The 72,089-nt window shown below is 39.3% G+C and overlaps 1 protein-coding gene across 1 annotated transcript; it reads right to left on the bottom strand.

Moving 5' to 3' along the window:
- Nucleotides 1-26,650: 26,650 nt before the first annotated feature.
- Nucleotides 26,651-69,084, bottom strand: GRXCR1 (glutaredoxin and cysteine rich domain containing 1). The gene is made up of 5 exons (XM_059818131.1): nucleotides 68,689-69,084; nucleotides 66,804-66,806; nucleotides 37,761-38,000; nucleotides 30,060-30,125; nucleotides 26,651-26,830 (listed from the first exon to the last, which is right to left on the bottom strand). Exons 1-5 carry the CDS (start codon nucleotides 69,082-69,084, stop codon nucleotides 26,651-26,653), a joined length of 885 nt encoding a protein of 294 aa, XP_059674114.1.
- Between the last annotated feature and the right edge of the window lie 3,005 nt (nucleotides 69,085-72,089).

Below are 72,089 nucleotides of genomic sequence, written 5' to 3'. Positions count from 1 at the left end.
AGCTTAGAGGTAAAAAGGAGAAAACCTTGGTATGAATGTGAACTGTCCATGAGCTCTCACTGCAGTCTGTACCCTGACTCTTGGGGAGGTTGAAGGTACTTCTGGAGCTGGGGAACTTGGACTTCAGTGTGGAAATTCATGCTTTAAAAAGTGGAGAACAACAGGCTTAATTTTTACTAAGTGGCAGGCATCTTATGACTACTCTGCCATGAAGAGGGGTGCTTCTAGCATCTCCCTACTTAAAGAATCTCAGTAAATGTCAATGGCTGTACAAGGCCCTTGTCACAGAACACAGTGGAAGTATATTCTTCAGGTAAGTGCAGGCTTGAATTAAGTGGCTGCAGCTCCACAGAGGCATCTCCTTGCTTACTGTAGTCCAATATGACCAACATGTCCCATAAGACCTAAACAATTGGCCGCATGTTTTCTGAATAATATTTAATGGCACTTTATGTACACAATGTATTACTGTGTGACAGTAACAGTGCAAATTAGCAAGGTATCATAAAAACTTTGGAGACAACTGCAATATTTAATACTCTTCTCAGGTTTTTTTTCATGTTATGGTACATCACCAGTATCTGAATCACACAGCTGCACTCCTCTTATCCACCAGTGCTTGATAAAGGATAGTTAATTCCCACTTATGTTTGCTACTTTTACACTAAGCCAAAAGAAAATCTTCACTGCTGACCCTGACATATCCCTAACCACAGTGCTGTATACTTTTGGGCTCATCTTTTTCCACAGTAGGCACAGCTGTCAGAGATTAGAAGCACACTAGCTCCATCTGCTGAAACTGCTTCTACAGAGCTTTACCCAAATACCAGTGTTAGATAAGAGATTTATTTGCATCAGCCAGTTGGTATCTAGAGATGAGTATTGAAAGCAGATAAGATTGCAATGAAAGTCCATTTGTCAAAGCTGACTCAATAAAAACATACATACTAACCATGTTGTCTCAAAATCTACTTTGTAAAAATGTATTGTCCTTCCTAGTAAGAATAAACAGCTTCATTACAAAAAAATGAATCACCAATCTCTAACTATTTCCTGGTTTTGCTGACCTCTATTTATTTCGACAGCCATATCATTAGTGTGCATTTTTAAATGAGATTTAGAAGATTTTCATCACAAAAATAATCTTTATGTTCTGATAGCTCTAAAGGTAAGAAGATCATGTAGGGGTAATCAAGAAATGCTGAATTAAACTTTTAATTCAAAAAATTATGTCTTTTTTATGTAAAATAGGTTTTATGTCAAAATGTATATTTTCTTGCTACTCATGAAACATTTGTAAATTTTTTTTATCACTTACCCCCACCAAAGAAAATTACCTGAAGTTCCCATTAATATGGGAATTTTGCATAGAAATCACTGAAACCTGTTTGTTTTGGGTTTTTTGTTTTGGTTTTTTTTTTTTTAACAGCTTCTAGCAAGAAAATTTGAAAGAAAAATCAACAAGAAAATAAAGAAAAAAACAAAGTAATCACAAGAGACAAGGGAGAATTCCTTTTTAGGAGGCCTCAGGTTGGTACATAGACACTAACTCATCTGACACCAAAGCCTGTTCAAGAGCTAGAACACCGGAAACAGGGTAAGTATTTTTCTAACTGATAAGTCCTGACAGTTTGGAGATATGTTAAAGAATTATCTTCTCCACTATCAAACTTTAAGAGTCCAGACTGAAAATAAGAATACATTAAATCCTGAAATCCGGTTTCTAAGTGCCTCTAAATCATAGCATGAATCAGCTGGAAGATACCTTGGTCAGGTAAAATAAAACAACCCTGCCAACATTTTGTTTTTACATGCAATTGTTAATGAAACAAACTTTGTGCTAGTCTTTCTGTGGAGTTTAACAGGAGGCCCCAGGATCTATTTCAGGTGTGCGAGAGCAGGCAGTTGTCCTCTACCCAAGTCCTGGCTGGCTGTTGCCCCCAAGGACAGCAAGAAAGGTCAAAAGGGGTGTAGACCTACAGAAAAAAATAAATGTGACAACCACAAAGGCAAAGAAAACAGCATGTGCACAAAACCTGAATAACAATCTTCTGTACTACTTCTGAGCAATACACTCTTAACAACAGACTCTTTTGATGCAGGTTCCCAAAGCTTTACCCTTGCTAAGGGTACATGAAGTGCTTCGTTCCAGCATCATCCACTGGTACATCTGCAGACTCACAGAGGCTATTAATATTAAACACACCCCACATGTAGCCGGTTGGCTTATTAGCTCCTGCTGTACTTTCTCAGGCTTCTAATTACCAACAGCCCTGCTCAGTGTCTTTTCTGTTAGCTGTGAGGGTTTTGTCCCACAAGGGGTGATGACAAACTTTTTCCTGTGCTTGATCTTCGCAACCCAGTGTTAAGTATCAGTTTGTAAGACAAGAAAAAAAGGGTTTTTTTCTTCTTTTTTTGAAGTGTATTCTAGTGAAGTGTTTGCTATTCTGTGAAGACAAAGTCTAGAAGAAACTTTTTACAGATACTGACTTCACCATCTTTGGGAATACATGTGTACTTGTCACACCCCAGCTGTTAATCTAGTGGAAAATCTAGGGCATTCAATTACACAGTTACTTAGCATATTTTACTTAGGCATTGTGTTAATTCTAATACCAAGGAAGCTGCATCCGAGGTTGTGGTGAAGCTTCTCAGTAACCTCTGGGTGTTTCCTTTCATGAATATCTCCTATTTAAAATAGAACATGATTCCACACAGCAGGAGAGACAGCCTCTCCTGAAAACACGGTACAGGTCCCTCAGGCTGCAATGGAGGGAAGGTGACAGAAAGGAAAATGAAATGAAAAGGACCAAAAAAAAAGTATCAACCAGACAGAAAAATAACACAGTACAGTAAATACTTCAAATATTCCCTCTACAAATGGAGTTTTCTAAGGTTTGCATAGGAAGTCCAAAGTCTGTCCCATCTTCCATGACTGCAAAGGTGACAACAATCCCACATTACCAAAGGGACTGATTTCACACCAGAAATGGGTTCTGAGCTTTAAGGTGTTGCAAAAGCACAAAAAACTCACCCTGCCGTAATCCACAGACTGCAGAGACTGCATTCATCCCATAGCACCATAGACCAGCACAAAAGCAAGTTGAGGGGTGAGAAAGCAGTCTTACTCCTGTGCTACTTATAGGAAGATACATGTGGGTTTAGCAGCTCTCAGCAACACAGCCCTTCTCCTGGGGGAATGACCTTTCTTTGCCAGACTGTGAGTAGGTACCTAATGAGTTAAATCAGTATTTAGGCTTCGCAGTATCCCAGCTGGGAAGTAACTGGTTGCAGCTGAATCTATTTAAGCTCAAAACCTTTTTTAAATAAAAGCCTGGGATGCACCTTCAAAAGAGAAAAAAAAAGAAAAAGGAAAAAAAAAAGAGAGGGGAGGGACAGAGATTACGGCATTAGGTAAACTTAGGTTAAGGTAGAGGATTGATTTATTTTGCTTTTGCCTCTGCTTGTTTTCAGTAGTGTTCAAGCTATATGTAGGTTACCAATCTGTAGCTGGTTTGTTTTGTCTGCTTATTTAAGTAGAACAAGCTTTTAGTCAGGCAAATATAAACCTGCCAAGCAGTGTGGCCTAATTGTTCATTTTGTGTTTTACCTTGAGCTTTCTTTTATGTTTCTCTGTCATGCACATTTGTATCTTAGGCCTTGCCATGCATTTGTGTGGCCTTTATATTTGTGAAGATTTTTTGTACACTCAGTAGAACTTCTGCAGCAATAATATCTAAAGCTATAGCTTTTTAAGGAAGGACGGGCAAGTTCTAGTCAGTCTGTCTTCCAAGCCTAATGAAAATTATGACAGAGAGAAAAAAAGTAAAAATTCTGCAGGAAAAAAATTGAAGACCTTTTTCCTAGAATGGTGTTAAAAAGCCATAAAAAATGGGTCTGTTTTAAGAATTACATTTCTAAGGTAGAGGACAGTCTTATTTAAAAGACTACTTGGATCAACACTGAAGTCAAGGCAGCAGTTCAGATGGGGTGGGAAAGCACTATCTGGCAAATGCATGTGGAAGGGGGAAATAAACATGGAATCAATATAGCTTATGAGCAATCAATTTGCTCATATAAATAAACAAAGCTAAAGATCGTGATGAAAAAATCTATCTCTAGCCCAAAGAGAACTAAGGCTTATAAAAAGAACTTTAAAATTATGCTAAAAACAAACAAAAAAAAATGCTGGAAACATGAGAAAAAGACAGCACAGCCAGTCAGGACGTGGGAAGTGCAAACATGTTCACAAGTAATCTGGTTTTGTTTCTTTAATTTTTTTTTTCCCCTGTGATAGTATTTTATGCTTTTACTCCAAGCATCAGAGTGCTTTTGTCCATTAACAATCAGTGAAAGTGTTAAAATATTTATCCATAGTGAGTAGAATAGACAAGTAAAACTATGGAGAGCACAGGGACAATGGCAAAAGAGCTGAATAGATTAGCAGGATGAGTGAACTGCATCAGTATTTGAGTGACCATTCAAATAAAACATCTACGCGACGCTTTAATGCTAGAAACGAAGTGCAGGCTTCAAAGGAATAAGGGACGTGGTATCATATTCCTAATAAAAGAACAACTCCACATAAGCTCCCTATGATGCAGCAGTAAAAAGGGCTGGCAGTCACGTGATACTTAAATTAGTAATAGGTGTATGAGAAAAGAACTTAATTTCTTTTTAGCTATGCCAAGACTGACAGTAATATTATGAAACTGTGTACAGTTTAAGTATCTGCACAGTAAAAATGTAGCTAGGAAATCTCTACATGAAAGCCACATAAATGATATAAAGGCTGGAGAAATTGCCTTGCAGTGAGAGTTTGAGAGCCCAATCTGTTCAGCCCCAAAACAGGGGCTTGAGAGGTGACTTGATTACTGGTTGCAAATGCCTTCACAGCAATAAATTATGTATTAAGGAGATATTTAATATAGTAGAGTCATAATAAGAACATATGGACAGAAAGTAATGCCAGATATTTCTGGCATGACATTTTTCCAACAATGAAGATGATTAATCATTATAGGGATATCCTAAGGGAAATGGTGAATTTGTAATTGTTTCGTGTCTTTGTATCAAGATTAAATGTCTCCCCTGTAGTTATACATTCGTTAAATGCAACCTGTTTGGTGTTAACTAGATGAAAGAAAATTATTCAAGATCCCATAATGTCTATAAATCCTGCAGATCTATACACCAAGATCTGTGCAGTGTCTCTAAGGAACAAAGAAGAGTCCTTTATGCATTGCAAAAGTAATTGTTTTCTTCCCTGAACCTATAGACCTACATATAAGGACGTATATGGCTATACTCCTGCTTCTTTGGGGATGTCCAAGAACACCTGGCAATGCTAACAATTCACATATCTAGACAGATCTCATGTTAGAATTAAGTCCCCTTTCCCATTTGTAAGCCTCCAGCTCTCACTGCTTATCATAATAGACCACTTTTTGTAAGTTAATATGTAACAAACTTTCAGTTCGGAGTTTTAGTAAACCTTGAACCTTGACAGTAGATGTGGATCATCAAAAATAAAATGTCTTCTTTGCTAGTTATGTGGATTTTGTGGAGCGTTAGCAACTCTCCCTTATAATACTCGATTTTATGTGTATGCACTTTTTGTGTGTGCATTTCTTCTGTTTCACAACGGAACCTTGCTCTACTATTGCTGCAAAGACCAGGAACCATTCTGCTCTCTTGAGACCTCTGGATTCAGCAAATCAAGAAGTTGGTGCTATTCACATGGATTTTCAAGTCATCCAAAGCTCCACTGGAGACTCTTGATGTTGACAGTGTGTTGATAATCAGTCCTCAAATGCTGATCTTCACATCCTGTTACCAAAGAATAAGTATGGATCCTGTGTTAATGGACAGCATTCTCTAAACCACTCTAGTCACTCAGCCCATCTTCTCTACCATGGTTGAATGAAAAGTATTTTTGTGGTATTTTTGGCAATGCACAAGGCTTACACAGAAAAGAATCACAGAATCACAGAATCACTAAGGTTGGAAAAGACCTGTAAGACCATCAAGTCCAACCATCAACAACTCCACCATGCCCATTAAACCATGTCCCACAATGCCTCATCCATACGTTCCTTGAACACCTCCAGTGATGGTGACTCCACCACCTCCCTGGGCAGCCTGTTCCAGTGTCTCACCACTCTCTCAGGAAAGAAATTTTCCTAATATCCAGCCTAAACCTCCCCTGGTGCAACTTGAGGCCATTTCCTCTTGTCCTGTCACTTGTCACTTGGGAGAAGAGACCAACACCCACCTCTCTGCAACCACCTTCCAGGTAGTTGTAGAGAGCGATGAGGTCTCCCCTCAGCCTCCTCTTCTCCACACCAAACAACCCCAGTTCCCTCAGCCGCTCCTCATAAGACTTGTGTTCCAGACCCCTCACCAGCTTCGTTGCCCTTCTCTGGACACGCTCCAGCACCTCAATGTCCTTCTTGTAGTGAGGGGCCCAAAACTGAACACAGGATTCGAGGTGCAGCCTCAGAAATGCTGATGGCTGAACTAAATATGATGTAGCTGATACAAATGAGAACAATCACCTTCCTTCAGACCACTACTGCCAAGACATTCAACTGTACAGCTTGTCTTAGAGAAAGGCAGCAGAAAACTAGGAGACTTTCTCTGACAATAAGAAGAATCTAAATTTTCTGCTGTCAGACTTGTTTTTTAATAGATGCAGTGTTCAACACATTTCTATCTATGTGGAAGAGGTAGGGTACACAGATGGGCTTGCATAGGGCAGAGCATCTCTGAACCCTTTAAAGAATTGAAAGGACGCTGTGTATGTGGAGTTGGCTGTGGTACAGCTGGTTTTGGTAGATATAAGGGGAATTGGGGAATCCAGGGAAGAAAAGTAAGCAGAATTGCCTAGATAAGAGGTCTAGGGTCCTGAAAAGAGTGATCATAGAGCTGTACAGCTAAAGAAACAGTGTGTTTTGGAAATGGCTTGGAGGGCGGGGTTGAGTCACATATAAAACTATGTGCTCCTCAGCAAAAGGGATGTAAAAACCTGAGTGTGTCATTTTGAATGCTTTCCTGCATTAGAGTGCACTGGAGATATAAGAAATTGTGAATATACAGAATAACCTCTTTTTAAAGCCTTGCTAGTACAAAGCGATGGTGCTCTGGTTCAGTTGACTGAAACAGGCAACTTTATATTTTTCCTTGCATGCAGAAAACAAGCAAGTAGCTGCCCCAGAGAAAACCAGTGCATTCCTAGTTCTGCTTGCTGCAAGCAAAGCTTAGTTGGTTAATTGGGCTTCAGAGGATGCGAAACACAGCAGCGGGAAATTACACTATGACAATCACGTTGCAGGAACAAAGCCAGCCCTGCAACATCTGTCTTTTCCCAAATTTTGCCGTAGCCAATTAAATTCCCTCATAACCAGCTGGTCCCAATGTGACCACACACTGACTCAGTCAGTGCCAGCTGAGGTTTCTGTACTGAGGCGAGGCAGCTTTCACTTCCACCTCTCTTGCACAACTTGCACACGGCAGCCTCAGTCTTGCTGCCATGGGCTTCCTTCACCAAAATGCCATTGCTTTCAGGTTAAGGCCAAAGCCGTCCTCCAAATGTCTTCCATCTTCCTTTGCATTTTACTACGTGATACAGATAACCTAATGTACGCAGCCAAAAATACCTGGTTCTTCCTCTGTTGGAATTATGGTTGTCGTATCGATGTCAGCGTCCCCCAGTAAATGCTAGGCTTTAAGTGCCTTCTCAGTGCTCAGAGCCTGCAAAGCCTTATTTTTCAAAGCAGTCCCTGGTATATGAACTCTCACAAGAGCAAGCTCTGGACTGATGACTGACCAACCCCAACCCGAACAACACATTTCACTTCAGGTGGTTTTCTAAGATATCTTTGTAGATTTCTACTGGTTAAGGTCACTTGCCCTTTGGCTTACTGTCTTTTAAAAGGCATGTAAATATAATTTGCAGAGGTGCTGCCTGTCATTTTTTTTCCTAGCAGACAGAGTTATTGAGAGCAGAGGGCAAAATAATATGGTATCGTGGTTCTATTGTCTTTCTGCTCCTCTGTATCAATCAGTTTAGATCAGACAGTAAAGAAAGTTTTATAGTACAGTAATTTTCATGAAAGTCATAGTCATACATTGATGAGGCTGTTGACAGAAATGTAAGTGAATTATAGCCTGGCAAGGGATGAAGCTATTAAAGGCAAAATGTCCTCCAAGTCATCCCTAAGGATCAGCAGGTTTTATAACTGACAGCTTTTCTTTACTTAATGGTGTTTCAGTGGGAATTACAAGAGCCCAGTATGCCTTACAGTACTTTTTATCTCACATTTGAAGTGCTGTGCCTAGTCAGTGTGGGGTTTGGGAATGGAAGAAGGAAAGAAAAGGAACATGAGAAACAACGTTGTTATGAAATCAGGAACTGAAGCAGGTTTTTTCCTCCATATAATCCATCCTAAAATCTTTATATACCCCAAGCTGAGTAATTACTATTAAAACATTTTACTGATATGAAGGTATCACCACTGCCAAATGAAAACTGTAGTAGCAGGATTCGTTGTTACAGCGGAAAAATATAAATTACTGTAATTTTTTTTTTATTCCATACACGAACATTTTATTTTGCCTTTTCATCTGCAGTTCATAATACCATCAATGTTCAATATATTTTCATGCTTTCTCTGTATGACAAGAATTATTTTTTATATAGAGACAGCTCTACCTTGATAACTTCCTATATGAACTCATCAACGTCTTTATAGTCTGCCATCTCTTGCCAGAATGCAGAAATGCCCTGTAAAGATAATGTTTTAGTTTGGTTCTGTTTCAGAGCCAAGTGTGGAGGGAAAATAATATCTGTCTTACTAAATCATGATCAGCCTTGTTTATTGAACTCTGAGAGTTGCTGGAAGACCCCAGAAAAATTATAAGCTCATATAAAAATAATGTTATTTGTAAATATTCTTGTTATTTATTGCATTTTCCCAAATAAATATATTTCACAGAAAGCATAAGGGATGATTCAGTGTCCTAAAAAGCAGGCAGTCTAAACACAAGCATGATGAATAGTCAATGATGCATATCAAAGCTTGAAAGGGAAGCCTTAAACAGACCCATATGGTTGCTCATGGTTCAGACATTATTGTTTATATATGTGTGTATACATATAGATGCTATATCAATGGTATATTCATTATATATATACACATATGTGTGCATAATTAACACGCCCATGACCTACTTAAGCTATTCTGAGGCATGGTTTCATTTCAGAAGAAATTATCTGCGTATATTTACAGATTTCCAAACAGTACAGATCGACTCTTATGTTTTCAAATCTGTTTATATCAGCCAAATAATCACATTAAAAATGTATTTTAATGTATTTTTGCTAGCTTAAATGCAATAGTATTATTTGCATGAGTCAGAAGAGAAAACACGAGAGCAACGATCTTTTTTGGTTGTTCCCCTGGGCTGGAGAAGACTGACTTGCTGAAGACGACAGTGTCTTTGAAGAAGATTCTTTTAAGCCATGGTTTAGAGACATTAGAGCAAAATAAGTGGCTCCCTTTTGTGTTAGTTCGTTATTTGTCCCTTTAATCTTGGCCTGGGGTGCCTCTCGTTCTGCGATGTAACCGCTTGTGAATGAAGGTCCTCAGCTTCTGCTGATGCTCACCAGGCTCCTCCTTCTCCACCAGGAGAGTGGTTTAGATTTTCTCTGTGCAATGTATTTCCTATGAAAAAGAGCAGCCCTTTTCCACAGGCAACTAATTATTCTCGTGACAACAAAAACCCCCTGTTCCAGAGCGGGAGGCTTCATCCTCCACTTTTAACCTTATGCTGTCCTGAAGGTTTCGGGAGCTATAGTGATTCTGTTTCTTATTCAAACAGATATTGTTTCTCTCATATTACTGTGCCTTCTTCTTATGATTCATTTTTGATCAAAGCAACACAAGCTTTCTGAACAACAGAATCGGGAAACAGGGAATTGTGCTACCAATGGAGAAAGCAGCAGGCAAGTAAACAGATCTTTCCCTCTTACACCGCAGTACACAGCATCAGCTTTGAGCCCTTAAGGAGCAAAAGCAGCTCTGGAAAGACAGTGACACTTTTGCTATGGTGACAAAAGAGAGCTTCAGGCTAAGCTTGCAGAGCTGCATTGCCTGGGACAGAAACAACTGTGACTGCTGAAAACACTCCCCAACAGCCAGCAAGTTCAGCCATCTTCCTGGGGATTTTTCTGTTCTTGTGCATTTTTTTATCAGAAAAAGTGTACTGTAACACTGTGTAGTAACATGTCCACGGTATCACTCGTTGTCTCAGTGTGACTACAAATTTTGCCCAACATGTGAACAATATGGTCATTAAGGAGCTTTCTAACCATTTAGAATTACTCCTGGTACCTTGTAAAACTGCTGACAATAAAATGCTTTCAGGACAAAAGTTCAGGGATAATATACAGCATTTCCTACACAGACTTCTGCCTGCTCTGCCGTGTTCTCACTTAAATAATATTAGGAAGAACATTTTCCTCTGCTGCGCTCCAGATGCTGTTTCCATCGTTTTCACCAAAGTTGTGATATCACTGTTTTCTGGTATATTGTTGGTGATATTTCTTCTAATCCCTGCAGTTCATTGCTGATATTACCAACAGTGTATTTCATACTTCCAGAAATGGTTGTCATCGTGATGTGAAAGTTCAGAGCACAAACCACACACAGCAGGTTTTGGCTGTAATTCCACCTACACGTGTCTGCGTGCTTTCTCAGTGAGGAGCACCAAGCATGCAGCACTCATAAGGAACGGTAGAGACCTAAAGGAGGCATTAGGCTCCCTCCTGCCAAAGGCAGGTTCTTTCCTGTCTTTTGCTCACTTTCATCATGATTCAGTACAGCAGTAGGAAAGCAAAGGAAAGCACTTCAGCTCTCTTACACCCTCACTTTGGACCTCTTCTGGGGGGTGCTTCAAGAGGTCCTTCAAGAGGTGCTCAGGCTAAAGGCACTTGGCAGCTCTGACACTAGGCCCGGATTTGTCAAACGAGACTAAAGAAATGAGAAGGAAATCACAGTCCCAGCTTTGGGCATTTGGGGTTTCTTAGGTATTTTTTTTTATTTTTCACTTTCTTCAAGCCTGTTAACTTATGCAGTATAGTGCAAATGATCATTTTAATTTCAAAATGAAATCTGATCTTTTGGAATTAGTAGCAGAATATATATGCTCTCCTTTTCCCCGTGAGCAACCAATTTCTTGTATTGCTCTACTAATAAAACCCTATCTGTTTGTTTATTATTATTCCTCAGTTCAAGATGGGAAGCAGACTTTACTTTGAAAACCTTGTTCTTTCACAATTTTTCAAGGATTTAGCAATAGACAAATTATTTATCTTCATTCCCTGATTTGTATCATCTTATCTCTGAGGATGGAAAACTAGCCAAATCCCCAATATATTCTAAAATGTCCTTGTTGACTTCCAGGTCTATAAAAATGTGTGACAAAGTTGCAGAGGTACCTTCCAAACTGAGACCAGCATCAGCATTTTTTTTTTTTTTTGACAGTCAATATTTTATTCCCCTTCCACAAAGATCATGAGTTGCTGAGATAATGGTTCCAATGTGTGTCATATTGCAGAGGTTACATAGTTCCCTTGTGTCAAATTTCAGATTGATATACTGGGTAACATAATAGGCCAGGGCATGTTGTCAGTGCAGATACTATGGCCACGTGTGACCTTAGGTGTGCGAGATCTAAGCAGAAAGTATTTTCTGCCAAGAAAAATATATGGATTTAGGGCCAAAAGATGTTAAGAAATATTTGCGCAGCTTTGGCATCTGAGCTATTGCACTGGGTCACCAGGAACCCTCACAAAGGGGACTTCTTCCACCATGTCATTAAAATTCAGGCAACTCATCTAACTGATCTCTTGTGATATATGATATGCACTTAAGTCATGAGCTCAGAGCAGCTTAAATTAGAGTGAGTAAACCCCTGGCATAAGAGACGTACATTAACAACCAGCATCTACTTTTCATCAGGAACTTAAAATCCGAAGGAAATCAACAGTTCATTCAAAACAAGAGTGGTTTCGCTGCCTGTTTGGTCCTGCTCACCATACTTCTCATTTACAACAATATCACTCTTATTTACATCATTTATATAGATATATCATTAAGTGAGGTTAGAGAGAAGCAATGACATCTCTTGGCTGCTCTCTGTTTGTCAAAGGTATCTCTACTTTCCCTAGAATTAAATAACACTTCTGCCCCTCTGTTTCTAATACCGATTTCTTTAGGATTGCTCTAAAAGTCCTCCAACATCCCTTTTACTGTGGCACAATTTCTATTGTGTTCAATCAGGAAGACATGTCCCCTTTACATGATTACTACAGGCAGTCTGCCATTTTCCAGCAATATTTTTCAGGATTTCATGACCTTTCCCAATGAAGTAAAAATAGAACCACAAATTACTGTCTCCAGATCAAATAACTTTGAACACATCTAGGCAACATTTCTGCCCAGTCTCTGTCCCGTCTACAGCTATTACCATGTACAGTCTCAAATCCTTGCTTTTTTTAAAGAAATCAGTACTCCCAAAGATCTATCCTAAAAATGCATTTACGAGTTCAATTGCTGTAGAGGATCTCCTTCAGTAATACAAAGAAGAGTTTGCAGAAGAAGGTGCAGTGCTAAAAATCCTAAACTTGCTAGAAGTTCCATAAAAGGCCACATGGCCTAAGTAAAAGAAACTACAGTATTATGTATCACTATTTTTTCCCACTACAAGTCTCACAGTCTCACTGTCTACTCTGGTTTGCCTAACAGACTACTTCTGGGTTAGAGCTATTCTGCTCAGTCCTTTTGCTCCCCATAAAAAAAAATCATGCCTAAATTATGTTACATTAAGAAGAAAGGACAGGGCTTTTAGTGTAGCTATTATGAATGTCTTTGTACTGGATGGTGATTTGTTCCAATATCATAGAACAAGAAAAAAAAATTAAAAATGAGAATATAATAATTTCACAGCAAGGACATGCACAGTTAATGCTAGAGTACACGTCAACTCCTTCTTTCTTTATTACAGGCAACATGAGACCACAGTGTCATCAGAGATCTATCTGACTTCTTTAGTGAAGTTACAGATCAGCACTACTTAAATACCACTTTTGGGATTGCTATTAGTTTCAATGTGCATTTAATATGATCATTGACTTTGGACTGAGACAGCAATTTCCATTTGTTATAAAACTCTGATAGATTTAATCAGGTTAATTTTCCCTGCTATTAAAAAAAAATCAATTAATTCTAAAGGAAAGAAAAAAATCCCTCCTCACTTACACTAGGTGACTGTGATTCCAGCAATGCTTTGTACCAAAATACCTTTTCACTATTTCTAATCATTAGGAATTTAACTGTTGCATAATGTAACTTTTATACAGGACACACAAATTTTGCTTATTTAATTATCTTAGCTGGATTACTGACACAGTAAAAATTGGAGACAAGTGAAGGATACCTAAAGGAACTGGCCAAGAAGCCAAGGGATAAGATTTAACTTCCATCGTGTACTTCAGAGGGACACTGTCCAGAGTAGCAAGATGAGCAGTTGCCTTCCAGAATGCAAGAATGTCCAGCAAACAACAAATTAGATGTGAACTCAAAATTTCATATAATTGCCTATCCAAGGAGTAATGAGTCTGTGTGAAGTTACTCTCCCTCAGCTCAGACCAGAAAGGTAGCTGTTTCTTTTTATTTTATTTCAATAAGGAAAAACCCAGATCTCTGTAAACAAATCGAGGTTCTTTTGTATACAAGAAAGAAAATTAACAAATATTTTCCATAATAGAAAGAAAATCACTGAAGATTTTCCATAATAGAAAGAAAATCTGAGAATTTAGCAGACACAGTAAAATGTAGGGAGGAGCCTTCCAGGGCTGCAGAGAGGAACATGTGAGGTCTATGTAGGACACTCTCAGCTTGTGCCTCTGAGAATTGGAGGAAAAAACAGTTTGTAAATTCCCCTTGTCCTCGAGATGAGATAAATATGGGCAGAAGAGAAGACAAGAGGTGAAGAGTCTATCCTTTGTGCAGTGTCTGAAGGGCTATAAAGAATCCAGCTAAATATACAGGAAATGTTTGAAACAGCATGACTTTAGGACAATAATTCTTTGGTTCTTTCAAACTTCCCTTGGATGTAGCAAAAAACTAAGATTAAATGACTGATGAGAACATATGCATTTGTGGAGGGATTTTTATTTGTGGTTATTTTAAAGAGATCAGTTGAACACACACAGCTTCTGCTTGTTATGGACAAGCACTGTTTCCTGTTAAAATTTTACTTAACATGCTAAATTTCACTAATTTAAGTGCTGAACTGGTGTAATCTTTCTCATGTATAAGAATTAACATTAAGACCATTACTAGGTGGAGTGTTATTGGAGAGCACTAGAGGTGAGTAGGTGGTTGAACGTGGGACCTTGTAGGAAGGATTGTCCTACAACCTCCGTGAACGCATATGGTCCAGGATAAATCACCCTGACTGTGCTTGCTGAATTCAAGCACTGCAAGAATACAAGATTTCCAGTTTACCTCCTTGCTTTTTGAGACAAAAAGAGAAGCTAATCAATTCAATTGCAATGGAGACTGATTTGTATCCTGATCCTCAAGAAAAATCTGTAAAACACCTTATGAAGACAAATCTGTAACTTAAAATTCATAACTGTACCGGACACCAAAACTATCAAGCCAAAAGTAATACTGTTTTCATGCCACATGATATTATCCCTTGTTCCTGTCTGTGTCCATAGCAGGCTATTTGCTACTTGTCTCTCTCTCACCCCTGAGAGATAACTACCTTTATCATCTCACCCTTTCCTACTCCCACTCCTTCTCCTCCTGATGCTGCCTCCATTCCTCGGAAACCAGATACCTCTGGTGTAACTGATGCATGTCTAAATAAACCTGAATCAATTGGTTTCAACTCATATTTAGCTCTGAAATCTGTTGCATTTATTTCAGACCTAGAGAAGGAGCTATGTGTTGAAAACCTGCTTCTTTTTATAAGATACAAGTGATATACAGAACACAAACTCTTCCTCCAGGTATCTGTTGCCTATACCTTTAGACCATACAGCAGAATATCACTACCTGTGGTCATTACACTAAGGACATACTAAGAATAAGCATGTGCCAGGCATATGACAAGCCATATGTTACAGGAGAGTCTCCACCCCTGCATGGTGTCACACTCTCAGACCACTGTCAGGACAGACCGCGCGTCCGATGTTGAGGGCAGCTTTGGAGAGATCCCCAAAAGTCAGGCTGGACATGCTCATAATGTTCTGTCACGTGCATCTTTGCTGAAGAGATGGTGAGGAGGCACTCAGTGTCTTTCAAGAAGTAGATCAGTCATTAAAAATCAGCAGTCTCTGAACAGCTGTTAGCATATGAGAACAAAAGAAAAAGAAGTTCTGAGTTTTATCCAGCTGCTCTGCTGGGATCTGGGGTCTGAAGTACAAAAATTTTCCCAGAATCAAAAGAAGTTTTCAAATTCAGGTGTTATTTCTGGATTATAGTATCTAAAATTGTTGGAGGAGGAGTCAGAGAAGGATGTAACTGTTATTTGAATAAAATGAAAGATATATATACACACACCTCTATAGAGGTATGAATACTAGGCTATATTCTATACTCTAAGACCTAAGTTAATAGAGTTAATTTGTCTGCACTCATTGTGCTATTGATCATTTAGGTGTTAGAACATCTTAAACAAGTTCCCCTTAGCTTTTTTATTCCACACTGAACTATACTGACAGAGTAGACTTCTTATTCCAGCATGTAATGTCATTACTAGACACCTGTTAATTACTAAATATGCACACTTCTACTGATTAAATGTATATTTTAAATAGATAACAATATTATTCTTCTCAGTTTCTCTGAAATGAAGAAATTGTTACCAAGAAAATGAAACTGGAGAAATCCAGTATCTCAGTCTAAACTGAATGCTTTTAAATTTCCTTGGTATTTTTAGGTGTGAACAGAAACATTTGTATCTTATTTGAAATACTTTAGCCATAGGTCTATACACACTTACCAGTAAGAATTTCCAAGCTTAAAACAGATCATATAAAGTAAAATGCTAAAAGAAGAAGTTACTTCAAAACTGTAACAAAAAATCAGGATAATCATGTTTGGGTTGAGTAACATGGCAGGCAGTTAAGTTTATTTTGTGAAACAGAGAAGCATCATCTAAGATCTGACATGTGTTTTCCTAGTTATGGCACAGATTTTGGCAAAATCATGGAGGTACGTTAGGCGTGGTAGCAGTAGGTGCTATAGCATCCAATGCACTCACTCGTTGTGTCATCCCACAAGCAGGCTGGAGAAGGCATGGCTGTACGTGGGGCATAACGTGATATCCAAAGCCTCTGCTGAAGTGCTGCAGTCTTTCACCATGTCTCATGCAGGACTGAAAGTGCTAATGAAGAATGTGAACTGATCTGGTCTGGTAAAGTCTAGAGGAAGTCGTAAGTGTTGTGCTAGGAAAGGGTTATTCCAAACACAGCTTTGGGCCCGCCTCTGAGAATCTTGCAATAAAAATAAGAATGCCACAGAGCACCATGAGACTAGCAAAGCAAATTTCTGAGGACAATGGTACAAGGTTTTGTGTTATTTTCTTCGGAAACAAAGGAAGGAAAATGGGGCTTTATTATTCCGAGTTTTGGGTTTAGCTATGTGGGGTTTTAGCCAATAACTGATGTCACTTCTGGTAAATAATTACTTCTGTTTTTTCATAATCTCCCTTCAAATGAAAGAAAACATTCTGAAGAGGTTGTGCACATATCAAGCTCTAGAACAAAAGTGCATGAGAATAGGAAGGTAGTTAATAATTTTAATTTGATTGATTTCATTTAATAGCAAAACACAGAAGCTATTTCATCCATGAAGGGTGGTTGTTATTTTTCCTTCAATTAGACAAAGTATCCAGCTAATGCATCATTAAGCTCTTGCTCTTGCAATTAAGGTAATAGTGGTCCTTCATGGATAAGACATTTTCCAGTATTTGGTCAATAGAAACAGCACTTAAAAATTCTTATATCTCTGTGAGAAATGACAAAATATTTGCAGCCAGTTTCAACTGCAGCTTACAGGAGAAAAAAGTATCACTAAGCGCAAATGCTCAAAACTGAAAAAGTTTTCCAAAAACTTGTGACGACCTCTCTTAGTTTGAAACATACATCCTTGCTTCTGCAGACATGATATGATCCTTTTGAGCTATCATGTAAAAAACACTCAGAATGTAATGACTGCTGAAAATATTAATAGTATTTTAATGTCAGAGAATCAAATACTGATAAAGATAAACAAATGTTACCAAACTTGCTACCAGTATGTCACTATTGACATTCATCTCTAATGAACAGTGATGAAATGGTGAACCTGGTGCTCAGGTTAGGTAAAAAATTTACAACAGAAAACTCAAATTTTCTATTTACTTTACAACATAGTTGATTTTTATACACAGATTTAAAAAGTTAAAACAGACATGTTATAGCTATGTTTAACAATTTAATTATTTCTAGGTATCTAATAACATCAACTGAGGAAGGAAAGAAGGAAAGTCAGAAACTGCTAGTTTTTCAGATATAAATCTTTTGGGAAAAGTTTATACTTAAAAAAAAGGGGAAGTACTTCAAAGAAATTTTTTTAGGGGGAGAAGACTTAGTGTATTCCAATTTCTGCCTGATAACATCTACATGAATCTGAGCATCAGCAAAGATTGTTTTTGTCTCAAGATTCAGATTAATATTCTCTCCCTCAGTGCCTCTGAGGTAAGCAGGGATGTTAAAACAGGGATGTTAAATCTGACGAACTGTTCAGAATTGCTGTGCTGATCTTCACTGTTTACAAAATAGTTTTAGATTCACAGGCAAGAAGCCATTTATCAGTTTGTAAATATTACTGGTATTATCAATATGAAATGCCATGTTGGGAAAAAAAGTGCTTTGGGAATTTAGTAAAACTCTTAAAAATAAAGCTCATTATGAAGTTAAGCCAAAAAATTAAAAAAAAAAAAAAAAAAGAAAAAAGGTATTAACTGCTTTGGCTTTATGCTGTTTCTCTCCATGTGTACATTGCATGAAGACAGTAGGTTACAGGAGGTTAATAGCCCCACTCAAGGTGGCTGTCAGGAGGAGTGGAGGACAAAGGCTGACACTAGCTGTGGATTTAGGAGAACAGGGTGGAATAAACTACCTCTATTAAGCAGGATGGATGAACTGTTTGAGGGAGAGAAGATGAAATGAGTGAATCTGGGATCAAATTCTAAAGCCAAGTTATGGTATAGCAAAGTATTCTGGACCATAAGTTATAGTACAGCAAAGACAGATTGTAGGAAAGCTCCAAGACAGGACAATAGGATTTGTGGCTATGCCCTGAGGCTGCAAATCCTACAAAAGTAGATATACCTCGTTGGCTGAAGGTAAGCGTAAAGTGTGGCATGACATATTTGGCATTATTAAGCATTAGATGCTCTGCAAGAAGTATAGGCTGCAATAGGAAAGACTTACTACCATCATAGACCTGATAAAGGAGCGGAGAATAAATGTAGAAAACTATTATAGGGTTTTTCAAACCATATTGCTCATGAAGTATGTCCTGGAAGATCAGATATGGTCGCTATAAAAAGACGAGACAATTTTATTGCTAACTTTTCTTTGATACAGGATGCAAATATTTGGTTGAGAATGTGAGAAAAGACTGACAAATTTAGGATTATTATGTCCCAAACTGGTAAAAGAATGTGGGACATGGAAAAAGGAAGCACAGCACCAGTAGCCTCAATGCACTGTGTGCACTGCCAGGGGGTATCGCAAGAACATGAGATCAAGTATCAAGGAGCCCTGTTGTGAAACTCTGCATCCTGCAGAAAGTGCGTTAATGGGTCTCTCTAAAACACTGAGGAAGATGATTACAGACTAAACTTTCTGATATGCTTGTCTGTTAATCTTGCTTTAGTTATTCTTGCTTCTCCTGAGATCCTAACTGCTGGAGGGAATAATAGTGATAATAATATTCTACTTAAGTTTGAAAGTACAGTTCTGTTGTTTAATAGTATTCTAGTAAATTTTATTCTGTGGTTATGATGAAAAGGAAAACTTATCAGCATCAGCTATTACCATCAAACTGTAATAAGAGGCAGCATGATTCTTCTATAATACTAAAAGCAATGATTGCAATATCTCAAACATACGAGTAATGATGATGACTGATTATTTTTGTGCTTATATTTAACAAAAAAATGACAAGTTTTTACTGAGTCCTCTAATTTTGCAGACTGAGGTATTGATCTTACGTCCTGAATATCTGATTAGATCCCTGAGGCAGTATAAAGAACTCATTGCTAGTGCAGCTCTACTACTGATGCATAAGGTTTAACACAAATACATCATCCCACAGGTCTGGAGGCTTTTTGCTGGAGTACAACATCTCAGTCCTACTGTGCGCTACTCCCACTTGTCATACAATGGGGAAAATTAATGTGCAAAAGAACTTTGGGGATAAGACACAGTCTAGATGTTCTTCAGAGTTTCAAACATTGGCCCAAATCATGGGCAGAGCCCCAAATGGAAATAGTATAAAGCTGGTACTGGCAGTTAGCTCAGACAGTAGTCAGATTTAGTTGATGCTTTGTAGATTTGTCATCCTCACTCATTTATAATTTACCTGAGTTGTGATCAGAAAATAGTTTTTCCCGTATCTGACAGACAAGAATGCATCCACCAGATTAAATTCTATAAAGTAAAATAAAAATTTTAAGTGGTAATTTGTTAAGTGCTTAAATTTAAATGATGACTTTTGATGATTTTTTTCTTGATCATTATTTGTCTATTTTGAACAGATCAAGATCAATAATAAAAATAACAACTTGTAATCAACCTTCTGACTGTTTTGTCTAGTCACAACAAGTTTTTTTCTCCGGATCAAAATATAACTCTCTGTCAGCTACCAGAGAACGTTACTCTGCAGAATTTTTCTTTTATATACTTTCAAATTTCAGGTCACTAAGCGAAAATTATTTTAGTTGTACTTAATGTCTGATTTTTGGGTTTTTTTTCTTTTAAATAATAACATGATCCTTCTGTCAGTGGAAAAAATATAAGGCCTCAAAGAGAGACAGGTAGTATATGTTTTATTGCAGTGTGGCTTTTCTTGAGTGGAAAACTTACTGGATTTCATAAATCTTTTAATTCATTTGAAACCAATTCTTCAAAGTAGAGAAGATAAGCTAGAAGAAGCTTAAACTGCAAGCTTTTTTCACAGCCTTTTTTCACCTTCTAATGTAATTATTTCCTCATTCATCACCCTTAAGCAAATTAATGCAAGGAGAAAGAAAAATAGGATTAAACATAAAGATTTATTTCTAATAATTTTTACTTTTCAAATTATTGTTGGTTTACAACGTCCTTTACTATCATCTCTAAATTATTTAAAGTAAGCTAAGCAAACTAAATTCTTCTCCTTACTAAATTATTTAGGGCATAAATGTTTCCTGTTGCATGCTTTTTTGGTCAAATAATGTGTCTCAGGCTCAGTGAATAAAATTAATTTTAATGTAATAATACAAAGGCAATACCTAGGAAAAGTACTTGAAGTATCTTTCTTTATGTATTTACTCATGAAAATTGTAAAATTCAGTTCAGTAAAATTCATTTCTTATTTTCATTAATAAAAAACCAAAACTCTCAAGAATTTTTTGCTACTTTTTTCATGTGACACCAAAGTCAAAAGTAGTAAGTTTTCTTCCAATACATGTTTACTTGCAGCAGAATTAACTTCCCTTGTTTCAAGATCTATCAGGTTCTTTTCATTCATAATTATGAGTTCCCAGGTGTGGCAAATTGATTCACAGAGTGAGTGAACATCTTGGAGGGTTTCAAGACACACCACATTCTTATTTTAAAAGAGGCATTTATACTATACACTACATAGCATTAATTCGGTAACACTGTTTCACAGTACTTCACTTGTAAAGGGAAGGCAGACTAGATCCAATCAAACAAGTATTTTAATCACTAGAATGATCCTCATTGATTTGAGAGGACTGTGTTTGAGAGCAGCAAACTTTAGAATCAGGTATGGAGGTCAGTAAGCTCTATGTCTGATATAGTTTATAGATATGAATTAAAAGGCAAAGCTTGTTTATGCAGCATTGCCTGCAGAAACTCTCATCATTCCAAATTAATATAAAATATTTTATTACAGTAGGTTGCTGACAGGTAAGACGGTCTCTCTGGTTTTATGTGTCTTTAGAAATAGTACAGCAAGGAAATAATGAGAAATTGAATGGAAATAAACACCCAGATGCACTATTTCTTATTAAAAATGGCAAAAGACGACCCATTGGTGTGTTAAAAAAGTAAGCTACTCCCCAACAGAGCAAAACCAAAAATCATTAAATAGTGTAAGATTAAATAAAATTCATAATCTCTAGGCTCTTAAACAGCGCAAGTGAGAAACGCGTTACTCTGAAATACCCCAACGTTATTACAAAGTAAAAAAGTGAGGAGGATGAACACCCTGCTTAAAGTGGTCCTCCCTATTTGGAGTAACAAATTTACTTATGTTCTGCTCTTATGAACACTAAAATCCTCTACGGAGAAGACCAGTCATATGCTGAGACTACGTAAAATGGAAGTACATGTAGGTTTGCCAATGTGTGATCAACTGTTGAAATTTAAAATATTATTATTTTATTCAGTATGACATGGCTTTTTACTTGGAAAGAAGTGCCAAATGCTTTCAGGACATTCATCCCTTTCTTAAAATTCATCAGATCAGTGTTAATGACAGGAAGAGAAGAAGAAGGTTTTATAGGTCAAAACTCATAGAGGAAAACCTGCTATTGAAACATTGAAGCCAAACTTCAGGCAAGCAGGGAGAAAGGAAAGCTCAAAAGAAGCTCCTAATGACCATCTGGTCACTGAAAATTCGCATACACAACTTCTGAGAGTGCTTGTTCATCTCAGATGGGTCTGAACTCACATGAGTGAATGTGTGTAGATGTTGAACAGGCATCTGACTTCTGTAGACATCTCGTGCCAAGTGTGAATTCAGTTGCTAGTCTCTACTACATCAGTATTTGATTTTGTTTTAGAAAGTACTCATATACTTCTTTCTCTGCCTCACAATGGGCAGTTGTTCCCTTTCCAAAAATTAACCAGAAAATGTTATCCATAGCAGTCTAGTATTTTCTGTCTCACTCTGCTTCATTTACCCCCCTCTTCTAAACACTCTTTTTGTTTCAAAAAGTTAGTTCTAAAGTTTTCTCCTTTCAAAAGTGTCATGAGGTCACCAAAGCATGTGTACTCTGCAGGTCATTATATACTGCAACATCATATTTGTCTAGCCAGTTAGAGTGATATATACAATTTCCAGAGCAATAGTCACAGAGTCCTTGTTGCTTATACCTGAAACAATACCTTTATTTGTCAGTCAGTAGGAGCCTTTGCCACGGGAGGGCCTACGTTTATCCATGAAGTTTCAAGCGTGCAAGACCTCAGACAGTCCTGGTGTAGGACCCAGTTCCCTGCAGCATTTTAGTTTCTACTTTTCAGTTCTTCTTCATGGAAGTAACCAGGAAATGAAAAATTAAATTTGTAGAAAAATCGGAGAACGAGTTGCATCATGTCATGTCCTAGGACGTGAATCCTGGTAAAGCCAAGCCACCTGATGGCTATAGCATATCAGTATGGGGGATATGTAGCCTGCTGGAAAGCACACTCTGAGCTACCGGGCTGAGAACTCCAAACCATTCTCTTTCTCAGGATCAAAAAGATTATCTTGCAAAGCAGACAGCCTAAGGGTTACCTTGATCTTTGCTACTTGCTCTCATATATGTTAATATGCTGTCAGCCAGAGAACATTTACTCGGATCCTTACCTCAGTGTAGCAACAAGGGCCAGAAACAAGAGGAGCAGAGCTTGATGCATTTAGAAATAGAAAATTTCCTGTACAGCGATGCAGCTGGATGAGTCTTAATTGTCATATCAGAGGAGATCACTGCTAACTCCTTGGAAGTAAAAATGCAATACTGGTGTAAATCAGAAGAGAGCTGCATCCCTTCCCTGTTCTCAGACTGCCTTAAAAGTTTTATTACTAGCTGCCCGATACATCTCTTATACCACAAAGTGTCATATCCCTGAACTGGCTTCTGGGTTTGCCTTAGTAATGGTGTCATTCTGTCACCTTCAGTGCTTCTAGGATGGTTGGAGTGAGCTGAGAAGCCAGACCCAAAACCCAGGCAAAGATGTTAAGCCATGCAGTAAAAACATCATGCAAAAAAATTTGGGTTTGGTTTTGGTTTTTTTTTTCCATGCAGGCTGCTACAAGGAAAATATAGCTGGAGAGAAAAATCTGGTAATTCAGCTGATGACAGAGGAAAAAAGAACTTTTCTAGTACTGGAAATTTGTCACAAGTTTCTTGAAAAATGAAGAACGCTCTATTTGTGATAATTACGTGCCCTGTGTTTTATTTCATTATCTTCTAGTCTCCCATAAACACCCTCTGAAAAAAAGATTCTACAAAACATGACCTTTTGCTTTCATCATTACTTCTTCTAAAAAGAAAACTAAGGAGGTTTTGCCTAATCTTTGCTTGTAGGAGTTAAGTGCCTCTGCCAGAAGGGTAGTGCTTACGCTGGGACAGCCTCTCTAGGTTTCCTGCATGGCCCCTGGAGATAAATCAGGAAAGAAACTGGATTTAGTGTATTTGTCTCACTCTGAAAAGAAGTCATTTTCTGATTGCCTGAGAGGTGGGAAAACCAGCTTCAGACCCTCATTCCACATCAAAGAAGAACATCTTCAGTTACACTTTTGACGAGTTGTAGTAATTGGACCACATAGGGTTTCAGTGGAAGAATGGTGATATGGACTATCTCATCGAGTAAAATGTCTTTTCAGGGGTGAAGACTGTGAAACTACAGTATCACAGATACACTGGCATTTTCTTCAATAGTAATTTCCCTCAAGGGCAAGTTTGCTTATGCCATCTTAAGTGTGGGATTCACTACTGTGAATGCGCTCACCCCCTAAACCCATAACATATTATCAATTGAGAAAAGTAAGTTTTTATGCATCAGAAATGATGACATTCTAAGCATCAGTATTTTGCTTTATGCTGCATTTCATTCCCTATATACCAGTCTGGACTACAATATTAGCCAGAAATGGAGGTTACATGATGGTATTAAATAAAAGAAGGGAACTGTATTTTCTTTCTTTTCTTCTTACCCATGCAGTAATAAGTTAAGAACACCTGCAATTCAGAGTTTTATAGATGGGGTGCTGCTAAGCATTGTGGATGGCCTCTGTAGAAAACGTAATCTCTCTCATGTTATGCATAAGATCCAGACACTCCTTCTGAGCCTCACTGTAGAAGGTGTAGGAGCAGCAGGATCTCACAAACACATTCAAGCCTGCACATTCAATAGCTCATAGATTATACGTAAGTCCTTTAGAGTCAAATGTTCAAATAAAGAAGTTAGCCCAACTTGTCCAACTCTTCACCACCAACTACCACCTCTAGATACAGCAAGTGGAATGGAGTTGGAGGAAAGGTTGTTCTCTGTTGATTTAGGTGAGGGAAATAAGGTATTGGGAAATGTTGTCAGAAGGGACTGTTTTGCAAGCCATGCTTTGTGCAGCTGTAGCTATCCTGCTTTATACCACAGCTATGCTGTGCCCAAAACACTGAAAGGAAAGCTGAGTTTCCCATCACAGACAAATTAAGCAAGGTTGTATATGGGGAAGAGGGAAAGGAAATGGGGTCCCCCACCAGAGTAAGCAGCCTCTAGTAACACCAGCTGCACTTACCGAAACCCCAACCAGCACAGCTTTACAAGGAATGAGGCAACAAGCAAAACGTGACATGGCTTAACATTTGCTAAAGCAGTTTGGGCAGGATGAAATGCCTACCATGGAAGCCTTTTCTAACCAATACCAATGTTACAGAACATCTCAAAACACAAGGTCAAAAACAAGTGAAAAGAATGGAAAGAATGTAAAGAAGATATTTCATAACGAATGTACCTGGTATTTAGACGCATTAAAGATAAAAACTGTCTCCACTAACTTTCCACTAACTAGTAATAATGATTAACACAAGGACAAATTTTAGAAAAATAGAATAGAGTGCCAAAATAGTGCCCTAAAGTTAACCTGCCTCATTATAATCTCATTGTAATGTGAAAACCACACCTCCTAGCTAGAAAACACCCCCAACCCAAATAAGCCCCCTACTCTCTGAGTGTGTGTAGTGAATTAAAAGAGAACTGTATCTTTAAGATGAAGTAGGAAAAGTATTAACCAAAAGTTAATTAAGGGGTAGGACTAGTAGGCGTAACTTTGTTAACTGTTTTAAATACCTGTCATGATTTTAACCCAGTGTGCATGTTAGGAGCAGAAATCCCCCAGTGCTGCAATAAAACAATGTCAGCTTTCTAAACTACCATTTGGTTTGGAGAGTTTTCTTCGTTACGATTTTCGGTAACACCAATTTCAACAAGCTGCTAAACCTCTGTACTGCTTGTGCCAGTGCAGACTGACAGCAGGAACAGGGGGAAGATGTGCAATGTCAATGCAAGCAGAGAAAGGTGGCACACAAGTACCCTGTTAAAAAGTACTCTGTGGAAGTGCATGAATGCTAATGCATTTTCAAACTGGAATATATCCAATGTGGAGAGCCCACAGTCCATTCAGACTAACTGCTGACTAATTTTCTTGTGCTTGTGTTGGGGAAACCCACCAAAAATGACAAAGGTATATACAGTGCTGGAGTTGTCTGGGCATAGACCAGTGGCCCTAAAGCACTCCACCAGGCTAGCCCTTGAACCATAACAGTTACTGAGCTGAAAAAGCAGAAATCTCATCCACAATGACTTTGTATGTAATTTATAAAGCTATCTGGTGTTCTCACTTGATCACTGTGGGATCTACTGTCATATGGAGGATCATAAAGCTCTGAGATAGTACAACAATGGTTATCAACATCTATGACGTTAAATGTTTATGTAACGTTGTCTAATAACATTAATTTAGTACTGAGCATGAAGCAGTACTAAAAGAGAAAGCTGATTCATGACATTTTTAAGAAATGTTTCTGTTCTCTGTTGCCACTTAGAATCCAGGCCAGAATTTGGCCATGGTAACTTTTCAGGGAAGTGCTAAGTTGAATGGTCTTGGGCTAGTCCACATCACAAAATCTTTATTCTCACTGATTTTTTTAAACTGCAGCTACTCAATAATCTGAAGGTTAAGTTTCATTCTGCCATAATCTTGGGGGCATGACTCAGAACTCTGTGAAAATAAACATATTCTATTGCTGATGATCCCCCATAGAAAAATTGAAGACTTCACATCCAAAGGGCTGATAATACGGTAAGTTTTGCAGACTACAAGTCTCTCTGTAAGGAATGTAGAAATATGTATTTCAGAGTTCATGTTAGTGAGCTAAGTTTAAATGGCTCCAATGATCAAACCAGCAGAAGTATACTACAAATGGATTTTTATTGACTGAATTGGATAAACAGATCAATTTTTAAAAAATCATATTACAAACTGGTACAGTACCATAAAATCAGTTTGTACATGTGGAGATGCGATTCTTAGCCTGCACAGCTCCTGCAGCGCTGTAGCCCATTCTCATTGCAAGCGGTACATTTGAGGGCTTTGAAAGAGTCTGTAAAGCAGTTCCGAAACACAGACATCTTGCTCCCATGGCATGCTGAGCACGGCAGGAAACCAAAGCCCCCGCAAGAGGGGCACTCGTGAGGATGCTGGACTCTCTGCTCAAAGAAGAAAGTGAGAAAGACAAAAATGTTACCTCATCAACCACCATAAGCTCTAGGACAATGAGGGCTCCAGGACAGCTGAGAATACACATTCTGGCTCCCATCTTCAGCAGTACCCACCACCCCATCCCAAGGTATACCACCATGGAAGACCAGTATATCTGCCTTTTGCTTTGGTCAGATCCACATGCAATGGTCAGAAAGGCTCACTGCAGGTTCATCAGTCCTGTTACATCTTAGTAGCCTGTGTTTATACTTGCCAAAATAACTAGTTAAAGGATAGCTTGCATACATTACTCCGATGTAGCTTTAGGTCTAGATCAATTCTAGGAGGTATTGCAATTGATTGAATCTGAACTCCAGGCAGTTTATGTTGGCATTATATTTTCCATGCTGTATGTTAAGATATTATGACTTTTAGCATTTGCATTCTCATGTTGAACATGTTGTTCCTATTACAGTTAGAGTTGATCATATCAAAAAGCAATTTATAGTTTCTGACAAGTAGTGCTTGAGGAAATAAGTGGTGTATTCAAATTTAAGGATGTAGAATGCCAAAGCTTTAAGTGTAAAAGAGAAAGATCATCAATATTCAACAGCTATACCTGGAGAAAATTCCTGCAAGCAAGACTTGGGCTCTCTCAATTGCCCTAATTGCTGAGTAAAACAATTTTACTCTATTTTGTTTTGGATTAAAGACAATGGAGGGCACAGGAAGATATTTCAAAGACATTTTTAAGTTTCACTTGCTGAAAGGGTTGCTAGTTTGTTTAATGATTGCCTTAAAGTTCTGTATCAGAGAAATGAAAGGTGCATCACGTTGGGTACTTACCACAGCACAGATATGTGGCTTTAACAGTTCACTGTTAAGTAAAGACTTTACAGATTTATTTACAAAGGAAGAACAGTAATCCATACAATTTCTGCTAGTGTTAGTCTGAGGAGTTATGCACCACTAAAAAATTATTACCAGAGTATACTAGAATATGTACAGATAACATAGTCCTTCTTGTAGCTTCATCAAGAAAACTGAAGAGAGATTTCTGCAAAACCATTAATAATAGCATTCATCTATTGACAACTCAAATGAACAGGCAAAAAAGGCACTTTTTCTTTTTGTCCTGTAGCTTACAAACTTGCCTTTCTTCTTCACTGGGTAAGCAACTCCTATTGCTATTAATTTCTCCAGGAACAATGTTTGGAAGTATTTAATGTAAAATTAGCATTCTTTTTATCTCAGAAATCCACATCTTTCATAATTTATGATGGCGGTTTACTTCATTGGAAATTATTGCAAATAATCTCAAAATTTTAAGAGAATAATATTTTTAATCTTTACATTCATTATTGCTTGTTAGGTTTGTAAATAACTACCTTTCCATGTAGTTAAGAGAACGAACAAAAAACAAATGCAAAATTGCTTTAGCTCACTTCCTTGAACAATGGTCATTTCCTTCTTGAACAGGTGACATTTTGTGTAACCACTTTCTGCGTCTTCAGTAATAAAGAAACCTGACTGACCCTTGCAATTGCAGCAAAGCCATTTTTGCAATTAAAAAACACCCAGTCAACAATGTGTTTGAAGCAGTCTTTGTATTCAGTAAGCAGTTATCATAGTCTGCTGTAGTCTGGCATTGTTTCTCTTTTAGAGGTACTTTCTGTCCCAAGATTAGGACACACATTGGACTAGGTAGTAATGTTATAGGACCCATCAAAGCAGGAACTGGGGACGTTTCACTCCAAAGTAATGAAAAATGTTAAGGAAGTGTATTAGCTAACTTTTCTAGTCAGGCAAGAAGAACGTTGCATGCTTTAATCATATGTATATATTTGTTTAATAGTTTCTGGTTAGCTATTCAATATGGTTCAATATGGCCAACAGGTTCTTCTGCATTTTATACAGAAATACATACACTGAGTCATGAGGCAAGGAAAGTTTTGCTGAATTGAGGAACAGGCAGGACAAATGCAGAAGGTGCCACCTGCACCATAAAGGGACAAGGCAGTTCACGATTTACTGGATAGTGTTATATCTACCTCCTGAATAAATCTACCTCCTTGGGCTCAGCCTGACTTGAACTTTTGAGGGAGTTCAGGAAGGAGACTGGCTGTAAGAAACCAACATGCTTCACCAACAGAAATACTTGTTTTGTGATAAACTCAAAGATATATGGTATACAAAGAGTTACTGAAAGCATGTTAGGAAAACATACACTGTAGCTTGGCTAAATGCAGGGAAAGAAAATCCTTGGGGCTAACTCAACTAGATGTACCTTTTTTTTGCTCTTTCATCAGTGTCTTTTACAAATATCATATCCTCATTATCTGTTTTTAATGTTGATGCTACATGCTTCTGAAGTTTATGTGTTATCTTAATTTGGTTAGGGGTGATTTCAAAATAACAAGATAATTAATAGCAACACATTCTTTCTCTAGGGACCCAGCTATCCGTATAACACAGACGTTATGACACACGTCTCCCCAAAATGTTCTTTTTTGCAGGTTATCCAAAGGAAAATAGAAAACTCCTTAAGCAGCCAATAGCACAAGACCAGCTGAAAAGTGATGACCAGTAGAGATCTTAGCTTACAGCAAAGCTGTGGGAGCAGACCCGCACTTCAAGTGTCCTCAGGAAGCATGCATCAACTGTTCACAATAAAAAGCAAACTTGCCCCAGAGAACTTCAACAGACAAGGCAAACTAAGAGCTGGAGAAAAGCATGATAACCTGTAATTTGAAATTTGTGCAAATTGGTGTAATTGGAAAGTTCCAGTATTTGCCCAGATTTTGTAGATGTTCAGCTTTAGGTCTAGCCAGAATGCAGATGTGCAGGTTCCCAACGAGTTCACTGCAGTACACAGAGAAGTGATGCAGCATCCATGCAAGAGGCCTGACTCCTCCAGGGCACGGTGAAGGTTAAATACCAAAGATGATGTCAAAAGTTATGGGAAAGGGAAAATGACTTGCCTTTCCTGCTGTGGCAAAACCAAGATAAAATAGAAATGGACATTTTGGTTTGATGTTCTCACCACTCCTGTTTTCTCAAACGTAATGAGCTGTGATACTATGATATCATTCATTCAAAGAGAAAGAGAAAAACAAAAAAAAAACATTTGGGATTACCAGTTTATAACAGAAAAGAAGGAACTGGTAAAAAAATAATCTTCTCAGTTACAAATATTCAATGTACGTTCTTTATATTTATTTGCAGAAATACAATTACCTCAATTTTGGTTAAGAGATCCTGCAGTTCCCCAGATTCATTCATTAGCAAAATTTTCTCAGCACCCTATTAGTAAGAAGAAGAAAAAGGTCAGCCAGTTTAGCATGAAAAAACAGAGATGATCAGAAGATGTGGTCTTGAAAATTTAAACAGGCTGAGGATAAATTTGACTCACATTAAGTATTTTGTAATTAGGTCAACCTTAGGAAAGTTAGAAGGAGAGGAGAATCTAATCGCAGTTCTGATAGAAGTTCCTGTGGTTCATTACCAGGTGTCATATCACATTGCCTTTTTGTAAAAGGTGATCCACCTTGGAAATTCTGATTGTGTTCACTTTATTTTACAGGGTATGCTTCCTGACAGAATAAAAAATACGTCTAGTTACCACGTCAAAAATTACAATTATATAAATACACAACACATCAGAGAATGCAGCAAAGTGAGAGAAGGAAATTGTATTATTTCAAATATTCTGGCAGTTGAGCATTGAATTAAGACATAATATGCCTAATGTATAACACAAGAAGAAAAAGGGTAATGAAAATACTGTAATAACATTAAAGTCAGACACAACAATGTATAATAATAATTTAGTCTGAGTACATTAGGCCTCTGAGGGGTTCTGTGATCTGAACAGAGGAAGTACTGAAGTGGTTTTTCTTTTTTCCTTCTGAAAGTAAATGCTAAGAGATTATTGCAGACAAAATGAAAGTGTCAAAGATGATGTAAGACTTTTTTTCCCTTTCTTCTAATTAGAGGGACACATTTGAATGCTTACATTTCACACTTAGGTAACTAAATTCACTGAATACTAAATATTACCAAACACTTACAGACACTTTTAGTCAGTAGATCACAAGAAACCGACAAAAGGTGAGGAAACTGAGGCACAACAGAGGTAACTGTACAGCTCTTACTCACTGCTAAGGGCGATTGGTCACACGTAGACTAGGTGGCGGGTTCATGCCATTGCAATGCCCCAGTTTGCCAGTCCCTGCATGCCCAGACTGTTAAATTTCACCTTTGGGTTTCCTTCCAGCATGAGCTGGGAGGTGCGGTGGGATGCTGGAACAGGGCTCGGACATGCCATTACTTTGAGCTGCCCACGATCAGCCACAGGGGCTCTCAGCCCCAGCTCCCCACCAGCACCACTGTCCCTGTTACTGGAAGGTACAGGAAAGGCTGCTGGGGAGCACAGGAAACACGTATGGACCAGTAATGTACACACCAAAGTGTCCAACCGTTCGCAGTGCTTCGCTGAGGACTGCAGAGGTTACAAGTGTGTAGCCCAAATGCCAACTAAGGGCCACCAAAACATTGCAATGGATTTTGTAGGTCACCCTACTAGGCTAGTTTTCCTGTGCAAGGTCTTTTTGCTCTGGCTGTGTACAAAAAAGAAGCACTTTTGACTCTGTGTTTGATGATTTTCATTTCAGCTAAAAAACAAAATGTTAGTATTTTAGTGGATGTGAATGTCACTTTTGCAGTGAACTCTTATACTCGTAGAGTGCTACATTTTCAAAGAGTGGTTTTTTTTAAAGAAGTATCTACAAGGTAATTAGTTGTGGTTAATGAGTCACAGCAGATGACAGGAGACTCAGATCAGCTAGCCTTACTTGTGCTGACTCTTTTATTGAAATCTGTTACAGATCACAGGCAGAGAGTATACCAGCTTCGACATACGCATTAGGGCTCTGTGTCCCCAGCAGAGCAGCTTTTAGCAGTCTGTCGGCCCCTCGCATACTTGCTCTCTAATCTTTCGCTGCTTTCACACAGAACGGGCAACAGGAGTGATTGGCACAACAAAGCGAGGGCTTGCCAAGGCGGCCCACAGAGTATTAGCTCAGGGCCCGAATTCACTACAGCGGCTTAAGACAAAGCTTGCGCTGCCCATCAGATGCAGAGACATTAAGGATTTGTAGCTTTGTTGATGCAATTGCGGCCCTGCAAATTCCCTAAGCCAGACAAGCCCCAATTTGCCCTCATTTAGGAAAGGATCTTTTCTCTGCAGCAACAGTTGGCAAAAGCATTCCTGTGACTTCTGCTCCATGTTACAGTGATGCTGTATGACAACTCTGACTGGCTTTTGCAGCAGTATAATTAAAAATCTGACAGGTTTCCCATTATAGATTCATATTTTAAAGGATTTATATTTCAGATGACATTCAGTCAGCCAGCTATGTTACCTTCAAAGTGGAAAGCCTCATTACTATGTTTTTAAAATTAAAAACCAAACGTCCAAATGGCTATCAACATTTTTAAGTGTTTCAGTATGTCTTTTCTGATTAATGGCTGCCTCAAGTGAAATTTGAATAAAAGATACTTTGCAGAGGTTAACCTTCCCTTTGGATCTGTGAATCTTAACACACAGAGCCTGTAATTAGTAGAGTAATTAAAACAGCTGTTAAATAAGTCCAATAGCTGCTTTCTGACCAGGAAGTAATGCCTTTCTTTTTCTTCCTAGACTGTACTCAGTCCACAACTGCCCCCAAAGGGTTGTGAAACATGAAAGAATCTGTCCCTCCTAAGACTCACGTAAGGAGCATGAGGGACAGTGGCCATAACATTGAGAGAAGCAACAGGGAGAAGTGAGTTTTCAGTTTTGTTAAAGAGTCAAATTTCAAAGCACCAGCCTGTGAATCCTTTCTCTGCTAACTTCAGTAGCAATCTACCCCGGTGGAGGAGCCCAGGGGCTGCGGTCAGTCAGGTGCCTTTCCTTGCCCTTCTTTTGGCAAGGAAATGCCACAGACTTGGCCAGATCACTTAACAGGTTTTTGAGACCATTTTTATTCTTCAAAATATTTTCCCAATTCTCTCTTGAGAATGTCCAGAAATTAGCAATGTATTTCAGGGACAGTCCCACTAATTGCAGAACTAGGATAAATCCAAGGTCCATTAAATCTCCTACTGCCCCCACTCTGTCCTTGTCACTAAACCAGTCTGTTGCTCACCTGTCTTGGATGTAGCTGATTACCATTTTCATGATGTAATTCTTCATCAGGGAATACACACAGATGTAAGGCTCTGCATCTGGCTATACTAGAATACCTGTTGATTTTGGGAAGCAGCCTCTCTTCCACACGCTTCCTTATATACAGAGAAACGTTAGCACGACACTGCAACATCTCTCCTGTGGACACACTTGCTGTGCAGGTAAGTTGCCTCCCTTATCTCCTTAAAAACAGACTTTTGCTAAGTTTATGGGCGAGGTCTCTTGCTGAGGCAGCAGAATGCTATCAACACGCCTTACCTTTACTGGACCTGCCATGTTTTTTCACTGTGGCTTACCAAGCAGCCAGGCCATGTATACCCCTGTCTTTGCCCAGAGCTCACATGCTCTTCAGCCTACAACCCTAGATCTCTCACAACGAGGTGCCCCTTGGCAGCAGACACGCATGGGGTATGATTAAATGCCTGGAAATCTGCCCATAAACTGAGAAAATTGACACTGCAGTATAGTACTGGCACCAGACATGTTGGATTTGTTATGCAAAAAACTGAAAGATTGATATGCAAAGAGCTATCAGATTAATTAAACCCTGCTGTTCCTGAAATGTTAAACTGCAAAATGGAGAAGCAAGTGGAAAAATGCTAGGTGACTCGATGCAATGATTACATCACAGTTTTACTGCCACAGAGCCATTCATAAACACTCCATGAAGTGAACGCCAGGAGAATGTGCTTAACAAAACATGGAGGCAGTTGAGAGCTACTAATCATATCTGGCCACTGGAAAGCAGCAAAAAGGGAACTGTTGCTACTTGCATAACAAAAAATATCTTACACAGATATTTTCTAAAAGTCAATTACAAAAGTAGCCTTATCATTTTTAGGAAATAATTATAACTAATGAGTCAAATAAAATCATTTTACTGTAACTCTCATGCCATTATGGATTCATTACAGCTGGGAAAACAAAATAAGAAACAGTTTCTTCAGGAAAAAAAAATATTAAATTCACATATTTGAAAAAGATTCAAGTAGGCTTATATGGCCTGTGAATACTGAATTCAGTCACATATTTAAAGTGAAAAATAAAATAAATATATTTTAAAACTATTATGCCGTGAGCTAACATGTTTACTAAAGATGACTCTATTTGCCTTTTTTTATGTGCATCCCTTTTCCATCAGAGAGGGTCTTTACATAACATAAACCTCTAACAGTCCTGGGTGCCTTTGTAAAAGAGTAAATTAATGCTCCTTAATTTTATTTTTTTTTTCTGTGTTGCTTTCTGGTTTTTGGAAGTAATTTTTTATTTTGCTCTGGTGTCCCAGCAGATGGCATAATTCCATTTCAGATGGAGACAGCCTCAGGTGAAAAGGAGGGATTAAATCAGCTGGTAAAGAGCATGCTGCAGAAAGAACCTGCAATTTCCTGACAGACTGATATTTAGACAGTGTGTGTCAAGAAATACAATGATTCAATCCTGAAAAAATGAGAAGATTAAAAAACCTGCTATACTGCAGCACACGGGACTTTGCTTGACAGGGGCTAGATATGATTTTTCTATTGCTTCTGCCCAATTCAGTGGTTTGTTTTGTTCCCCCCATGCAGGCAATGATAAATTCCACAGCACTGTGAAGATTTATCCACACAGCCTGCAGTGTTCTAACAACCTTGTCCCTGCTTCTGAACGGCTCGGATACTGTATACTCTATCAGATGCACATATGCTGTGTTCTGCTGCTTTTGTTACATTTATCTCATTAAAAACAATCTTGTCCCCTATCAAAACTGTTCATATTTTAATTAGGGCTTGGGTTTTTTTCTCCTTATGACTCATTGAAAGGTGCCTGGCTCAATATAGATTGTCCTTTGTATTGCTACATGCAATCTCCTTCCGGGAGGGTTTTCCCAGAAAATAAATATTCAAAATTTTAAAAAGAGAGACAGAAAAAGAGAGAAAGAGAAAAAATATTGCATGATTCATTTACTGACACACTAGGCTTCTGGCTTTCAGTGTTGTATTTGCATATCAGAAGATGATTACTATAAAAGGCATCATAGAAATGTCCACTGTTACCAGCGAGACCAACTTCTGTAATTAGCTCTCAATTGCATTTTAGTGAAACACAAGCCCAGCACAGGTTCCAGCCAACTTACTGCCTTTGGAGTCACTGGTTGCATTGTCTTCCTAGGGCGCCACATCCACCAGGCATTGTCATAACTGGGGGGCGATGACTTCTTGCCCAGACCTTCTCGATATGCAAAGTGCCCCCCCCGCCTTATTTCTCTCCCTAAATGGATGAATGCCAACCTCTCTTATGAAGCCATATTAAGACAAAGAAATAAAAACTACAATAGAATAATAGAGTTTTGCCACATTTAACAATGTGTGGACACAGGTCCCTTGCTAGCACAAGTGACACGTTCACTCCGGGGCTGTCCCTTCCCATCACCCCGCCAGCCACGGTGCTCCGGTGGGCAGCCACGGTGGGCTGCATGAGTTAGCTCCGCTCACATTGAACTTAGTTTTCCCATCCTGGTTCATCTCTACTAAAGCATATTAGAGAGGGATGCTGTGGCAACAGGTCCAAAGCAGCAGTGCTCCCTAGTATGATGACAATTAGTGGCGAGCAGTGAAGGGCAGAAACCTCGTCTGTGAGCACAGGTGAGGGGCACCCACTCTGGCAGAGCAAAGGACTGCCACCGTCCTGGCTGGCCGTGAAGCTCCCCGTGAGCAGAGCAGGCATCTCCTGGGCTGCTCCCTGTCCGCAAAGCAGATTCTCCACAAATAATATCGCCGTTTTGTGGAATAACTTTAATTCTCTCCTGAAGCTAAAGTCTGCTCCATTTAACCACAGTGTGCCTCATCAATTTAATAAAAAAAAAAAAAGGCAAAAAAGAAAGAAAACACACCCCAAGTCTGATTTTATTCTGGTTTTTAGCAGATCAATACATTATTTTCTTCCTTCTGTTAAACAATGTCAGTGGAGTTGCCGTGCTGTAATAAATGGCTGTAGACCAGAACACCAAATTCTTTCCTCATTTTTTTACCTACAGGAGGTAAAATCTGCTGAGTACCTGTCAGCAGGTAGCTGGACAGCTAGATTTGTCTCTCCCACAGACAGTTAGCTTCCTAATTCACTTGCCTTCCTTTCTATACCTCTCCAAAATATCTCATACAATATTTAAATAGTTTTAGTGAGATTGGATTGTTTGTTACACCATTGCTCCTCTGTTAAAAGACAAGTTTCCCATGATCTTGTAAAAAAAAAAAAAAAGCAGCAGTGAATTAATGGGCCATCCATCATACCAAAATGACTGTAACCAGGCTGCACCTAGAGCTGGGCAAGTAATTTATTCAATACATTTCAGTATTTTAACTGAATTCTTCTGACAAATTAATCACACACAGACCGACATTTTCTTGGACTTGGTCATAACTCACTACTTTTATTTTTAACGTGATAATTAGGTGAGCGAATCTTAGTCTGAAGCCTGTTGGATTTTAAGCTGCTTTTGAGTAAAGCACTTCTGTTCCTGGCTGGCTGGAGAACTCTCCAACTCAGGTTTTTGATAAAAGCATCCTCTACTTGGAAGTAAATGTCTGCTAATACTCTGCACACAGGTGATTTTGCAGTTGCTGCAGTGGTCTGGTGAGCCCTGTGCCAGCAAATGCATTTGTTAGAGTCCCCAGGGAAGCCTGCCTCGAGCAGAGCACACCGAGAGCTAGGAAGGGGATGGGGAGAAAGGGTATCCGCGTGTTTATACAGGCCCAATATCAATTATGCCTGATTGCTGATTACATTTAATTTCATTACTTAAATCTTTGGTGAAAATGAAAGTGTTAAGCAATACAAACACAATAACCCTGCTGTGTGTAAATACAGTTTGCCTTCACAAATCACAGTCTCACTGTTGGTGCTAATTGCTAGCTCTTTACTGCTCAAGACAAATACCTTCTCTGAGCTCTCAAGCTGTTTTCTTTGTGCCACTTTCCAGAATCTTTTTCTTTTAAACTCTGTGTTTTTTCAGTTTCTGAGAAATACATTTTGAAAGTACAGGCTGGCCTTAATGAAAAGGTGATTTCAAATATCAACAGGCTTTTAGACCTAGAGTACTAGAGTACAAGTTTGGATTATAGTTTTCCATTTGGAATTTATGTCTTGCAACAGGGCAGAGTTGGGCTGTTTTTCTCTCTTTTTTACTGCTAGACTTTTCTAAAATTAAGTATTAACCAATTCTGCACCTAAAACAATGTTCAGTTGATTACAGATGCCTGATACAGACTACAGCATATAAAATTCAATGCGTGTTTAAGGTCTGACACCCCAAGCTGTTAGTTTCATATTCAACACAGATATTACAAAATGACAGGTTTATGCTATGTGTGTTCATCTTCCTGGGTCAATCATATATACAGGTTCCCATGAGCAAAAAATATCGATTTCTCTAGATTTTCATGGTTTCAGCTACAAAGATAAGCTATTTTTTAAGAAACACAGGATAGCTTAGATTGTATTGCTGCATCTTATTCCCCTCTTGATAGCCTCCCCCTGGTTATCTTTTGCATCTTCAGATCAAACCTATAAGTGTGGATCTGTGCAGCACATACCACAAAGGGATCTCTGTCTTTGATTGTTCCCATCATTCCAGCATTGAAAACAATTTTCTAAAAGCCCTGCTTCTCATTCATCAAGATTTTTCTCTGTTCTTACAGACTGCAGAATAAAACATATGCTCATGCTTTACTTACCCCAAGATAATGGCCATCGACAAACACAACAGGCAGTGAGGGAACTTCACAGACCCTCCTGCATCTTTCATCTAGTTCTTTTCCATAATCGCTGTTCAGAGCAATGTTTTTTTCTTCGAATTTAACTCTGTGATTTTGAAAGATCTTTCTAACCAGTTCGCATCTTTCGAAAGTGGTTCTCACCACACGAAGGCTGGTAGTATAAATTACTATGCGGCCAAATTCAAGCACTGTTGATACCTGGAAAAAAAATAGTTCCCATTACATTAGATAAGGTGTTAATAGCTTCCAAGTATTGAGTAATTTCATTTAAAATACTATTTAAGGAAAAAAAATGCATCTTGAAAACACAATCCAACATTCTACTTTTTTCAAAAGTAAAGATGGAACGGGAGGAATTAAATTCTTGCATTCACCAACTTAAGGCAATTTAAGCTGTTTATCTAGGTAAGGTGCAAATTTACTCTTTTTTGAAATCTTTGGAGATGGTGAATCAAGCCCAACATTTTCAAGAAACAGAAATATTTTAGATGCTGGTGGACTTCCAATGTGAATAAATCATCACCCTTTTGCTGTTGTCCTGTACAGAGTCACCCGTCCCTCCCCCAGCAGTAAAATGCGATGCCATGGGTTAATCCCCTCTCATTTATTAAAGCACAAATTCTTCAAAGCTGCAATAGTAATGTGAATGTAGGACTCCCCTGATCCCGCCGTTTTTAGAGATGTCTGATTCTGTTCTAACAGCGACTCGTGTTTGTTTGCACAAACACAGTCTGGTAGTACCCAGACTAAGTCTAAACTTGCTAGCTCAAGTGTTGTTGACAGCCTCCTTTAAGCAAGGACAAGAGCCTAAACTAAACTCCATCACGTCCATGAGCCAACACTAACTTGGAATACTTTAGGTCTCTCCAAGCTGAACTAGATTATGACTGCAGAGGGGACAGATATATCCAAAATTTTTAGTGAGGATCCATGTCAAATTACTCTAACATCCAACTAACAATAAAAAAGTATATTTTGTGTGTATCCAGTGCCCGACTCAAAGCGAACTGCAGTGAGGGGAGGCAGTTCCCTTGGCTGTAATAAGTTTCATACTACAATTCAGATTTGACTTTTTACCCCACTTCTTCATATGTAAAAATTTATGCTGCGTCTTTCTGGGATGAAATCTATTAGTGAGGGTAAATACTACAGGGACTACTTTGTCCAAGAGAGTGTGGTACATTTTCAAAAAGCCTGAGAATCGTTGCTGTAAACAAAGATGTTAGAAGGTAGCAAGGCATTTCCAAGCTTTTTGAATTATCTATTATATTCTGCAAATGATATTTAATTATTTTAGCAGTATTCCAGGAGTAAAACCAGAAGTTAGAAAATAATAAACAAAGATACCTGTAACGCACCATAGCAATCTAAGGAAAATGAACCTTGATGGGTGAACAGATCATTTTTGAAATATGTCATGTAATAACTGTAAAGACAAAGTTGTAAAATTGGGTAGATGCCATTGTAGATTTTGCCAAATAACGAAGTCATGATTTATCTTACTATGTAAATGCAAAAAAAAAGTGATTGTGAAAAGCATTCTGCTTAGAAAGGTGTTACAAGGTTCAACGTATGGTGAATAGTTCTCAGGAAAAACAATTGGATTTTATAGATCACTTCTAGATCACTGGAAGTGTAATTGCAAACATATGTAATTTATCATTTTTCTGCCTCCCGTTCTGGGAAGGAAGCATGTTGTGATAGGTCAGTATTTATTTCTCCTTGAATGGCTGTCAGAAATTCAGTTTGGGGGACAAATGTTATGAAAAGTGGGCTACTTTTCTCCAGCCTGTTTTCTAGGTTGAAAATCTGTTATACCGCTACTGCAGCATTGACTCTTCTCCAGCATATTGTTCACACATTCCAAGTGCGAGGATTAGCTCGTCCTCTAATTAAAAGACAAATACTCTACATAAACACTGCCAAATATTTTAGTAACCATGCATGGGTTGCTGGAAGGAAGAGGAGTTCATCCTTTTCAGAAGTAACCACAAGGTGTTCTTAAAATATTCCTTCAAAAGATAATTTCACATACTCATTATTTTCTCCTCTTCGGAGTGAAAATACATTTTGAAGTGGAAAACTATTCAACGGGACGGAAATTCTTGTTCCTTCATAGCTCCAATCTCTAACGCTGTTTGTTCCCAGACACCAGAGGCTGGCAGCGTAGATACAGACAGTCATTATCTAGCGAAGCATCAGGACTGAGGTGTGCCTACAGCATACAAATAAGCAGCTGAAGACACGGAAAAATGGAAAGCTGTAAAGTGATCTGGAAAGATATCAAGTGGAAGGTGTGTACGCAGAGTCCCTTTTATGTTTATTCCTTTGTTTTTTCCCAATGTGGCAATGGAGAAATATCCTTGTTCGCTCTGCAAAGAAGTATCAAGGGCATTGTCTAAATAATTCTTTAGGAAAATTTTAGTAAACACCTTGTTCTCTGTGCTACAAATGCATGGAACTTGTCCTTGGCAGGACTTTATCATACCAGGGAAAATCCTTCCTGTCACCTGTCTTGAATCATACTGGTAATTAAAAATAGCAGTCAAGACAGTTAGAGAGATTTACAGGGTTTTTCTTAATGAGAATCTATGCTAATTCCTATTTCACTAACCCTGTAGCTACAGCCTGTAATATTTAGTGACTAGAATACGCTCTTGAAGTAGATCAGCAGAATAATGTTTGAACACTGTGGTTTTCCTTCCTAGGTTGGAACTGTGGCAAAAGCATAATAAATGACAAGCAATGTAAACAAATTAATAGAAAGACATTTTAGAAAATGAACTTTTACAATTTTGCGTAACAAACTTCAAACGAATCATCTCGTATAACTTGCAAATGCGCATAAAATTTTAGCTGAAGTTAAAGAGAAGGTAATTCTCTGGTTAATGGGCATGACAAAACTTTTCTCAGGCTGTGGAAGTTGGACAGATGAACAAACCAAAATATTTGGAGCAACTTGCATTGACCACTTCCTCACGCTTCTGTAGGTGGGATTCTCATTAAAACCTGAAGCTTATGGAAATCGTTTGGCCTGAGGTGCCAACTTTTGTGTCACATTCAGAAAACCCCATGCACATGGGCCAAGAGTGTGTTTCAGAGAAGGTGTCCATGTAGAAAGACTGCCAAGGAAGGGATTTAAGGTTTCAGAGGGAAATAAATTTGCTTTAGTAATGATCCTCTACATCATTTACAGGTTTTAGTTTAACAGCACAATGCTATCATCTCCCAAAGGGTCCAAAGGCAGTATCTGTTTTACTGCATCAGTCTGAAGAGCTTGCATTTTGCTTGGGAGCTTCAAGAAGGCAGCACCAGCAGCAACACGACCTGCATCACTTCCTGGCACAGGCGCCACTCCTAATGACTCAGAAACAGCTGCCCTTTTTTTCTCAATCTAGAGAAAAAAAGCAATTGTTGCACCAGTTCAATTCTGTTCATGACTGAACATGAGAAAACTGAAAGACCTTTCTTATTTTGCCCCTGAGTCAGTCTTTTCCCAAACTTCTCTACCAGGTGGATCAGGGTTTTCACAAATGAGGAGTTACAGAATCACAGAACCACTAAGGTTGGAAAAGACCTTTAAGACCATCAAGTCCAACCATCAACTAACACCACCATGCCCACTAAACCCGGTCCCACAATGCCACGTCCACACATTCCTTGAACACCTCCAGTGATGGTGACTCCACCACCTCCCTGGGCAGCCTGTTCCAATGCTTCACCACTCTATCGGTAAAGAATTTTTCCTAATATCCAGCCTAAACCTCCCCTGGTGCAACTTGAGGCCATTTCCTCTTGTCCTGTCGCTAGTCACCTGGGAGAAGAGACCAACACCCACCTCTCTGCAACCCCCTTTCAGGTAGTTGTAGAGAGCGATGAGGTCTCCCCTCAGCCTCCTCTTCTGCAGACTGAACAACCCCAGCTCCCTCAGCCGCTCCTCATAAGAATTGTGCTCCAGACCCCTCACCAGCTTCGTCGCCCTTCTCTGGACACGCTCCAGCACCTCAATGTCCTTCTTGGAGTGAGGGGCCAAAAACTGAACACAGTATTAGAGGTGTGGCCTCACCAGTGCTGAGTACAGAGGCATGATCACCTCCCTGCTCCTGCTGGCCACACTGTTTCTGATACAGGCCAGGATGCCATTGGCCTTCTTGGCCACCTGGGCACACTGCCGGCTCATATTCAGCCGGCTGTCAATCAACATCCCCAGGTCCTTTTCTGCCGGGGAGCTTTCCAGCCACTCTTCCCCAAGCCTGTAGCATTGCATGGGGTTGTTGTGACCCAAGTGCAGGACCCGGCACTTGGCTTTGTTGAACCTCATACAATTGGCCTCGGCCCATCCATCCAGCCTGTCCAGATCCCTCTGCAGAGCCTTCCTACCCTCGAGCAGATCAACACTCCCACCCAACTTGGTGTCGTCTGCAAACTTACTGAAGGAGCACTCTATCCCCTCATCCAGATCATCGATAAAGATATTAAACAAGACCGGCCCCAAAACTGAGCCCTGGGGGACTCTGCTTGTGATCGGCCGCCAACTGGATTTCGCTCCATTCACCACAACTCTCTGGGCTCGGCCATCCAGCCAGTTTTTTACGCAGTGAAGAGTGCACCTGTCTGAGCCACGATTCGCCAGCTTCTCCAGGAGAATGCTGTGGGAGACATTGTCGAAGGCTTTACTGAAGTCCAGGTAGACAACATCGACAGCCTTTCCCTCATGCACTAGGTGGGTCACCTGGTCATAGAAGGAGATCAGGTTGGTCAAGCAGGACCTGCCCTTCACGAACCTGTGCTGGCTGGGCCTGATCCCTTGGTTGTCCTGCACGTGCCCTGGGAAGGCCCTCAAGATGAACCTCTCCATAAAGAGTTAGTTACACTTTGGTGTACAAATAGGGGAAACCTATCCCTCTGCCATCCCACCAGCATCCATCTGACATGGTTGCAAGTAACTGTAATCATTAACTGAGTAAGTCTCCTACAAACAGCATGTGGGATATCATCCTGTTAGGCTAAATATGTGAGCTTAGCATTGAGAGACACCACAGAACAGAGGAAGAAATTGCTGATGAAAAAGAGAAGGCTTAATTGAGCAAGCAGATGAGCAACAAACAGAGGGATGCAGGGGACTGAAAAGTGGCTGAAAAGACAGAATAACCAAAAATAGATAATAAACCAAAACCCAGAATGTCAGGATACTGACAAAGGAAGAATAGTACAAACTAGCTGTAGAAATAGAAACATGAAAAATTTGACAAAAAAGAGGCAGAGAGTGAAACAAAACAAAGTACATGAAAAAACAGAGAGAAAGTCACTGAAATATGACATCCTGAACCTATTTTAAAAGAAATCCTGGTAGCCAGGCTAAGTGTATAACAGCAAATATATTACAGAATATGTGAATCTCCAAGTTGTTTCAATATTTTGGGGTATTTTTTTAAAAAAATTTGTGTATTACTGGAGCTGCAGAACTATGAAATATTTGGGATTCATACTCCTAAAATATGTGTTTGAGAATTTACCTTTTCTGTATAACAGCTGCTATGACAATAACAACAGACTTCTCAGTAGCTCTGAAAATATTGTATAACTGTCAGGTGTTTCCATGGTGCTTCTGAAAGCCAGTTAAATATGTATGCCATAAAACTCCCACGGACGTCTCTGGCTTCAGACCTTCCCCACTGTATCTTATCCCTGGCTTCTGGATCCAGTCACAACTGAAGTAGCAGCAAAAAGAGTCCGTGTTTCTCTACTGGTCCTGTAGCTCCCCTGGCCCTGACCAGTCCCCCCAGCCTGAGCAGATATCTCCTATTTGTGAGGGGAATTTATAAAATGAATTATTGAATAATAATACTAGATTAATTCTTCAGCCTATTTGTCATTAATTGCTTTCCCAAACCTATAGATTTTCTTTAATACCTTTTATGACATTTTTATGTCTTCCTTGCTGAATTTGAGTGGCTTTTTGTCTTTGGAACAAAACTCATAACATGGATTTATTTGCAGCACAGCTAAGAGTTGGCCAAATCCAGAGCAGAAAAAGTAGTCCAAGCCAATGCTTTTCTACTTGTAGTATGAGAACTACTGGTAGACATTTGGACATAAAGCAATTGTTCCTACAACAGTGGTAACATTTTCATTTTGAAAACCTTTGTATATGACCATGTCTGCAAGCAAATAAACAGACAAGTCTGGGAGTAAGAGAAATATTCATGGTGTTAACCTCATTTTTATTTGGTTGCATATGAAAACTATGACAGCAACACTATAAAAGTAGACATGGGATTATTATTTTTTAAATTCTCCCTCTGGACAGAAGGCATATACATGTGTTTTAACCTCATTGGTGTGAAAAGAATAGCTATTTACATTCACATCCATATATATTTTGTTGCAATGGTGGTGTCACCCACAAATTTACACTTGGTTCTTTTAAAGTACAAAGTAACAAATGCAAAAAAAAAATCCCACCAAACCCACTCTATACTTTGCATTATATGCATTATATGAGCAACTGTATTCTAGCAAAAGCAGAGTATTTTTCTGCTAAGATTAATGGGCTGCTATAGTACTTTGGCAAAAGCTGAAATGTTAGTGCCAAACTTTATCACATGAGATTTTTAAAGGTTTTTACTGTGTTTGGATATAACATTCAACTATGTTATTCATGTGGCAGTGAATTGCTTCTGTGACCTAAATCAATGGCTGATATGCCCTTCTCTGTCTCAGAATATCATCTTTCAAGATCTCAGAAATATGCACCACTTGGCTTTGCAATTAGATACTATCAGACTGGCAGAAGTAGCTGGTGTTCACTAAGTTGGCTGAGGCAGGAATCAAGAGCACATTACAAACCCTGCACCAGAGATGCTTCAGTGAGTAAATGCAGCATTCATGATCTAAAGAAAATGTTGAGCAAGCAAAAACGAGTGTGTATCTATATATGCGCATGTGTGTATATATGCATATTTGCGCATACATATATATTTTTATGTATGCTTGCATACCTATAAGCTTTAAATTAAGCTGCTCACTTCATAACTGGTATGGCATAGCTTATAGCTTGAATTAGTATCAATAACTGAGTGGCAAGAAGAATTACAGTCTGACACTAATTTTCTGACCACTTTTTTTTTATTTTCCACTCAGAAACAAAAGGGAAGAAAACAGCTACGACTTTCTTGTTTGAAGAAGTTCTGCAGGAAAAAACCCACAATTTAAACATTTCATTTCTGCAAAATTGAAAGCTTTTACTAGCTTTTGAGTTTTAAAAGGCTTTCAAAATATATACTAAAAGCAATGAATACTTTCTGAAAGATTATTTTAAAGTAAAAAGCTATCACCAAAATGTTTCCATTTTTTTCTACATGACACTTCATCAGAACGTACATGTTTTCCAAAATTTATAGCATTTAATGAAAAGCATACTTTTCATTATATCACTGTTTAGATGAAAATGTGCAACACTCTTTGAATGAGATGGCTGGAGATTGAAGGTCTGTGTTCTAGTGAAAACTGCAATACTTGCCATCACAACAACACAGTACAATGCTAATGGATTTGTGAACCAGTCCCTTCTGTCTGTCATTGTTCGTTGCCTGGCTCAAATTAAAGGTTTAATGACATTTTCCAGGAAGAATTGATTCGCTGGCCAGAAGACCTCTTCCAACAAATAGACCTCATCGACCAAAGTGAAATATTTTTCTTTGGCAGGTACGCTGTGTTTATGCGTACAGGAGGAACTGCAAGCAGTCCCCAGCCGCAGCGTGCATTCTCGGTACGAAATCACATTCCCTTCCACTTCAGTGTTTGCAGTTCCAACCCTCCATGGGCTCTCACACAACAAAGCACAGTGCACACTTAAATTTAAATTTAAGCACTCTCTTAAGTGCTTTATTACGTTAAGGCTGTAGTCCTGTTTGCATTGTCTTCAAGGACCTGGCACTATATCAATATTCAGGAAAATTCAGAACTTGGTTAAATTCAGAAAACTGTGCATTTTAGTAGAGCTCAGTAGAATAAAGACTAAATTTCTGCAACAGTTGTATACTCAAGTCAAAGCATGTACTGACCTTCTCTTAAACACATCACTTCAAAAACACTACACTTTTTTTTATGCAGTTTTGGTAATTGCACGGACTATAACTGTAGGACTTACAGTCTGTGACCCCTTGGGACAGTGGAATGATATCACCAGTTATCATCGTCATAACAATCAGCAAACTGGGAAGGTCTATCAATATCAATTTACAAGTGAGGGCATCAAGAGCTGCACCCCTAAACAATGTAGTCAGAGAGTCTGGGACAGTAACAAATGTAGATACTAGTTTTGCTTTCCCCAAGAAAGTGGTCAGGTCACTGTTTTTCTCAGCTTTTAAAACAGCACAAATACTTGTGTTCCCTTTGTCTGCCTGTATTCTGGCACTCGCATCCCCCACAAACAGCAGCCCTAGGAATATATCCATTTCCAAAAGCTGAATAGGAGCGCAGACTCCTCTGCCTGGTTATGTCCCAACACAGGGCATGAAGCATCTCATTTATTCCCATTTCAGTTTCAGCTCTGAGGAGCTGGTCGCAGTTATAGAGAAGAGCTGTGATCCATCAAGAACCTGAATTCTTTGATCTTCTAACTCCTGAGCAACTGTTGTCTCATCTACACACCCGCCACATACTGCTGATTGCAAAATAGCACAGTTTTACCTCCTTAAGGTTGGCATCCTCAGAATTGTTCATCAACTGCTGCGTAAAATAGACATAGGATTTCATTATAGCTAAGATATTGGTATAGTGTATTTATAGATGTCTGTAATCCATTTGTACTTTTCAAGTCGCATATCCATTTGGGGGATGTCAGATGAAAATAACAAAAGTAATAATAATATTGCATATGACATTTATATTGTTCCTTTCATCTTAGAAAATCCAAAGCCATTTTATGCAAAAATATATGGGGTTTTGATAAGATTATTATCAGCATTCAAATCACTTGACTGAATAGTCAAAAAACCAAAAGGATGACTTTCCATGCTCTAACATCTTGTATATGTGAGTTGTGACACTTTCTGTTCCTGAAATAATACAGTATAACACCATACCTTTTTTTCTGCCACTGCAGGCTTTCCCCACATATCTTCTGGTACAGACTGCTGTTCAGGAATGTCAAAGTGTTTTCATTTCAAAGCAGAAAAAACACTTACACCGCCTTAGCAAAGGAGTGCAGGGCATGACCCTGCCTCTCCCTGCCCTTTGTAATGCTTCAGCTATCGGCAGGTTCAGAAGGTACAAAGACTACAACTGAGCTCACCTCCCGATGTCCTTATTACCTACCGTTCATCTAGCACACACCCATACAACCAGGCTACAACCTGCTCTCAGGTGACCTGAGCTCAGATAAGAGAACAGGTTACCTCCCTAGGGTTCATGGTCTCTGCTAGACCCTGATGCCTCTGCTTGTGCAGACTTTCTAAGGCAAAGTGCCTCCTACAGGTGTGGCACTGACTTGGGGGGGAAAAGCGGCTCCTGTTCAACAAGGCACAGTGATGCCGTGGAAGTCAGCCAGAGCAACACTTATCACAGTGTTCAAATTAGTCGAAAGAAGATCCATATCTGTCCATGCCTAAGCGGGTTTTATTTATCAAGAATCGGAAGACCTATCAGTGTTTTCTTATTAGTTTATTTATGCCATTCTGCGTATGATAGGAATAAATGAAACCTTTGAAAATCAGAAGTGAAAGATAATCCTGTGAGTAATTCTAACCTCGTCTGCAGTTCTATCAGGAAGAAACAACGGTGTGATATAATGCTTGTTTCTCTTTTGCTTGCTCGCTCCTTATTTCTCTCTCTTCATACTTACCGGTTCGACATCTCCAACAAATTCGTTCCAGGGAAAAAGAGAGAGACTCTCTGGAAAGACCCTTTTTTTTGCATTTCCATGCAAAGCCCTCAAACATAATCCTGGCGCATTGTGAAAAACTTGCAAATGATACACTCCTCATCACATACTATTTATGCATCTATTAATGTAACTGCCTAAAATGTTGCTTATAAGTGAAATATAATTACAGTGTTAATTGACAAATCGCTGTTACACTGTCCTTAAAATGCAGTTAAAAAATCTTTCTCAGATAATCCAGTGATGGCAGTAAGAAAAAAATAATGGATATTTTTTACTCAGTTGACTTTATTTCTTTTTTTTCATTATTTAAAAACCCTTCATTGTTGCAAAGATCTCTGTGATTCAATTTGCTAGCATCCTCCTCCCCTCTCAGAAGCCTTATAAAGACACCAAGAAAAACACAATCTTAAGAAGCACAAAGCAAATATCACTAAAATATTAGAGGCAGACAAATGGTCCCATGGGTAATCTTTTTACAGTTGGCCTGTATAGACTTTGAACTGCCAATAACTTTGAAACTTCCGCTACCGGTACAAAGAAAATCTTTATGATTCCGTCCGTATCAGAAAAATCTGATGCGTAATTCAGGACAGTGCCATTTTCTTAACAGAACTAGCCAGATAAACTGATTTCAGAAAATTTTCATCAACCACTGCAATCACTATGCAAAGATAATATGCAATTATTTTTTTCGGACAGACAAATTCAGTTCTTATTTTGCCATTTACGGCAGGAAACTCCCAGTGCAATTTTAACAGGAAGTATCTAAACCAAGTTTCAGCAAGGTCAGATGATAACTTTCCCCTTCATTTGCAAAGTGTGCTGTGGGATCTCACACCAAAATAGGCAGTTGAAACCTGATATACTATCTTTTAGCCTTATTATGAATTCACCTACAAAATGTGACTCTGGAGCCAAATATTTCCTGGATTAAGTAGCACTTAAAATCAGGATTTGGGTGTTGTCCTATAGTTTCTTTGAGTGTATCAATCATTATAAGCCACGGAAAGCATTACTCTAGGATGGCTCTTCTATATCAATTAGTTTGATTAATGATGCAGATACATTTGGAGTTTTTTAGCCAGTCCAATTTGATAACCAAGACTCGGCCCTGTAAAAGTAAATGTGATGGAGGGAATGCTCTGCCATTCACAAGGCATTCACTACATAAAGTGAATGAAACTGCAATATTTCCCAGAACACACTATAGAAAGGAAAAATATTTGTCACTGAGAAGGTTGACTGAAAGTAAATTTCATAGAGTGATTTTCTACCTCCTGGACAATGTTTTCCTGAGCACACATCAGTGAAGATTCACCTGGATAAAGTTCCATGAGAGTTTCTCAGTGTATGTATTTTACCAAACACAGTGTTTGCTTGTCAGGTGAGCAAAATGGCATCAAACCACTTGGAAAGTACATTTGCTTTTTCTGATATTGATCTTCATCTTCACTGAGAGCTTGGTTGCTTCTCAGCCTTCGATGGTAGGGCCACAGCACAATCCAGTCTTGTTCTTTGGTCTGTTAGTTCAATAACTGTAATGTCAGCTCTGAAGTGAACCGATCAGGAAAGGGGAGAGTAAAGAAAGTTAAAAATTGCTCTGATGCTGCTCATCAAACAGCCTGTTCATCTGTTACCCTCACCTTATCAATTAATTTCAGACTAACAAGACTTCTTATACAAGAACGCTGCTGGAATTAATTTGCTTATAAAACCAGTATTTGCAAAATGGTTCATTTGAGACAATGAAAAACACTAACCAATACGACCTTTTCTTTCCAGCAAAACAAACTCAGTTTTCCTGAAATGCTGCTGTTTCTGGTAGGTATTTTTTACTTTTCACAGCTGTTTTACAGTATATTTAATATGAACACACTTAAGACCTACCTTAACCTATACAGAATACATCATGCAAACTTCAGCCAGCACCTGTCCTGACAATCAATTTTCTTTGGCAATGGGTTATTCCATATGTGCCTACTCTATGTTGAAAGACTGATTGTAGTGTGCTGTAACCTGGCATCCAAACAGGGAAACAACTGTTTTCTACAGGTACAGTGCTAGTAGGAGAGTTATAGGCTAGTTTTACTAATGTTTGATTATCTGCTACATTTGATAAATGGCTTTCAGCTGAACAATCTGAGTGGAGATATAAACAATTTCTCTTTGTTTGATGTAATCGCTGGATCAGGAAATTGAAACCTATACTTCTGCAAAATTGTGTCACAGTGTTACAGCAGATATCACAGAATCACAGAATCACAGAATCAGTACGGTTGGAAAAGACCTGTAAGATCATCGAGTCCAACTGGGGGGGGGGGGGGGGGGGGGGAACACCCACAAAAAAAAAAAAAAAAAAAAAAAACACAACCACAAAACCCACGCCACACAACAACAATAACAAGCCACAACCCACCCAACACCACACAGCACCATGTCCATCAAGCTACATCCCACAATGCCACATCCACACGCTCCTTGAATACCTCCAGGGAGGGTGACTCTACCACCTCCCTGGGCAGCCTATTCCAGTGTTTCACCACTCTCTCAGTGAAGAACTTTTTCCTAATGTCTAGCCTGAACCTCCCCTGTCGCAACTTGAGGCCATTTCCTCTAGTCCTATAAGCTCTCTGATTTGCTTCTTGGAACTTTGACTGCATAAAACAAATGCTAATTAGAAATGCTTATTAAATTTTAATACCATGTCTTAAGAAGTAGGCTGTGCCAGTCAGATACAGACAAGGAGCAAAATTCAGGAAAATTAAATGGTAAAAACTGCAAAAAATTTTGCAAAACTTCAAATTCCCTTGTCAGGACTGAAGTTCTGGTGGAAAACTATGCTAGAGTTTGTTCTTCTGGCTAAAACAAAGTTAGGAAGAAAATTTACTATAGACATGGCCAAAATACAGGTCTTTTAAAGTTGTAATCAAAAGAATGAACAAAAGGATGATTCTTAATGTTGGTCACCAATTGGTGTTGTTGCAGTACAGTGCAAAAACAACTATTGCCTCCCAGTCATCTGGCTTTGCCAAACCTTCTGAATTCAAGCTACAATTGAAAACTCATGTTTCCCTAGTGCTTTTTTCTTTCTCTTTACTTCAGAGAACTGACCAGACTGCAGATTAAGTTTTTCTTCCCCTCCAGCAAACCTCATTGCTCTTCATCTCTCTTACAGGTCAAAGTCATCTCTCAGGACTTTAACGCCCACTTTTTCCCAAGCCTCCCAGAGAGATTTGTACTTCCTCCAACGCTGCCGGCATGCGGAAGCCTTTCTTCTCCTGCCTCTCGCTTTCTGCTTTATTCTCTCAAGACAGAGTACTTCACTGCCACACTTGACATTTCTGGCAGCTATGGAGGGCCTGATTTAAGTGCAGCCCTTATCTTTTCATAAGATTTACATAAGGTCAAAATTACAAGCCGTGCTGGTTTTGGCTGGGACAGAGTTAATTTTCTTCATAGTAGCAGGTATGGGGCTATGTTTTGGATTTGTGCTGAAAGCAGTGTTGATACACAGGGATGTTTTAGTTACTGCTGAGCAGTGCTTACACAGAGTCAAGGCCTTTTCTGCTCCTCACACCGCCCCACCAGTGAGTAGTCTGGGGGTGCACAAGAAGTTGGGAGGGGACACAGCCGGGACAGCTGACCCCAACTGACCAAAGGGATATTCCATACCATATGGTGTCATGCTCAGCATATAAAGCTGGGGAAAAGCTGCCTGAGGGACCGCTGCTTGGGCTGGGCATTGGATGGTAGTGAGCAATTGTTTTCATTTGCATCACTTGCCTTTCTTGTTTGTGGTTGTTGTTATTTTCCTTTTCATTACAATTTTTATTATTATTATCATTATTATTATTTTATTTTATTTCATTTCACTTATTAAACTGTTCTTATCTCAACCCACGAGGTTTCTCGCTTTTACTTTTCCTATTCTCTCCCCCATCCCACTGGGGCGGGGGGGGAGTGAGTGAGCAGCTGTGTGGTGCTTAGTTGGCAGCTGGGCTTAAACCACGACACAAGCCTGCGCTGCAGGCAGGCTGAGAGAATGGCTGGGAGCTAGAGATTTCCATGGTGCCAGCTCAGAAGTAGCCGGTGCCTCCTTAATATGTTTCAGTAGGGCTGAGCATGTAATGAATCAGCCAAGATGGGATAGAAGCCCACCAGAGGACTCACACCACTAAGCAGACAGACCTCCCCAAATAAAACCTAGGAGCATTTGTAGTGAACACAGTTTCAGGTTTCTGGATGTGTCTTACTCGCTGAAACTGTCACACATATCTTATCCTTTCGTATGAAGATCATCACCATGCACCACCATGGAGCATGTATAATGCCACCATTTCAGAGGAACTCTGACTTTCTGTTGCAAATGAGTGCCACAGGCTAAGCCAGGAAGAGGCTGAGCCAACACCTTCAAAGCTTTGTATTGGTTGCAGTTTATGACTGAAATGTGATGAATCTAAAGCCTTGCTTCCCTCTCTGGTTGGTTTGTTGAGGAATTCTGCGAATCCAAGTGAAAACATTTACATAATCATCTTAATAAACACTGAAAATACAGGATACTCAAAATCATTGCAGAGCATCTCCACAGCCGTCACACCAGCTTTTCAAGCTCCCAAACAACATTCCAAACACTGACAATCACAGCTCTTCCATTTCCCTCCAAGATGTCTCCATGAATCCTGACAGCAGGAAGCTTTCTCCAGCGTCCCATCAATTTTTCTCCACAAGTATTTGATTTATCTCCTGAATTCCTTCTACAATACCAGTGTTCCTATTTTATTCCTCTCCAGCCTATTCCATATATTTACAGTCACAGACCTTACATAAATACCACCTGAGATTTTCTGCAAACTAATTACTTTATCTCAGTGTCTACAAACTGGCCAGTCTCATCTGCCATGATCTTGGTTTCCACTAGTTCTTCTGGCTCTTGGTTAGCTTCATCTTTTCAAATACCTCTACAGAATAAATTGACAAGGATGCTACATAATTTCATCCTATCAACTTTACTCAGAGAGGTTTCTCCAAAGACACTTCAGTTACCTTTATCATCTCAGAGAAGAGAAGGACCTTTGCTTCCCCCACCAATAACCTCTTGTGTTTTACCCATTTACTCCCACTATCCACTCATCATAGTTTTCTGTCTCACCTCCTGCACTGTTTGATGTAAGTTGAATTCCTTTAAAAATCATCAGATACAAAGTATTTACTAAGGTAATGAGGCATTTGACTGCGTTTAAATAATTTGCACTAAAATTCGCACCCAGTCCGCAGAAAACATGGTAGCTATGAAGCAGGCTGGCATATCAGTGGTCAAACTGAAACTTCCAACTTCTGCAAGAAGAATATTATTTCTGGCAGATATGGCTTGTGTTATGACAGGCCTGAAAACAGTTGTGATGGCTACAAAAATGTACAAGATTATGTTGTTGCATGAATCATGTGACCATTTGGAGCTCTTTTAATTTAGGTCTAAATTTTGGCCTGAACTTTCATAGCGTATTAGACTCCTTTTGGCTCCAGTAGCATGTCTGATCTATGCAAAACTAAGGGGACGTAGCTTTTAAATTATCCCAGTGAGGGTTTATGATTGTGTTACATCAATGAGAAAGGAAAGGAAAAGAGCTGAATTTCTACTTTGGTTGTTTGCAGCTGTTTACCTGGAGACAGGCAAATTGGAAGGTCACTGTTACTTCTCCAACATACCTTGCAAACAGAAACTAATTAATGTGAGAGAGAGAAAAAAAGTCTACTGCATGTCACCTAAAGAAATGCTGCCATCAGTAAATTAAAAATGTACGGCTTGAGCTGCATAGCATCTGCCTGCCTAAAGCTACGTCTGTAAATAGTGTGGAAGACCAGAGAACTGAAACAATGGATCACAGATGGGTCATGAAAAGAATGTTAATATTAATTATACAGTTCTAAACAATGCGCAAGCCCTGGAAATCTGAGAATAAGTCTCCTTAGAAGAAGATTTGTCCTAGATTACACCATTTAATTTCCTATTGCTTAACAGTTATGAATTACTACTTCGTGATAACAGTTATATGTAGGAGTATGAAAAATAATTATTATTCAACATTTGATTAGTGTTTATTTCACTTCTATTTCTTTATTGCTAGCAACAGGGAGAAATAGACTGAGTAAAATGAGAATCAAACTTCAGTAAATGGAACTTTTTCTCAAGTTTAAAAAACATTCTTCAATTTTTACACTCATTTTTTCTGGGCCTTTCTGTTCTCTGGTTCTACTCAAAACAAGAACAAGGGCTGGAAATAGAAGAAGAGAGCATGTAGGTCAACTTGAAAGAGTTCTGACTAACACTTAGTGTTTGGTCACTTGCCCAAAAAGAACTCTTGAACATATCTAGACTTGCCTAAATTTGGTTGTATGTATGAAATACTTGAATAAATGACTAGGTATTTTTCTTGACTAGTTATTTTTCTTACTGTCAGTTCACATTTTAAGTTATTTTGGGCCTTGCTTTTTAATAATATGAGTAGGATTTTTCAAATATTTTTAATTGTCTTGAGAGGGAGTGTTTTGTCCTGCTACTTACTCAGACTTTGGTGGTAATTCTACTACGTAGCATTTCGCATGATGTCTCCCTGAATTATTCAAGAAAACTGACAATACATTTGTCTGAAACACCACCCTTAGTTGTGGGGCCCAAATCCTATTTTCTCTTGTCATAAGCAGTTTTTTCTTTTGTTTGTTACTTTTCACACTGTTCAAGATGTTTGAATCTTCAGTTGCCTGTCCGGGGAGGACCGCTGGGCAGCGTGTGTCCTATTTGGGCAACTTGTGTCCTATTTGAGAATATTCTGTAAGTAAGGATAGCTTTAGCCAGAAGTGAACTAGAGCAGGACTTGCTGAGGGTGGGCAGGTAAAGATGAAGGTGTTTGATATTTCAGATCATGCGGAAAAGTTAGCAAACGTCATGGATCTGAGTGAGTCCTGGTTTGAGCACGCTGGCCCCATCTTTCTGTAATCACTGCTGCTTCACTCAATAGAACATTTCATACTGCAGAGAAACAGAGTTGTGTTGATCAGCAGCAAATGGCTGTCATAAAAATTACTATGTCTACTCTGCCCCACTTTTTTTTAACTTGGCAACTGCTTTGGAAAACCCTGTTTACTGTTCTCTGGCAGGCAGATGAAGTTTTTTAAAAAAAAAAAAAGGTTGCTTTGCTATCCCTTCCCTCTTTCTCTTTTCTCCTCTCTTTCACCGGTCCCTTACTCGTCCTTTCTAAAATATTCCCTTTGTATCCTTAGACTGCTAGAGAGACTGATAGATGCTAATAGTAGCATAATAATCACACATCCATCCATCCATCCATACATGGATCTCTGACTCAGTCATTTTACATTTAAACATAGCCAGGTGCAGTTTACCATGCAGTGATCCCCTTTATAGTTCCCAAGTGTCAACTACAGTTTACTTAATTAAAAGGCATTAGTGGTCTGTGAAAATTAATTCTAGTCTGTTGAGCTTCTTACAAATGCGATTCATTGTATTTCTGGCTGGAGAATAAAACAGTTAGTGGATGAGATCCTGCTTGTGATATTACATGGCTCTTCCTTCTTTGCTAGGGTACGCTTTGTGTGGTGAATGGATGTGTGATGAATGGAAACAGCACAATAGTCCATGACTTCTTTCTTATTTGCACCAGTGCTGCAACTGGTGATTTTCCCACTGTTAAAGACAATCAGCAAGTAAAAACTGGTATTCAGGAAAGTTCTTATCAGTTAGACTTAGCTCAGGTGAAAATTTACTGCATTTTCATTGGCAGGTAGTTCAGCCTTTCATCATGGATTAATTACACTCTAGGGTCAGTCTGTCTTATACAGCAGAACTTCTTCCGCTCACTCAGAAAACAAGTAAAGAAGTTAATAGCATAAATAAAATAAGGTGCCATTCTGAACTGCAATCAGTAGCAGAGAAAATTCAAAATTATGATCCATTCTCCACAATTTACCTTCCTAAGCAATAAAATTAAAAGAAAGAATTAAATGAAGTATGGTTTTGATTTGGGATACAACCTGGAGTTTTTCTGTTTGGCAGATAACAAGCTTTCTGACAAAAGTTATTTTATCTTTTACTGTATTCCTGTGAATGGAAGCTGGAATGAGATGCACTGAGATCCTGAAACTCCCAAGGAGTGTTGAACAAAACTGGGAAACCATCACCCTCCCAGTATGCTTAGTTTTCATTTCCAAATATCTAGCAAATGATGTACTTTTTCTTCCCTGCTGCTCTATACAGTTTAAATCCTACCTGAAGATGTTACTCATCTGGGCTGAGATAAAAACAGGCTATTCCTTAAAAAGTTGAAGTTGTCATCTGTACTGCACAATTAAAGAAAATGCTAACAATATTTCAGGTGGACCCAGGGCATTCTCTCAAATAGGGTCACAAAGCACCCTGCAGCTGGTAATGAATTTTGCACAGGTCTTTGAATGAGGCAAAGAGCAAAGTTGAGCTATGCTTAGCGGAACAAAGTGCTGATGAAGTGCTAATTCAGTCCTTACTCCTCAATGAGAGGGTGCCTTATCACTCAACATATTGAAGTGATGAAAAGGAATCTTGTGAAGTTATAGTACTACTTTGTTCTGTACTAGCACTGAGTGATGACTGACCTTGTTTCCCTGCTATATTACTTAACCTAACTGGAACTACACTCTCAGCTATCTCATTACTTAATAATACCTAGAACTTTGGTACCTTCATCTTCAAACCCTGAGTAGTTAATTATTAGTTATACACTCAAATCTCCATTTCTTTCAATTAAAGATTCATCTGCACTGCACACATATGGTGCTTCGTTCCTTTTCTTATGCAATAGATTCCAAAACCAAAGGGAGAGAGCTTGAGATTTTTATGCACACATAGAGGATGCAATTCCTAGACAGCATACATAAAACTAGCTCTGCCCTAGAATAGCCTACACTGTGGCTGCTAGCCCTGATGTACAAAAGGGGACAGATGACTCATCCACCATTTCTGTGTGAGCAAAATAGAATACATCTCCATGAAGCAGAGTTACAGACTTTATTGCTGAAAAAATCTAAGGGGTAAGCTTTTTTTTTTGCTTTTTAACGAAAATCAGAATACAACCAGTATTATACCAGCTCCTAAACCTGTTAGTCAAAATAGCTGCCAAGGTAGTTATTCCGTATATATCACATCTGTGGTTGGAGTAAGTTTTGAGCAAGGTCAGTGTGAGCAGCTTTATGCTGTAGTCTGATTCAGGATTTGGCCCAGAGATGTGTATTTTTTATATAAAACAGAAATTGTTATTCTTACAATCATACTTTTCATATAATAGTGTTCTTATAATAGGGCTAGAATCTATATCATGTCATAGAGCTAAATGTGTTCTGGTCAAGGAATATGACTACAAATGTAGATGCTGAGGTGATTAAATTGGCTATCTGCTTTTCTTTGAAGCAATATTTCAGTGGCTCCTTTGCATAGATATCATTTAATCCCCTGCATCAAAAAAAATCAATAATATTTATTCTAATATCATATCACATCTTCAAACAATGCTGATTTTAATACTGTTTACATTTCTCTTGGTTGCATAAACTTCTGCCAAAATGAGAATTCAGACGGGATGAAAGACAGGTCAGAAAGTTCACTAGAGACACCTCTCCTTTTTTGACAACTTTTGCCCTTACCCGTTGCGACTTCAAAAGAGAATTGCTAGAGCAGCTGAGGATAAAACTACCTGGTTGAAGGAGCTAAATGGTTCAAGGCTGTTCTCAATCAGTGGCAGCAGAAAAAAAAAAGTATTAGTCACCTGTATTCAGCTGCAAAGATTGACCTGTAAAAATGCCCTTCCACCCCACAGTCTCTCATGTAAGGATCCACGAGAACATCATGGACCAGGCAGATAGATAAGTTTTCAAAAGGCCTGACCGCCTGGCAGATACAAAAAACATAGGTGTCATGGCAAAATTTTGCAGACAGATTTAAATAAATAGAATCTGTTTCCTGAGCAAGTCATTTAGAAACTGCTGCCTCTTTTAAATATTCTTGACAGATTAAGTTTGGACCTGGAGGGACTGAGTAGGTGGTTATATTTTTGGATCATGGTGGGATTTGGAAGAACAACTGGACTTATCCATTGCATGTTTGGGAATCTGATTGAAAGCATCAGCCAGCTCCTGGAAAGGGAAGTTCTCAAGATGCAGGTTAAGACCTACAATAGGTGGAAGAAACTCCAGCAATAATGCTTAAAGCTCTCATTTTTCACTGTGTCTATCAGTCTGTCTCTTGTGACATTCTCCACTTGAACAGCAATGAAATGCTTCATAGCTGCCTGTGGGGCAGGGAGGGAGAGTCCAAGAGCAGGACATGAGCAGCTGGGCAGGAAAAGATCACATTTTCTTTAAAAAGCTGTAACTTCAGTTGCAGGCTTAAAAACTGACTGCTTTCTGTCTTACAGAATTTGCGTGGGGAAATAGATTTTTCTAAATAATAGTGTATGACTGCTGTCAATTCTTAATATTTTTAAAACTTTTTAGATTGTTAACAATCAGTAGTGTTCCAAACAAGGCTACCAGGAGTGAATCCCCAAAAAAATTTCTTGGCCTTTGCCTCAGCATTGACTGATTCATCAATGCAGAACATAACACCACACATTGTTATAAACGTGTGCAAATATTGGCCAGTAAGTTTTTCCATATTTCTTTGTGAGAAGTGGTGAAAGAACGAGTCTGTGTGTGGCATTTCTGCGGTATAGAAGACACACCCCTCTGACATGGATCATGTCTCTAGGCACAGTTCCAAAGCAAAATTGTACTAAGGTTGTTAAAATGTTTTCCACAATTCATACTAGCAATGAATGATAGTTTTTCTGTCTTCTTTCTTTGCCATGTGTGAAATGAGTCTCTACCTCACTGACTCCAGCTGCTCGTCTGTGACCATTACCATAGCTTTGTATGATGGAGGCTGTAAAGAGTTGTGCTGTGGCAGCCTCTCCACAACATAACTGCTGTGTCAAGCAAAACCACAAGATTGCCTGTTTGGATGGGGAGTTGTATCTTTCCAGCTCCTTTTCAAAATCAACAGGCTGGGGATGCTGTCCTAATTACTATTTATCTTACAAGTTTTGGAAATATTCAGTATGATTTGAATGTCATGCTTTGTACTACCTGGTACTGGATGTTGCAGCAATGAGGAAGGTTCTCATGCATGAAAGTCATGCCCTTTTTTCTCTGGCTGCAAATTCCATTCTGAAGCATGGTTTATTGCACTTAGGCTACAAGCGGACGATGCTGCCGAACACTGCAGTCACAGGTTAAAGCTCCAGCCAAAAAAACCCAGTATCTCTTTGACCATTTCTTTATTTCAAGCTGTTAATTATGTATCTTGTGTTGGTGCAGTGTGTAACTAGTAGACAAATGTCAGAGCAGGCTGCTGACTGACCAGAGCAGTCTAGCAACTGTTATCTGCAAATAAAGCATGACTTCATCCCTTTTCTCTGAGGGAAGGAAATAGTCCTCAATGACACTTACATGCCAATTAAATTGGCAGCAGGTGACTCCTGAAACATGGTTTTGGTCAACTGCTAGAATACAGGTTTCCTGGGTCATTGCAACGCAATACCTTATGGCATGTGCACATTTATATTTGTCTAGCTTGTGCTTGCAAATACTAGTGTAAGCTTTTGCAAATCCTAGTTCAGAACTGAAACAGTTCTGAGATCTGTAAACTAAATGGAATTGTAGTGTAATTAACTTACTTTGGGAGAAAGTATTTTTGCTGATGCCTTCTATGGCATGAAATCAAAAGCATTAGTACCTGCCTGGAGAATCATACCACTAAGGAAAAGATAATTCCTCGTGCTTTTGAACTTTTTTTTTTTAATAAAGGAGCTGTGTTTCATCCTCCTTATTACCATATTTTTGCAATTGCACAACTGCACAGCTATGCAATCTGGTGACAAATTGGCCCAGAGTAGCCAAATACTTGCTTCCATGTTTGTAAATTTAACTAAAACATACCTCATCTAAGACACTCAGGTGCAATGAGGACCCTTAAATATTTGGTTGCAGAGTAATTTATTTGTACACAAAAATTAGGCTCAATGACCAAGAATGATGCCAGTAATTAAGCATATAGGACGGTTCATATTTGTAGGCAATTTATATCATCTTTATGTGTTCCGCAAAATTTGTGTTTGCTGTGTCAAAGGTATGCAGATATTCAGGGGCAACAGGACACAGCAAATGAGCTAGCAGGCAGCCTGTTGTACCACGTCAAAGAAAAGGGAATAGACCCAACTTTTCTTGATAGTCCTATTTTTACGAATACTTCAAAAGACATTTTCTCATAAGTGTCCTGCTGAGTTACTGAGGTGAGCTCCACAGCTAGAAAAAGTGAAAGTGTTATTGCTACTAATTAACTATTAAGCCTAATCAGTTCATCTTTTTCATCTCTGTTGTAAGAGGCCAATTCAGAAAAAAAATAATATTTCCTACTGTTACAATAAGTAAAAAAAATTTCTGCACTAACATCCGAAGATTTTTTTTTTTATAGGCTCTTTATGTAACATTACTCTTTTTCAAGTCAGTTTGAAGTAAGATGAAGCATTTTCCATGTTAATTCAAAGGTTGAGCACCTTATTGAGCAGTTCCACAAAGGGACATTCAAGTCCCAGAACAGTACATAGGCTCGGGCCCAGTGTTCTTGTAGTATTCCAGGTCGTCTACCAGACAGATAATTAAAAGTAAGAGGATGGCAAGCATAGATGGTGTTTCCTTCTAATACTCTCTCATTTTATGACTATTTTCAGCTCAGAGAATTTTCTAAGGCAAATATGATTTAGGAATCCCACTTAGTACAACTAGGAGGCATCTTTTTCCATTTGGCGTTCACATTCATTGCCTGAGAACAAGTACACTGGTTCTTTCTTTCAAAAAGAAAGCAAATGTATTTTTAGATTTAAAGAGAGAGCATGAAACAAAGTGGCAGAACATGGTTATTTTCATCTCTCACGTCTTGGCTACCTGGTTTGAGTCTCCTCTCTACCTCTTGTCCCTTACAAGCAAGTCACAGGCTACGAGCTTTTCTAGGATACCCCCATGGTGAAGCAATGACATGACTATAGTGCTTAAGAGTGAGAAATAAAGAAATGGAAGTCAAGCATGATGCTGAAGCACATTATTTGGGATGGCAAGTTGAGAATCAGCAAGGCTGTGTCCCACTCCTGCTCCAGCAACTTATTCATGCTGTCTTGTGACTGTCTAATTCAAAGTACAACTCCCACCACTGCCTCCTGCAGACACGATTTGTAACAAAGCAGCATCTGCTTATGTACAGTTTGTGTAGGATCTGATCCAGTAGGCATGCTCAGAGGACACCTACTGCATCAATCCCTGCAGGTGAGACAGGCAAAGGAACGCCTATTTTGTGGTTCCCGTAGGACATGAGTAGGAGGTAACTGTCATGTCCTGTCAATACTGAGATGATGAGGCACATGGCCAAGGCAGATCATTAGTCAAATTTTCATTAATAAAAGGCTTTTGCAGCCTTTGAGATAAGGTGGCGCCAAAGAGAGGTTTGGAAGATCACAGTTTTGGAGCTTAATGTCTAAGTCCTCCAGAAGTCTCTGGGTCTTTTGAATCTATACCTTAAGTCTTGATTCACTCTAGTACTACATAAACATACTCTGTATATACATATTCACTGTAGTTTAAGCGTAGCTTCTTTGCTATGCCCTTTGTCATGCAAAACATAAGGCCAGGGATGAGGGTTATTAATAAATCACTCTTTTGGAAAGTAGCCACATGGCGTAGACTTCACAGAGGGAACAATTTAATTCTGTTCTCCCTCACAGTCCAGGGCAGCAGCTCTGCTTTTTCCTACAGGCTGCACAACCTGCTTGGACCACAGGCACTTAGACCCTAGCTGGGGTAAGCCTGAAAGAACTCTATTCAGTACCAGTCAGTTGTTAGAAGTTGTCTTCTATCAACAAAAAAGAGGTGTTTATGAAGTGCAAAATAATCTTTTCCTCACTGCTGCTTCCATCCTGCATCTACCAGGTTTTGGCTGTACTTGAGACTCTAGCGTGTTTCACAGACCCTAGCTAGGAAGTGTGTCAGTTCAGTCTCTGTCTCAGGGAAGGCTGGGTGCACAGATCACCCTGTCAAGATTCAAAACTGCACCGCTCGTGCCACTAAAGCCTGACTGCAAAATGCATAAAAGCTATTTCTCAGCTGTCTTGCATTTTATATAGTCATTTCTACCTATGCTAAACGGGTAGAAGTATTGCAACCAGTGGGGAAATATTAATTCAGTGTCGTAACAGTTTTCACTCACCTGCAGAGGTAGGTGTGATTCAAGAAGTGGTCAAACTACATGTTTATTATATCCTCTGAAGCAGAAACATATGTAAACACAGAACAGAAATATTTATTGTCCCAGGGCTTGCCTCTGCTTAGCCCTATACGGTGCACCTGAGTGTCTCAAGAACTGTGTCCTCATTTATGGATCCTTTACAAGGATCAAGACACATCAGAGCAAGGATAATTTTGAGGCCATGCGGTGCTCTGGAAGGCTGGACAGATGTCCAGTACAGACTAATCAGACTGCCAGCATAAAAGTCTAGCAATTTTTTTTTCTTCAGTTATTGATTCAATCTTGAAGAGGTGATAAACGTAACCACGGTTTTGTTGCTAAGCTTCCCAGTGCTGAGTGTATTGAAAAATCAAGACATCCCTTACCTACATTTCTAAAAAATGAGACAGCTAAGTCATTTTAAACTCAAAGCTTGTATATCACTTTCAGAGGTTTAGACAGTTTAAAGTCTATTTATTGATCATTTCAAGTCTATGTCAAATATGTATTTCAAGTCCCATAGCAGCAAACCCTAAAATACCATGGGCAATCTAATAATAGACTTACCTGAGCTCAGTACTTTACAGCTGAGCTGATTTATAGGAGAACATGAGAACAATAAATACTAATATCCTAAGTACTGACCAACCCCAGGCTTCAGTTAAAAGTGCACAGACCTGAACTTCTTCCTTTTTGAATCTGTGTGGCTATTCAGCCACCAGCTCTGGAAACTACCTGTTTTAGCTGTCACTTAATCAGCTGAATCACTGTCTCATGCACTGTGGTCACAGATCAAAACACTTAGGAAGGTACAAAGTAAGTGGTGAAGGGACACTATGCCCATTCCAGTGGTGATGCAGTCGTCCTCACACTGAATTTTCTGTAACAAACAGAAACCTACTTTTCCTAATTACTTGATCCTCTGAGTCATTACAATTTTTCCTATTCTGCAGTGGATTTCACTGCGACACTGTTCAATAATTAGTTTTCCAGACTTGCTAACACTAGGAACATACACTGGAACTTTATACCTCAGAGGAGGTACCTACAGCTCACTGGGATTTATCTCCATCCATAGAAGTGGCATTACTACAGCAAATGCTATGGCTTTAGGTTATCAGGAGGTTTCCCTAACATTGCTACTAGTAGGTGCAAGCAATCCAGCAAATCTTTTCCTTTTGCAAGCTATGCCCATTTGGGAGTCACAGGGCGGTGTTTATGGATGTGAATAAGAAGGAAAAGTTCAGGAGACCTTTTACAATCTCAGTCCAATCCTAGCAGAGGTCTTTGAGTTGAAAGAATGCAATAATGCTGGAGTATCAGCAGTGATCATCTGCCAAAGAAGTGTAGAGGACAACATCATGACTTCTCAAGTGAAAGTGCAGACCTCTCTCTCTCTCTCTCTTCTCCCCAGATTTTTGGGGGTTGTAGTGATATATGCTCCAGCGGCTGAGCGGTATACAATGTGCCACTCACCCTAAAACCTTTGCTTGTACTATTGCACCAGAAACTGTCTTTAACAGCACTTTACAGCATCTGCCTTCTTTGGAAGACAGTTGTTTTTGCTGCTGTCTTTCATTTTATTTTCACTATGGTATTAGCTAGCCCTTCTGGTTTGTAAGCTCTGCATGTCCTGCTGTGTATTCACTTTTCCAGGTCACCTACAAGTAAAGAAAGATGAAAGTGAACCTAACCACCCCAGAAGCTCTCCTTCTCTTACCAAACTTCCACCTGATTCTTAACTCTTTCCCATCTCGCTCTCTAAACATTGATAAGCTAGTTCTTTTTGGGCTGAAGATTGACTTGCACTTTGCAACCTTAAATGTTAGCTCTACCTGAGACAGAGTGCTGGAAAATATCGTAAAGACCAAGTACATTATGTCTGACTGTTCACCCGTATCTCTTCTGATGCAATGTTCACAAAGGCATTAATCAGGTTTGTTAAGCAGGTCTGCCCTTTCGTAATAGACGTCAGCGGGCCCTGCCTGAGAATGAGATCTGTAGCTAATTTAGCAGGAGGTGACCTTTCAGAGCAGGCCAGAAGCCCACTGGAGCATGCAAGTGTGGAAATGGAGGAAAGGCCCCATGCTAAAACAGTGGAAATGAGGGAAAACCTTTGGCTGAGCTCCGTTACGTTGCACACTGGGATGGAAACCCGGTCTGGCATGAAATGGTTGTTGCACTACTTAGTAATATACGAGACAACCCAAGGATTTTTGCTCCGTGTCACCTGGAAGCCACCATAGGCATGGCGTAGTCATAAAAATTGGTCATGAAAATAATGACATTTATTTCAAGGAAGCGAGAACCGTTTCTCTACTACTTTCTATGGGAAAATATAGGAAATATTCACACCCATTTGCATTTTAACAGTATGTTAAGTATTAGAAAACAAAAATTTTAGTAACATACTGAAATAAGACCACAGTTACTTTAGCCATGCAGAGAAGGGGCTTATGCTCCTGATGCAACTAGCGGGTCACGTCCCCAGAGCTGCTGACACCATCAGTTTTAGTGTTTCAGCAGGAGATAATTTCGCTTACACCAAGGAGGTGCCTGAACAGGGAGACCGGGAGCTCCAGATCCTTTCCGTTATTCGGGCTTTTCGGCAGTACACGAATTTCTCACGAATAAAGTGTTCCCGACTGTTTGACCGCTGGAGGAGGTCAAACCTGGCAGCCGGGTAGGAGGCCGCCCCGCCGGGCCCAGGCAGGGTGCAGGTGGAGGCTGGGCGGACCCACCATCAGGACCCACCACCAGGACCCACCACCAGGATGGCTGGCCACCATCCCTGCCCGCCACCAGACCACCTTCCCGCCAAGCGGGGGCTGGGGAGGTGTTGCCACGGCAACGCCCTCTCTCACAGACACACACACACCCCGTGTGGTTGCTATGTCAACGCTCTCCTTGTGGCATCCACCCCGGGAGGGAAAGGCTGGAGGGGTTGCCATGGAAACCGTGCTCCCCTGAAGCATCAGTAGGGCTGGTCTCTCCCCCGCCTTTCTGCCCCCCAAACTGTCCTGCCATGAAGCTGAGGCAGCCGCCAGGCACGTGCTGCCCTGTCCCACCCCATCCCCACGGCCACGCCGGTCCCATCTCCCACCGGGCTCACAGCAGCTTCATCAGCCATGCAGGGCTGACCTGATGGGAGACCTTTTACTGTCACAGCGCTGCAGGGGACACGGACAGTCATCGGACAGACTAACGCAAGGGACCTAGTTTCTCTTCTCAAGGAAGGGTGGAAATGGGAAGTCGGTTGTGCTGGTGATGGAATTGCTCGGTGCATGGATGCGGGAAGATGTAGCAGGGGATGCACGTCTACTTGGCCGTAGATATACGTTCTCAGGCCAGGCTGGTACCATACAACAACAACAACCAAAACCACCTCTCCCTCCAGAAGTACTTCCCGGATTACATTTTCTATTCACATTCCCCAAAACTCCAGAAGGTGTGAGTTTTTTCATGAGTCTGTTGTGGGAAGGAACTGTCTGAACCATTTCGGTAGAAAGGCTATAGTTAGAAAATGTGGAAAATATATTCAAAAACCCAAATAATCCATGGAACATTAAAATACATAGAAGTGCTTTTAGCACAGGTATCTGAATAGAAAACATCAAAGGTCTTGACTGCATAACTTAACAAAGCCCAGTTATTGAATCCCTGCTTATCCCTAGAATATCTGTGCAAAGTGATTTGTTTTAAAGGATCTCTCCTCTACCACAGGGAGCATCTGGGGATTTGGGGTAAAGGATAGTAGAGGAGTTTGCAGATACAGTCTGAAGAATCAGAATACTGACACTGCTCAGGTTTTAGGATTGTCAAGAGTTCATGTGCATACTCTGAGATTACAAATGCCTGCTTTGACACTGACTCTGAGAAATGTATAATGAGGTCATCTACTGCTGAATCATCAAAGGGGCAGAGATGGGCTCTCCTCAGGGATAAGAGACTTCGTATACATCTTAACTGTTGTTATACATCCGCTGTTGCTTACCTAAGAGAAGCAAAACATGTAACTGCAGATGACCTCACATAGAAACATAGAATCATGTAGGTTGGAAAAGACCTTTGAGATCATCAAGTCCAACCGTTAACCTAACCACCTAACCACCACTAAACCATGTCCCTAAGTGCCACATCTACTTGTCTTTTAAATACCTCCAGGGTATTCAACCACTAATGAAGAGGGGAACTCACAAAAATGCCCAGATCAAGGATTTTGAGTTATATCTTCTAACAGAGACATATTTCTGTCCTGTCGTATCTTTGAATGCAGAACTCCTGTTCTCTAAGTGGTATGACTGTGCAATTAATTGTTTGGAACATACTTACAGAAAACTAGAAACCATCCTCTAATCTTACCCTAAAGGTCATTTCTTCATTTGTAATTGGACAGATTTCGGATCGTATTTTACATCAGGATCAAGCAGTTGCCAATCAGTCTCCAAGCCAACCTTTGTGCTTTGCTTTCCTCTGTGTTCACCACGTGGCATAGAAAATTGGCTCACAGCATGACACAAAAGATATGCGAACGAACAACATTCTTCTCTAGACTTCAAACTTTATCTCTTGGGAAACAGGAACTTTTTTGTGCAGAAACCTCAAATCTTGATGTTCTCTGTATTACTGAATATATGTCTTTGATTCAGTAGATGCTTAAGTTAAGAATACACAGCTATTTCTGGAAATCAGTCATCTAGACCTGCTTAAGCAGAAGCTGCTCAGTTCCCCATATATTTTCCTTATCCATTTTCAAAACCTGCTTATTCTTTTGGCCTTTACAATGCTTGTAGCAGAGAGTTCTTAAATTTAATTACGTGCTGTATGAAAAACTGTTAAGTTTGTTTTCATGTGATAATTTAAATTTTCCAATTTCTCCTGCTGGAAAATATTGTAAACACAAGATCTTTATCACCTTTTAAACCATTCATTATTTTACAGTTTTTAATTATGGACTTCGGTGGTAGACTTGGCTACATATCATTTTCTGAAGTTATCAGAGGGATATGCCTCTTCTCAAGCCTTCCTTTCTTCTGACAAAACATCTCATGGAAATAGTGCTCGTCCTAGCTATAACTTTGCTAGGAATAAAAGAAGCTCCATTGCAATCAAAGTACATTGATTTCCGTCCATCAACCTTTCCTGAAGAACTTCCAACCTAAAACTGGAGATAGAAAAAGCAAGATGACAAGGCCACTAATTGAGGAACGTATGTCTTCAGATGGGTGCATTTATTTAGCTGATTCAAATTTCTTAGCTTGGTGTCGCTGACGCAGCGGAAGGAAGCTTTTAGGAGGGAATGAGGCTAGTGAGGTGAAATGGTGTATGCCATGTAGTGAAACAACATGGAACAGTATTTGGAATCAAAGTTGGAGAAGAACCCAGACATGCCCCAGTTAACACTTCCTAACTCTCATCTACTTAGAGAAAGTGAGTTTTTTATAAATTTTATCAGAGTAGGGAACTCAAGGACAAACTCTTCAGTAAGTGGCTTGAAAGAAAGCAAGCTACTTGAGTGCTATGTGATGTGAAGAACAAAAAGGAACAGCTAATTCATCTTTGAAACATCCAACTTCCACAGGAACACCAGTATTGATAAAAAGACTGTTATAATTTAGGTACACCATAGAGGATAAATTCATATTCAGAAGCAAGAGAATGTTAATCTATAGCCATATTTAAATGTATTATGAAATTACTTAGTTTCAAAGTAAGAAAGAAGTTTTTTCAATACACAGCAACTGTCGTTACTAATATCAAATTCCCCATGCTTTAAAACTGCATAAATGTTTTTAAAACTATGCCCTGAAACCAATTATAGGTTAATTTAAGTAAGCATCATAATTCTGGATTATAACAACCTGTAGATAGAATTTGGTTGCATACCTGTTTCTCTTTTGTTTGAATATTAATGATTTAAAGGCTTGAATAGAGTATATAGTTAAATTATATATATGAGCTAAATTTTTAAGAACTTTTATCTTGATTTTTCTGAGGCCTGTATTTCTCTGGCTAAGACATCAGTTTAGCATATATTGTTTCAAATGCAGATATCCTGCTCCTTCTACAAAATAACTGGAAAACAGACATTAATAAAAGAGACCTTCAACTAAGATTTCTTTCCTCTGAAATTTTCATGTGGGAAAACCGTCATTGCTGCCATCCTGCACCTAATTTGATCTACTTTGCAGATTAAACACAATGGAATTTGCAAGTATACATATTTACATGTAGGGGACAGTAGATAACATCGTAAACTCATTAGAACTAACATAATTGGAGTGGAAACATGACACATCCCTGTACAGTGGATCTGTACAGATCTCCAATAAAGCCTCAGTTAATTCCTCCATTACATTTCTTTCCTGGTCTATACATGAGAAGCACAACATACACATTTCTACTCAGCAAACTTTAGGTCAGTTCTGAAAGAAAAAGTTCGCAGTCAATTCGGAGTGCAGAGCCGGTACATACCAGAAAGAGTAAGCAAGAACAGCAAGCAGACAGCAGTGGGAATGAGGCAGAATCAAATTAAGAGTTTGAGAAACCATAAATGAGAGAGGTTTGGACAAAGGGAAAGAATAACGTGGGGAGTTAAAAGGGACAGACACAGGGCTTACAGCCAGCGGGACCGCATCACCTACCTGAAATACTTTTGCCAAATTGTCAAAGAGGGCTTGACCAGCGCTGACTTTATGCTTTACTCCCCTGACTGTGCCATTTTTGCTGAGGATGTTGACTCGCTTTGTACCAAACCCCCTCTCTTTAGTGGCCCTGACTAAAATAAGCAAGTCATCCTGCTCATTCTCATTTTCGTCGCACTCGGACCCTATGTGTCCATTCTGCTGCCCATCCACTTCACTCAGCCGGCTGGTTTGGTCGGTCTCTGAGCTACTGGCGTACTCGGAGTCCAGAGAGTCGGTAGCCTCCCCATCGGCGTACACCTCCTTCAGCACCCTTCCGCTGTGCGAGGATGCAACACGGAATCGAACCTTCCTCGGCAGCCTCTCACTGTCCGCCTTCATCTCACTTTTAAACATCGCCTCATCCATTGATATAAGCAGTTTGCATTGTTCCAGCGTGGTGCCCATTGCATTTGCCAGTTTGTCACACTTAACAACAATATCAGAGCTGTTTTCTGTTGACAGGGGTTCTCAGGGTTCCCAAGAAGCTACACTGCCGTTCTGCAGTTAATAATGGATGTGTTTGTGCTATGGTTACCTTTAAACTAAAACCCGTAAAATGAGCTCATCAATTAAATATTAAAAAGCCATTGTGTACTTTTTAGCACTAAGGAAGAAAGCAAGAAAGGGAGAAACTATATTCATTGATTAAAATAAGAATTGAAACCCACGCATGATAAACCAAATAACAGAAGTTACATAAGTTTATATGGATGTAGTTTTTGTTTGCTGAGAAAGGCAAAGAGGAAGAGTCAAAACTGTTTATATACACTATACCCGGGGGAAAAATTGCAAAATTCAGCGCTGGACTCAACGATGGGCACATTCTTTCACCAAAACACTTAATTCCCCTACCAGCCAGACAATGACCAAAGTTTGCATGTTACATAAGCTTACAGAGATTTGCCAGGGAGCTCTGACTTGGTGTTTTGTGATGCTGGCCTTTTCACAGACTGGCAGAGCCGTAGAGAAGCAATTAGTCACAATTTGTTGCACAGAGTAACACAGTGTTATTAAATAAAACCAAGCCACAGCTAGTACCACACAGTAACCACAGCCTCTGTTTTGTTTTGTCAATTATTCAAGGGACTGGGCCAAGGAAATCTGGACTAGGAATAGGAGAAAGCTAATTCATTGGAACAACAAGGATCAAACAAAGAAAAGTAGGGTAAGGTGGATTCAGCCGCAGGAGAAGCAAATTCCCCTGTACCAGCAGATCACTAGTAGAGGTTGGTGCAGTGTTAGACACCCAGCTCTAGATGTAAACATAACAAACCCATACTTGAGGTTTCTGTCTATGTCTACTCAATATCATGTAGTAGCACCTTAGACCCCCAAGCTGTTTCTGAGTTTGCATGATGATCCCTACTTACAGTATTATTTCTGCATTTTCTCCATTTAAAGTAAAATGCAAAGCATTCCTTAGAGCAGCATTGAGAACTCCATCCCCTTCTCACTTTCCTGGCAAACATTCCCTGCACACTCTCTGCAGCTTCATTTTTCTCTCTAGACTCATGAATACTGAAATGCTTCATGAAGCCTGTGACCCCCTGACAGTTGTAGGCATGATAATGGGTCCCTAGATGCTCAGCCAACCCAGAATGGTAACGCCTGTGGTCATGAGCAGCTGCAGAGCTTCAAGCATCTGAGGAGGCTTCCTGGCCAAGATTTTGCAAATGCAGGCTCAAATCTTTCAGCAATTAGGTGGGGGTTATTGTGACTTTCTTTTGAACAAGAGGCATGAAAATACTGCTTTTCAGCCCAAGTAAAATCACAATGTTTGTGACTAAAACTCTAAATTTTCTTATTTTCCATCTACAAAATAGAAACACAAATGATTAATGGCATTTCATAGCATTTGTGGTTTCTTTCTAAAATGAGACGATTCACTGTATTATGAACTACTATTATTCACACAGGAAAAAAGCAGGTAAAAATAATGTTACAAGAGTCAAAATGCATTGCTACTCATCCTTCAGAGAAGAAAAACAGTTTGTATCAAAGTCTGTACTAATATTGAATAAAGCTATAAGATGCCTTGTGAAATTCATTTTGGGGGGGGGTTGAATCACACTGTAATATAGCCATTTGACCACAGGAGTTTTGACAATAAATACAGTTCATTATTACTAAAAACTGACTCCAAAGCCTGCAGTAATGAACTTTTTTAATATTCTTTTTTTTTAATTCAATAATAATACCCAAATGCTTTGCAATCAATCACCACAGATTAAGAAATGAGCTTCTATGACAGAAATATTTTGCACAACACTTTTATAATATTTTTATCTCCTCCAATTGATGCTGTATCTTCTTTAACATAGAAACCATTTTATACCTATCGCAAGCAATGGGAAAGCTTGTATTATCTATAGTGTAAAGGATTTGATGTTACCTCAGTGATTATAAAAAGTTAATGTAGCGTTGAATAAATGCAGAATTAATCAGTACCACATTTTAAAAACACTCCAAATACTGTTAGCATCTTGTTCTCTGTTAGTAGGAAATTAGCTTATCGTTTAGTTTCATAGCAATTCCATTATTCACTGGGAAATATTTTTATGTCTGGTTATGAGAAATGAGAAACTGTATGCACAGTTTTCTCTGCAGAAAAATAGTTAAGCACAGTGGAGAGTGACCTTTGACAGAGGCGTTTACACACACAAGATCTCATCTTGATGTTCCAGCTGCGGACCTTCTCTGAGCAAACAGGTGGCTTTAGGGGTAACTGCACATCGCCAGCAGAAAACAGGTTACTGACTCTAAACTGATTGTATTCATGACATAAGACATTTGAGAGTATTCATGACATAAGACCTGAAATGCACGTATTTGTAGCATCTGCTGGGTGCATGTTCTCAACAAAGGCAGAAAGGATGGAACTTGAATAAGCATCTCTGTCCCTCCTGTAGAATAAAATTTGTAGTAAATGCTGACACTAACTCCACTTACCCAGTTTGACGCTACACCCTGCCAGCTGTTATATTTGTGTTTATCATTTTCTAGCTTCTCTAGACAAACTGCTTTTCATTCAAAGGGTTATTTCATTTAATGAGCAGTATCCACTAAAAAGTAACATGGTGGGGGTTTGCAGTAATGAGATATTTCTCAACCGTAATTATGACTCTTCCTGAATCATTTGGCTATTGTTAGCTTTTGTTTTGGTCCTAATGTTTTGCTATTGACTAATTCGAGACCAGGGGTCCAGCAAGCATAAGGTCGAAGCATGTGAAGAAAAAAGTTGTCACTACGGAGATTTTTTTCTGAATAGAGAAGCACTCTGCAAAAAAACATCTGGAAAGAAGATATTACATCCATTGCCTCTTCTATGACTCTGCTTCATCTCTCAAGGAACTGGGCTA

The sequence above is a fragment of the Gavia stellata genome, chromosome 5 (genome assembly GCF_030936135.1).
Source record: "Gavia stellata isolate bGavSte3 chromosome 5, bGavSte3.hap2, whole genome shotgun sequence".
NCBI lineage: Eukaryota > Metazoa > Chordata > Aves > Gaviiformes > Gaviidae > Gavia > Gavia stellata.
Note: the sequence above shows the minus strand (reverse complement) of the source record. Positions and strands in the feature narration are given on the sequence as shown.

Coding starts and splice junctions, on each gene's coding strand:
- GRXCR1 (XM_059818131.1), bottom strand. CDS start 69,084: ATGTTTAAAAGTGAGATGAAGGCGGACAGTGAGAGGCTGCCGAGGAAG. Junction 30,126..37,760: donor TCGATGGCCATTATCTTGGG/GTAAGTAAAGCA, acceptor TCTTACTAATAG/GGTGCTGAGAAAATTTTGCT. Junction 26,831..30,059: donor ATCTCTTAACCAAAATTGAG/GTAATTGTATTT, acceptor TTCTTTGAGCAG/AGAGTCCAGCATCCTCACGA.